At 38.2% G+C, this 72,089-nt stretch overlaps 2 protein-coding genes and 1 pseudogene across 2 annotated transcripts; all 3 read left to right on the top strand.

Annotated features, from left to right (window-relative positions):
• Positions 1–18,503: 18,503 nt before the first annotated feature.
• LOC114297267 (suppressor-like protein) lies at positions 18,504–28,131 on the top strand. The gene is made up of 5 exons (XM_028241667.2): positions 18,504–19,787; positions 21,172–21,510; positions 22,657–22,790; positions 27,109–27,266; positions 27,579–28,131. Exons 1-5 carry the CDS (start codon positions 18,589–18,591, stop codon positions 27,792–27,794), a joined length of 2,046 nt encoding a protein of 681 aa, XP_028097468.2. The 5' UTR covers positions 18,504–18,588; the 3' UTR covers positions 27,795–28,131.
• LOC114297276 (nicotinamidase 1) lies at positions 27,807–51,608 on the top strand. The gene is made up of 6 exons (XM_028241676.2): positions 27,807–28,356; positions 34,444–34,601; positions 37,110–37,293; positions 37,442–37,575; positions 37,723–37,905; positions 51,130–51,608. The coding sequence occupies exons 1-6, from the start codon at positions 28,305–28,307 to the stop codon at positions 51,202–51,204; spliced, it is 786 nt and encodes a 261-aa protein (XP_028097477.2). The 5' UTR covers positions 27,807–28,304; the 3' UTR covers positions 51,205–51,608.
• A 13,978-nt stretch (positions 51,609–65,586) lies between these two features.
• The window catches only part of LOC114297743 (putative pectate lyase P59), a 15,168-nt pseudogene continuing 8,665 nt past the window's right edge, over positions 65,587–72,089 (top strand).

Genomic DNA, 72,089 nt, shown 5'->3' with positions numbered 1-72,089 from the left:
TTCCAAATCTGGACTCTCATCTACGTTTCACATTGCACTAGTGAGACTAGATCAAAGAGATCTCGGGGGTCCGAACTGTTTAACGTGCGTGGGTAGCCCCTGGGCATGTTACAAAGGTGACTCAATCAAGCCAAAACAGAGTTATGCCATGCTGAAATAAGGCTAAAAATAAGCTGACAACAAGCCAACACATGCTAGAAAAACATGCTCAATAATTAGGCCAACAAGACAAGCAAGCAAGACAAGAGGAGAGGGGCCCGCCCTCTCTTATTTGGGACCTCAAAACAAGTTTTCTACCACTGAAATTCCTCTGGAATTTAGTGGTTTTAAGGCCAAAAGAAGTTGTTTGAAAAGTTTGGAAGATAGCTCAAAAGGCCTTACAAGCCAAGGAGCAAAAGGGAGGAAACACCCCCCTAGCCAAACAAGGCTTAAACCATCATTCTAGAACCTCAAAATCAGAGTTTTTTTATAGTTCAAAACCAGCCCCAAAATAGTCCAAAACAATGGAAAAATGAGGGTAAAACAAATGTGCAAAAACAAGCTTGAAAGGGAAAAAAGCTTACCCTTGAAGCACAACAGCAAAACCAGCCAAAATATGAGCCTTTTGGAGCTCAAACAAAGTCCCAAGCTACCTCAGCCCAAAGATGATCAACTTTGGTTAAGGGTCTCTTTGCAAAAGTGTAGGAAATTCTCACTTCTAAGCCTAAAACAAGAGGAGAAAGAGAGAATTCTAGAGAAAGTGGAGAATTTGCTTACAAATCTTCTAGAGAGAGAGGATTCTAGAGTGAGAAGCTCCCAAATTTTCTAACCCTTCAATATATGAGATATGGCTCAATATATAGCAATATATGAGCATTTGGTCGAAATATCTGAATTCAGAAATATCTAGGACAGTCTGGAACAGCTGGAGCAAAATATCTACAGATTCTGGGCTTTCTGAAAATTTCTGGCCGACCGGCCACTTTTTGTGGCCAACAAGGATCATTTTTGGACGACATGTGGCCAGCATGCTCCATAAGTGGCCAACACACTCCCCTAGGGGCCGGCAGTAAAAATCAGTCCTGGTCTCCGACTTGAAGCAAGCCTAACTCTTTCATCTGGATGCCTTTTCAGGTCATTCTTGTGTGAAAATTGAAGCCCCGGAAGTAAGCTTTCCAATGGTGGCAGCCTTGTAAAATGTCCAACTATGCAAAGAGATATCCCTCTTTTATTGAAGATTGCTTAGTTTCTGTCCAACCGGATTGATGCCTAATTTCAACCAGCCATATCTCTCTCACCTGGCCTTGGCTTGAGAAGATTCTTGAGTGCAAAATGAAGCCTCGAAAGTCTTCTTTCCAACAGTGGTGGCCTCATAGCTAAAATCCAAGTGTACAAATGGATAGGCCTGATTTAGCGAGGGCTGCTCGACTCTCTCTTAATGGTTCATGCCCATCTTCTTCCCCAACTTGGTTTCTTTCCTCTCCTCTTGTTTTATTCAACTCTAAGGCTTCGTTTGGCAAGTGGTTTTTTTAGTCAAAAAGCCAAAAAGTTACTGAAAAAACCAAAAAGCCAACAACTCATACCAAAAAATCAAAGATTTCCTTTTCTCTCTATTTTTTGCACATCTTTTCGTAAAAAGCCAAAAGTCATCCCAAACATACTAGTTTTTCTTACATCACATTTTAGCCAAAAAGCCAAAAAATTACTAAAAAAGCATGTTCCCAAACGAGGCCTAAACCCCCAAATAAGATGTTTTGAAGATTTTTCAAAGAGTTCACCTCTCTTTCATTCATTTCCACTTCGTCCTTGCTCGGTTTACCGAAAAGCGCAACATTTAACAAAATGTGAGCCTCGAAACATCGTAGAAACTTTTTTTCAAAAATATTTTGAAAGAGAGGGTTTTAAGGCCTAAAAACCATTCAAAATAGTTTTGGTCCAAAAATGGGGTGTAAGGTTTGGATTTGACGCTCCTCTTGCTGAAGAAAACGAATCTTTGCACTGCACATTTTCATCACCAAGTAAACCATCAGTAGTGCCCAAGTCTTAAGGGCGGTAAAAAATGGGGTGTCTACAGAGACTCAAACACAATAGCCTACAAAACTCCTCAGAGTCTAGTCGCCAACACTTTAGCCAATAATTCGTACTTCCCCTACAAACTAATAGATCTAAAATCACGAACATCCTCTGCCCTCCCTTTCTTAGGGATTAAAGCCAGAAAAGTTGCATTAAAACTTTTCTCGAATTGCCTAGATAGAAGAAAAAAATGCCCCCAAAGTTGCCATTACATCCCTTTTAACCACACTTCAGCATTGCTAGAAGAAAGCCATAGTGAAACCATTTGGACCTGGGGCTTTATCACCACTCATGACTTGCAAAACCCTAACCACCTCCTCCGCTGTAATAGATCATTCCAACATCACACTATCCTTTCTCGATATCCTATCAAAATGAACCCCTTCTAAACCTGGCCACCATGCCCCTTCTTGAGGCTGAAAAAGATACTGATAGAAACCCACAACCCTTTCCTTAATCTCTCCATTCGTACGTAGCTCTCGCCTATCCACCCACATCCGAATAATCTCATTAATTTATTGTACCCAATGATCTCGAAGAACATAAAAATCGAACCTGGAGACACCTTCCCGAAGCCTTCACAAACGTGATTAGCCGGTTAGTTGAACGTGAAAGTCGTGTTAACAATGAAGGCAATGTTATTACCACCATACGAACACAACAACATCAAGTTGTCCCCCATTGCTACAATGGAAGGAAAAAAAAATACAAAAACGACTGCGCGACATGGAATTATTGAGATGAAAATATAACCCAACATAACCCGTCAAACACCCCAATATTCAAAGTATATTGCCACATCACAAACACGATCCCCACACCACCAAACCCATAATATAAATAAACAAATAACCACATAACAAAAGACACGAATACGTTACCTGTTCACAACTACAAAAATCGAACCCTACGTTCACAACCTTCCAGCCAACAATTAAGCAACGCACCACTATGCATTCAAATACTCAATGAAGATTAGCGACACACAATCATCCTCCCCAAACTGGTAACATAATCGCTAGGATTCCCCACATCCTTACCAAAAACATTACATACAAGAAAAGGGTAAAAATGTCACAGAACCCACACCCAAACAATGAAACGGGATATTGCTATAAACATTACCAAAAAAATAGGACTTCCAAGAGTATTAAAAATAAAAAAGGATCCCTCAGTCCAAAACTCTCCCAAAAGAGATTTCTAATAATTTCCCCTTATTTTTATATTTATAATTATCTAATAAAACTAATTTTTTTACGTAAATAATTTTTATTGCAAGTTTACGAAATAAACATTTATATGTACTCGAATTACAGCAAAAAATAAATATATAAATAAAACAAAAATTATGGACATTAAGGAGACCTTATTCGAAAATAACTTCGGAAAATGTTTAAAACTCACAAAAAAATTCTCACAATTTAATTCACAATAACGTGACATAATATAGGAAAATTTACCTATAAATCCCATATGAGGGAAAGTTGATCCATTTAGCCCTAAGAGTTTTTTTATGGACCAATTAGTCCTATGTTTTTGGAAAGTTATATTTGGTTGATTTTTGGTTAAATTCGAATTGACATGAATATCCTTTTGTAATCCCTTTTGTGATTTATTTTTCCTTATTGTTTGAATCTTTTTGGAATGGGTATGGAATGTTGACATTTCCAAAGATTCTTGTTTGATTAATATTGCCTTTATTTGGTGCAGATGGAGTGGTGAGTTTTTGTTTGGGTGGTGTGCTTTGTTTTTTCTGGCAGGGTCATTTGTATGGAAGTGTTGCTTTTCCGATCAAACTGTAATAGGTGCGTGATAGGTTGTTTGGTTGCTCACATTTTCTATTGGTTTGTTCGTGATGTTAGTGTGTGTCGTATGGTGTTGTTGATGTTTCATAACGTTTGATTTTTGTATAAGTTCATTTATGGCATGAATGTTATGTGTCTGTTGTAATTGTGTGGCTTGTGGTGATGTTATTTTTGTGTGGTTGTAATGCACGTGGACATTTCCACGCCACCGACGATGTATCATGTTATTGTGAAACAATCATTATGCACAAAATGACCACATCAAACTGTTGGTGCGTTCAATTTTTTTTCAGATTTTATGTTACATTACATCATACAAACAATGGGTGTTGTTATTTTACTTTGAATCAAGATCTGGATATGCTGTAAGCATTGTTATGGGTTTGGTATTTCAGCTTCAACGTTCTTTTTTGTGGTTTGTAATTTGTCGCAGGTGTGTTTTAACTACAATGTTACGTTGTCAACCAAATTCAATTCTGTGCCTTTTTTTTGTTTGCGCGACATGTACGGATACTACTATTTTGCTGCTGTGCACTTATGAAGAAACAAATGCCATAATTAGGTTGCATCATGCGTTGACGTACGCACGGTTGGACGATGTTATACGTGGGAAATCTGAAACCCTCGAACCATATTCTACTCTGCAGGGTCTCTTCCAGTGTGATTATCTCCACGAACTGCCTACAACAACGGACATGATATGATATTTTATCAAGTTAGGTTATTGCCATACTCATCAATTGTACTTTTATTAATGTTGAAGACACTAATGTCAATTAACCTCTTGCAAACAATAAAACAATCACATATCATTATTAGACAAATTACTGCGCATGCTCAATTGCCACTACTAGAGCTACTACGATATCACACTAATCAACCCACCCAAACGTACTCACAATTTATGCGAGAAACATTATGGGTACATGATTTCTATTTGCAAAGTAAACACATAACACCTTCTGAAACATATAAGTTTTGTTCACATTTCAACAATTATTCAAAGTCATTGTCGAACATCCTCAAAAAATTACACAAATTCATCACCATATCGCCCGAACCCCATACTCTTTGTAGTGTGATGCTAATGTTAAGTCACAAACTACGAATGTTATCTTCACAAGGCATAAATTATTCAAACGGAATGTCAAACACCCCCACCCACATCACAACTGCATCAGTATACTTTCCAAACCCTATGTATTGTCATGTGATGTTGACATTATGTAACAATGCCGTGCATCAAAAGCTCGCCACCAACACAGTCCATATTGTCACAAAAAACATATATCATATGATGGTTTTTACACAAGAACAAGGAACATTTGGTGAGACATAATTTCTTACATGGTAAGTTCACATTAATCTATACACTAGCAATCACATTAATCTATACACTAGTAACCATTTCTGCATGTCAAAGGCAAACACAAGGCATGTACAACCACTTACCAAACAGGACACCAAACCAATGGAATACTTACACAAATGTTAGCTTTATGTAGGAGTGTAAAAATGGCTCGTGGCCCGTGAGCGGTCCGAAGCTCGCCCGTGGCCCGGGGTGGGCCCGGTCCGTTTAGGCCCGGACCCAAGCCTAGCCCGAGGCCTTGGGCCTGGGCCTGGGCCATTATTTTGAAGCCCAGTCCAGCTCGCTTGGGCCCACTCATGGCCAGCTTAAAAGCTAGGCCCGAGGACTGGCCCGCCCGAGGCCCTGTGTTATTTTTAATGAAAAATAATAAATTTTTAGTGGAAAAAATAAATAAAAAAATTGTTTAGGCCCGTCCAAAGCCCGCGCCCAAGCCCAGCGGCCCGGCCCACTGGCCCACCCAAAGCCCGAATACCCCTGGGTCTAGGCTTGGGCTTAGGCCTGGGCCTAATTTTCTGGCCCATGGACCAGCCCGGCCCGACTCGATTTTTGGCGGGAGCCGACAAGGCCAAAATTACACCCCTAGCTTCATGTTACCATTAACACGTATACAACCTACATTTAACATTGTACAAATTCCAAATTAACATTCTCGAAATAACATTTACATATAAACCCACTGTAATCTCCACTATAACCCTACATACCTGTAGATGTTGATTTCTGACCACACAGCATAATAGATTAAGCCAACCACCTGCTAACAAGAAAATGAGAATACCATGGTGGTTTGTTCACCTGGGGGCACTCTGACGATCAAGTCAGCCAATCAATCTCTCAAAGATCTCGCACAAGGACTCAATACACAAATTAAAGCCTACCTTAGACCCACAGGAGTGTCTTACTCTTATAGCCAGCAGTGAGCTAGTCCCCTAGAAGTCCCACTTCATAGGACTCAAGCTCAATACTTATCTTAGACTCTCATCCATATAGGGATGAACTTCTCAAGAGCATTATCCTTATCTAGATTGAGTGTCTCCGCTTACCTAGGACTTTTATTCCTTATCCAAATATCTCGGGATTCCGGCATTACCGCACCAAACCTCGACACTGCTGCAACCACCTCGGCAACATGACCTACCCACGTGACACATTGGTCGACATCTCAGAGCCACCTCTCCATGTGGCGTCATTCAAAAAATACTTCTCCACAACTACCCCTTAGGTTCTATTACCTCGGCAACTTGAGCTGATGGAACCTATAAATGTACTTCTCCAATCGAGATCATGATTTGTGGCTTTAGGTAACCACGACTCAAATGCCCCTTTTATCAAGAATCAAGAACCAAGTTCTTTCAACATCTCAACCGAGATCATCATCTCAATCGAGATCACATTCCTCAACCGAGATCACTTCTCTAGTCGAGGTCATTATCCCACTAATTCAAGAATTCCAAGAATCTCTATTGTTCATAAGTTGTCACGCTCCATTTCCCTAGCCATTTCTTCTACGTGTCCCCTTCTTATTGGTCCGCACCTATCACATGTTATCAAGTCATATCAATCATGTCCACGCTGTCTGTCAGGCACGTTGTATAAGGCAGTTTCATCATGTTTTGTCGCCTTTTCAGTTTTTGACAAAACCTTCTTCCCTCTCTCATTGTCCTTTCACTTTTCAATCATAAACCCTCTCTTTTGCCTCATATTTTCTCTCTCTAAAATTTCTCTTATTCCACAATTTCCAAATCTCTCGAAGCCCTACAACTACTCCACTCGTCCTCTCCAGCGAACCTTCCACCTTTTTGTTCCAATCAAGATCAACATTTGACTTCGGCGAACTCAACTCTGAAGTCAATTTCTCCAGCCACACTCTGTTTCGTCGAGGTCCCTTAACCTACATAGCCCACCTTTCCACTAATAAACTCTAATCAATCCGTCTAAGCCGAGGTCATGGGTATGTTTAAGTGGATGGTAGACTTACCTAGTAAGGTAGAGTTTTTCCATCAAGAATTTAATATTCCAGTTGACGTTCAACTCAGGTTGGCTAGAAAAGTGGATTCTATCATGTCCGGAGAGAATTACATGTCTTTTCCAGTAGTATCCATTATCAAGGATGGAATCAGATTCACCCTTAACATTCTTTTCAGAGAAGTGTTGCACTGCTAAAAACTTAACCCCATGCAGCTAGCCATAAACACGTTTAGGGTCATCAACGGCATAACCGAGTTGTCTCGCCGAAAAAATGCTAGGATCACTCTTGCCGACATCTAATTTTGTTATACTATGTATGGCCTCAAGTCCACCAGTGGCTGCATCTATTTCCTCAAACCCAGATCTACCGCATACAAACTAATAGCTGACCTCCCAGACTCTAGCCAATGCGCTGGAGATGACTACCTGATCGTCTCGGGCAACTGGGAATTGGCGCCTGATGATGATCTTTGTCTCTACCCTCTACACCGAGGAGTTTTTAGAGAGGATGAGGGTAAGAACTTAGTCAAAATCTCATTCTTGTTGCACTTATGCACTTATCTCTTATATCTGTTTTGATGTTTTCTTCTTATTTTTGCAGCTCTTCTTCAGCAGAGCAAATCATTTCGGCAATCTTATGTCTCGAGTCGAGATCTCAAATGGCTCTTAAACCTGCCAATCGAAAAACAAAAGGCCCTAATTTTGTTAAACTACGTGCCGATATACCACTCTCCTCTCCCCGACATCTCCAGCAAGAGCAAGACTCCTCTATCTGCCTCAACTTCACCTGCCGCTTCTTCACCGAGGGCAGACCAAGCTTCCACATCTGATCCTATGGACCAACCCTCTATTTTTGCTCTAGCCCAATATCTTCCACCATCTCAAAGCCAACGCCGTCACTGACCTTCCAACGCTCCTACCAGAAGAATGCATAACAGAAGGCGTCGAGATTTGGAGGCATCGGCTTACAATCCCACTAATCCTTCAATCACCTTTCTGGCTATTAAACTTGACACCGGAGTAACCGTCGCTACCACCACCAAGGAGATGGGTCACCAACCAGCTGTGGCCGAGGATCTGCTTATCGGGCTACTAGACGTAGTGACTCTTCAGTCCACTCCTTCTTCTCAATCCTAGCCAAAGCCAAAACCAAAACCAAAATGGGTAAAAAAAGGCCACTATCACCTATATTTCCTCCAATTCTAAAAAGGATCCAGAGGACTCAGTGTCGATATCCAAACTGGCCGACATCGAGAAGAGGCCAGCTGAGGCCGAATCATCTAACATTTTGCCGCCAAAGAAGCCGAGATCTGAGGGCCTAGAGGGTGCAACCAATTTTCACCCTCACGACACATGGACGCCCGAGGTCTTGGTTAGAGACTGGCCTCTCAAGGCCAGTGATAGCGTCGTCGAGAGTCTGGAGGTTGGCGCTACTTTATCCACGATCGTGCTTCTAACGGCCGACATGAATCATATGGCTGACTTCAATTAATATAAGAACTTCGCCATGATAATGCGACATTCGATCTTGGTAAATCCTTTAACTTTTATCTTTTCATTCATCTTTCATACTTAGCCAAATTTTGCTAATTTGTTTCTTCTCTTACAAGTCATCCAGCATGCTCATTCTCATGTAGTGAAAGCCGAGATAGTGAGGTCTCCTCTTTTCTTTAAACAAGGCCGAGACTCGCATCCACCATCTGATAGACAAGGCTAATGCCGCTAAATCTACCTAGAACATGGCCGAGGCTGCTAAGAAAGAAGCCAAAGACAAGGCCAAGGTGGTAGAGACGAAGTACGCTACGGCCGAGATGAAGGTTATTGAAACCAAGACCAAGCTTAATGAGGCGTTTGAGGCCAAGGAGGCCGAAATCAAGGTCGCTGACGAAAAGGCTTATGTGGAGGGGCAGACTGACGTGCGCGATCAGTATAAGAAGCAAGTCAATCTAGCTTATAACAAAGGTTATTACTTTGGCTGGATGGCTATGCTCAAGAAGCTATCTATCCTTGAGGACTCGTCACTCCGAGATATCAGCCAACTTGACATACCTTTTCCTCCATCGCCAAACCAATTTGAGGACAAGGTCGAAAAAGGAAAAAAGCAACACCGACGAAGAGGCGGATGCTGCTGTTAGGGCCAAGTCCCTAACTTTTAACGGACAAGTCCCAGACTTGCCTGGAGAGGAAGAGGACGAGGTTTCCAAAAGCACATCTCCCCAGAAGGCTACCTTTAACGCCGAAATCCTTGTCGTCGAGAGGAGATCAGACCCTACTGGAGATTGATGCGGAGGTAGCGGCGGAGAAAACTGAACTGATCGTCGAGACTAAGACAACGCCGAACGTCGAGGTGGATAAACCCGAGAACTTGATACTTAGATTTTAATGTAGTTGTATTTTTTTCCTTTTTTCTTATTAACAACTTTTGTTTTGCAGGGCCGATGCGCCTTCTGTTTGTAATCGAACAAGTTTTCCTTTAATGCAATTCCTCTTTTTCTTCTAAGTGTTTGAATGCTTCCTGTTGTATGCTCACTACTTTTTCTTTATGCCTTGTATGTTTCATACTTCAAATCTTTTGAAGTTCTTCTCAGTAAAACTTTCTTCAATAATCACTTCGGATTAGAACATGTCGGTATCAAACATCTCGGGTAGTGTCTCTAACATTTATTTCGGATTACTTTAACTTGTAAAAAAATTGAACATAATCATCTCGGGTAACTTTAACTTGTAAAATTCCTAAAAATTTTTACAAGTGTTACATTCACTTATGCTTCCTGCCCCCTAATGTGAACCTAAGTATTACTTATGTTCACATTAAGGTTGCATCGCCTAGTTCTTGCGTAAGACATCCATGACCGAGGTCATCGCGTTTGGCTTACCCAAACTAAACACTTAAGGCTTGACCTTAGTGTGCCGAGAGTACTTAGCTACCTCAGCTCTTACCACAAACTGACCAAAACATGGGTAGTTTCGCCTTGTTCCACTTTGAAACATCGCCTTAAACTTAGTTCAACTTTGTTATCATGGCAAGCCTAAGTTAATCGCCTTGTTCACCTTAGGGAACATCGCCTTATACTTAGTTCAACTCTGCCATCATGGCAAGTCTAAGTTATTTGCCTTGTTTACCATGGAAACATCACCTTTTATTTAGTTCAACTCTGTCGTTATGGCAAGTCTAAGTTAATCGCTTTGTTCACCACGGGAACATCGCCTTTAGACTTTTTCAATCGTATCTCGCAATCAAAAATCTCAACATTAAGAAACAAAATCGATACTAGTATTTTATTAATATTTTGGCTAAAGTTCAAATTACACAGGGAAAGAAAACCAAAAATCAATGATTAAAAAATTTTTGGTTGTTGATATTCCAAGGTCTTGGCAACTCATTGCCATTAGTGTCTTCGAGCTGGTAAGTGCCATTGCCGGCGACTGAGATGATGCGATATGGTCCTTTCCAGTTTGGGCCAAGCTTGCCCTCCCTAAGATCCTTCTTGTTATCGATGACGTTCCTTAGAACGAGGTCTCCTATCTAAAACTGCCTAGGATTGACCTTCTTGTTGTATGCTCTAGTAAGTTGTTGGTATGCCCCTAGCCGAATTACTATTATTTTTCTTCTCTCTTTAATGAGGTCAAGATCTCGGGTAAGGAATGCCTCATTTGTTCCATTCTCCACTCCCTGGGTTCTGATTCTAGGAATGCCAATCTCCAATGGAATAACAGCCGCTGTTCCATAAGTCATGGCAAAAAAAGACTCACTAGTAGATCTTCTCGGCGTAGCTCGATATGCCCATAGGACATTGGGCAATTCCTCCACCCACTTGCTCTTAGCAACTTCCATCTTTTTTTGATTCCATCCAAGATGGTTTTGTTCGATGCCTCTGCTTGTCCATTGCTCTGGGGAAGCTGGGAGTAGAGTAATAGTTCTTGATCTTGTATTTCGCACAGAAGTTCTTGATCAACTTATTGTCGAATTGAGTGCCATTATCTGCCACTATGGCTCTTAGGATTCCGAATCTGGTGATCATGTTCTTCCAAATGAAATTTTTTACATCCACATCTCAGATTTTGGCAAGGGGTTCAGCCTCTACTGACTTTGTAAAATAATCAGTTGCCACAAGCAAGAACTTCCTCTGCCTAGTTCCGTGGGGCAATTGTCCAACAAGATCCATACCCTATTAGGGAAATGGCCAAGGATTGGCTATTGGATTTAAATCTCAAGGAGGCTGGTGTATCAAAGGTGCAAACCTTTGACACTTTTCGCACTTCTTTACATAGGCTTCAGCATCTTTCTACATGTAAGGCTACCAATATCCTGCCCTGTGAGCAAGTGATCTGCCCAATGCATGGCTTCTTCATACTCCCTCATGGATCTTATACAAAAAAGTCCTCTACTTGGGATGGGTGTACACATCGCAATAGAGGTCCAATAAAAGACTTCCTGTACGGATGGCCTTCTGCTAACAAGCAGTACCTTGCAGATTTTAGTCTGATCTTGTGGGCTTCCCTTCTATCTTCTGGTATCTTACCATCTCTTAGGAACGTAACTATGGCATCCATCCAACTTGGACCCAACTCTACGCATATTACTTTATACTCTATTATCAGAGGTTCAGTACTTGGGCTAGACAGGTAATCCACCATGATTATCCTTGGCTCGCCAGACTTTATAGCACTAGCCAGGTTTGCTATGGCATCAGCATGACTGTTGTTATCTCGCCTTACTTGCTGCAGCCGAAAGCTTTGGAATTGTGTAAGTAACTTGATGACCTCCTTCACGTAGGCCACCATTCTCTCATCTCGGGCTATGTATTCGCCTGTCGCTTGATTTACAATAAATTGTTAGTCGCAGAAAACTACCACCTCTTTGGCTTGCATAATTACTACTAGTTTCAGTCGAGCAATTAGCGCTTTATATTCTACTTCGTTGTTGGAGGCCTTGAACCCCAATCGGATAAACTGTTCTATCATTCGCCCATCTGGAAAAACCAAAACTACTTCTGCCCCCACTCCTTGTCGGTTTGAACTGCCATTGACAAAGAGACGAAGGAATTATCGATGTAAATATCGCAGGGTTTTAACTTTTCTTCGTCTTTTTTCTGTTTTCCTGACGTGGGGTTTCGTGGCCCCAATTGATTTTCTTCTTTCTTTCCTGGACATCTGAGGCTGAGGTTCACCTGTGCTCGCCTCGGAGTCGCGCCTAGAGTGAACTCTGCTACAAAGTCGACCAGAACTTGACCCTTTATCGTTGTTCTTAGCCTGAATTCTAAGTCATACTGACTTAGAGCTACAGCCCATCGTGTTACTCTGCCTGTCAGATCTCATTGTTGATACAAAGACTTCAGCAGGTGCTTCGTAAGCACTATAATTTTGTGAGCTTAGAAGTAATGGTTCAGTTTCTTTAAAGCCATTACTAAAGCAAGTGTCAATTTTTTCAAGGACAGGTACCTGGTTTCTACACTGGCCAGGGTCTTACTGACATAATGCACTGCCCTCTGTTCTCCTCATTCCTCTTGGATTACCACGACATTAACAGCGTGGCTTGAAACGACTAAGTATAGGAACAACTCTTCTCCTAGTACCAAGTTCGACAGTACTGATGCTGTTGTTAGGTACCTTTTCAAGTCAGCTAGGGCAACTTCGCACTCCTCTGTCCACAGAAAGTCTGTGGCCTTATTTAACAACTGAAAGAATGGCTTACATTTATTTGAACTCGGTTGATGAGTCTGTTCAGGGCCGCTGCCTTGCCGATCAAAATTTGGACTTCATTCGCTATTGTTGGGCTATTCAAATCAAGGATGGTCTTAATTTGATCTAGGCTCGCTTCAATTCCTCTCTTGGTTACCAAGTACCCTAGGAACTTACCAGATCCTACCCTAAATGCACATTTTGAGGCATTCAGCCGAAGCCGATATGCCTTCAATATTTCAAAGACTTCCTTTAGGTCTGCCAAATGATCTTCTGGCTCTTTACTCTTGACAACCATGTCATCAATGTAGACTTCCACAGTTTTCCTGATTAAGTGCTTGAACATCTTGGTAACCAACCTCTGGTGTGTTGCTCCCGTATTCTTCAACCCAAAGGGCATTACCCTACAACAATAAAGTCCCTTGGGGGTGATGAATGTATATTCTCTTCATCTGGGGCATACATTACTATCTGGTGGTGCTCCATGTAGGCATCTAGAAAGCTCATTCTTCCATGTCCTAATGTGGCATTAACAAGCTGATCAATCTTGGGCAGCGGAAAGCAGTCCTTCGGGCACGCTTTGTTTAGGCTAGTGAAGTCTACACATACCCTCCACTTGCCATTATTCTTTTTTACCACCACCGTATTGGACAGCTAGGTAGGGTAATTTACTTCCTGGATCGCTTGTGCCACTAGCAGCTTTTCCACCTCCTCTTCTACTGCTTACACATGGACCAAAGTTGGTCTTCTTACTCTATGGATCACCGGCTTGGCCGTCCTGTCCACGTTAAGTTTGTGGCAGGTAACCTCAAGACTAATCCCCGGCATCTCATAGGTTGTCCAAGAAAATAGTTCTATGTTTTCTCTCAGAAAGACTTCCAGTTTCCTTTCTTCTTCCTCAGCTAAACCAGAGCTGAGGAGGAAGAATCGTTCTTCATCGCCTTGCTGTACAAGAACCTTTTTTAAGGGCTCTTTGCTCATGTCAGCTGGCTCTTTGCCAACATCATCCAAGACCTCGTGGTCTTCACTTTCAATCTATGTTGTCTCCACAACCCTTACACTACATGTGTACTTCATTGCTGCTATGGAGCAATTGTTCGCCTGTACTTGGTCTCCCCTTATTTCTTCAATCCCCTGTTCAGTTGGGAATTGTAATAGTTGGTATAACATTGAGGGGAACAGCCCTCATTGCATGCAGCTAAGGTCTTTCCAGAATGATGTTGTACGGGAAGGGAGTATCTATTATGGTAAATTTTGTAATTACCTTCTTATTCCCTGCCTACACCTCTAGGCTCGTGGCTCCTAAAGGCCATGTCGGCGTCCCATTGAATCTGACCATAGGGCTGTCAGATTGCTTTAGATCATCCTTGTAGAAGCCAAGCTCCTTGTAACATCTGACATACATGATGTGACAAGAGCTGCCTTGATCAATCAGAATGCACCTCACTTAGCAATCTTCAACCTTCAATGTCACCACCAGTGCATCGTTGTGTGGATACTGAACCATGTCCAGGTCTTTTTCGGTGAAAGATATCATTGGCCTCTGATGTCCACTTGTCCTGGATTTTTCTGCTGGACCTAGTAAACATGTTGCAGATACCTTACGCTCTGAGTATCCCCTCGAACTTCGTTCTCGTTGACCTTCGAGTGAATCACATTGATTACCCATGGCCCCTTTGCTTGCAGTGGTGGAGGTGGTGGTGTTGCCGGTGCCTGGGCCAACTTACTTGCTCCTTTCTTGTTTTTGCTTTATCGATAAGGTCTCTCAGGTGTCCCTGTCTAACCAAATCTTCTAGGTGCGACATCAGAGCTCGGCACCCCCATGTCATGTGCCCGTTTTCCTCATGGTAGGCACAACGTTTCCCAGGATTCTTGCCTATGAACTCCTCCGGGACCCTCTATGGTGCCTTGTAGTATGGCTGGTTCCTAATTCTCTCCAAGACCTTATAGACGGGGATCTTGAAGACTGTGCTTACTGCTTGTATGGATCCCAACCCCAATTTTGATCTGTCAACGCCGGTATTTCCTCGGCCTCGTTTCGGTGAGCCATTTCTTCTTTCTTGTTTTAGTATCTTCTTTCCCTTCTTGTTTTCCTCTGCCCTGGCATATTTTTCTATCCGCACCATTAACTCTTCCATGCTCTTATGGAGTGTCTTTGCAAGCGACTGCTTGAGTGGGTAATAATCTTCCAAGCCATTTTTAAAAGATACGTCTGCGAGTTCCTGGTTACAAGCCGGAATCCAGTTGTAAACCTCATAGTACCTCTTGGTGTAGGCCCTAAGACCTTCGCCATCGCTAATCTTCAAAGTCAATAGGGAGTCTATCCTTAGTGGCTACAACTTGTTCGTAACAAACCTAGCCACAAACATCTCGGCAAGGCTTTCCCAACTCTTCACGCATCCTTTCAGAAGTTTATGGAACCAATTTGATGCTATTTCTCCCGAATGACGACGGGAATACTTTGCACAATAGTTGCTTGTTCCCACTCCACAAAGCCATTGAATTTAAATATAAGTTGACATGAAAATTCGGGTTAGACTTACCATCATAAAGTTGAAACCTCGGCATGCTGAAGCTCTTTGGTGCTTCAAAAACATCTAACTCCATCAAGAATGGCGTCTTCGGCTGGACGTTTGATGTGATCTCGGCATTGTGTCTCTTTCTTTGGAGGTAATCTCTTAGGTCCTCCTTCGTTCGTCCGGGAGCTCGACTATCAATTGACTTCAACCTTTTTAGCGCACTGCTTCAGGTGTAAGGGTGCGTTCTCTTGGACTTCTCCATGTCCACTACATCATCAAAATAGAGGCCTTGTTATTGGATTTGCTGAGATCCCCTAACATAGGTCCCCTTGGTCCGTGGTGTCCTCTGCGACTCTCGCACAAACTCTGTCTGTCCGACATCTCGGGATTGCCGATGTGAATTTCCCTATCCGTTTGCATGCAGCGGGATTGTGGGTATTGTCTTCTATCCTTCCTTCTAGGCATCGTCCTTAGCTACTAAAGTCAGTGTGTCCTGTAAAGGAAACGCCGGTTGCATCACGTTGCTCTGCATCATGAAGTTAACTACCTTCTGTAGGTCTGTCAACTTGTTTGCCATGTCTTTCAGTTCCCCATCCCTTCTCAGGCACTTATCCTCCCATACCTGGAGATCGCCTTCGTGGTAGTATTCATCTCGACTACCATTCTTGTTCACGCCTCGGCCCTTGCTGGCATTGTTGGTCTCAGGGTTGACCCCCTATACTTTTTCATTATTGTTCCCTCCTTCAGTATTAGGACCAATATGTTCCTCTTCCTCACTATAAAGATCATCCTCGATTCTCTCTCCTTGCCCGTTGTTGGCCATCTATTCTATGCTAAGTTCCCACAAACGGCACCAAATTGTGGGTGATGATTTCCGATCACAACCAAATAGGAAACTCAACTGGAGAGCACACGGTATAATAGATTAGGCCAACCACCCACCAACAAGAAAATGAGAATACAACGGTGGTTCGTCCACCTGGGGGCACTTCGATGATCAAGTCAGTCAATCAATCTCTCAAAGATCTCGCACAAGTACTCAATACACAAATTAAAGCCTACCTTAGACCCACGAGGGTGCTTTACTCTTATAGCCAGCAATGACCTAATCTTCTAGAAGTCTCACTTCACATGACTTAAGCTCAATGCTTATCTCGGACTCTCATTCAAATAGGGATGAACTCCCCAAAAAGCATTATCCGTATCTAGATTGAGTGTCTCCGCTTACTTTGGACTCTTGTTCCTTATCCAAATATCTCGGGATTTCGGCATTACTGCACCGAACCTCGGTACTACAGCAACTAGCTCGGCAATATGACCTGTCCACGTGACACCTTGGTCGACATCTTGGAGCCACCTCGCCACGTGGCGTCATTTGCAAAATACTTCCTCACATTAATCTATACACTAGCAATAATTTCTACATGTCAAAGGCAAACACAAGGCATGTACAACGATTTACCAAACAGGACACCAAACTAATGGAACACTTACATGAATGTTAGCTTCATGTTACCATTAACACGCATGCAACCTATATTTAACATTGTACAATTTCCAGATTAACATTCTCGAATTAACATTCACATAAAAGCCCACCGTAATCTCCACCATAACCCTACATACCCATTAACGCCATAAACATCAAATACATAAATACACACAACATCGAACACACATTAATGTGAAAGCTCTGAATGAACACTAACCCTATATTCGCCTAACAGAATCATGAACATACATACCTGAATGTGTCATTGTCATGCATTCTCACCACGGTCACTGGTCTTATTCCATGCCGGATTCCAGTGTCAATGAACTCACTCCTCGTTGTCGCTGGTCACTTTTGCCCCTAATGCTTACAACGTTGTGTACCAATGTCACATTTGGGAATGTATCATTTCCATTTACATTTCACTCGAAACCACCGTGTTGTTGTCCAATGTTACACCAGAGTTTAGAATCTTTCCAAATTCTGCAACGTGAAATTCAAAAAACACTATATAAAAGAAACCTCAAATTTGTAATTTCAAGTAGGATGAAATACCTTATTTATCCCTTAACATTCCAGTCACGCTCTACTTAATACTGTCTTCATATATAAAATACACTATAATACGATTTATTGGTCTATAAAAAAAAACACAAAACAAAACAGATCATAAGTTCTTATTTTAAAATTTATTAGTACATCACCCCATAATATATACTCTTTACGTTCTAAAATAATGGTCCATTTTGAGAAATCTAACTTTTTTTGATAGTATAATTATTATATTTTAAAAATATTAATCTTTCAAAATTATCATTTGATAGTATATTCTTTTTGATAATATTAATTATCATAATTATACTTTTTGTGTTATTAGTGAATTTAAAAAAAGAACAAAAAAACAAATTTATATTATTTTATTTCTTAATTTTTGAAAAAAAAATTTAATATTTTGAGACGGGGAGTATTACTTTTTGATTTGTCATATAGTAAGGCCTCGTTTGGGAACAGGTTAATTTAGTAATTTTTTGGCTATTTGGCTAAAAAGGTAGGTAAAAAAAACTTGTATGTTTGGGATAACTTTTTGGTTTATTACGAAAATATGTGCAAAAAGTAGAGAGAAAAGAGAATCTTTGACTTTTTTGTATGAGTTGTTGGCTTTTTGGCTAATTTAGTAACTTTTTGACTAATTGACTAAAAAAGTAAGTCCCCAAACGGGGCCTAAGGCCTCGTTTGGGAACATGCTAATTTAATAACTTTTTAGCTATTTGACTAAAATATGAGCTAAAAAAAATTAGTATGTTTGGGATGACTTTTTGACTTTTTACGAAAAGATGTGTAAAAAATAGAGAGAAAAGAGAATCTTTGACTTTTTGATATGAGTTGTTGACTTTTTAATTTTTTTAGTGACTTTTTGACTAAAAAAGTCATTTGCTAAACGAGACCTAAGTTAGTAAAACCTATCACTCGTTTAAACCCATCTCTTGTCAAATAAATTATGAGTAATAACATAAATCATAAAAAAAATATCATAAAATGTATCATAAAATTTTTTTATCATTTAATAAATATATAATATTTTATTATAAATATAATTCAAAAATAAAAAATCTTCCATGATCATTAATTATATCACTCGTTTAAACCCATCTCTTGTCGAATAAATTTACAGATCGTTTCAATAGAAGCAGTCAGGCGATTATGGAGGGAACAGGAACAGGAACAGCAGAGGCCACTGACCCCTCGACGTCCATATTCTCACAGAATAACTCCAGACTTCCCGACGACACCGTCTTCTACTCTATCTTCCCCGACTTCTCCTCTAACAATTGTCAATCCCCAAAAAACCCCACCACCACCCAACTCCAATCCCTCCACCTCCAAATCCTCCACTCTCTTTCTCCCCACACCTCCGACTACATATGGCAGCACGAGCCCTTCACTCTCTCCCTTTCCACCGCCACCTCCACCTGCATCTGCTCCTCCCAACACCAACAACAACATCAACAACTCTTCCCCCACCTCCACGGCAAGGTACGATTCGGAGACAACCTCGAAGACGAGTGGTTCGTCGTCTTCTTACTCTTCCAAGTCTCCCTCCACTTCCCTCACCTTTCAATTCGTGTCTGGGACACCGATGGTGACTTCCTCCTCATTGAGGCCGCCTTCCACCTCCCCCGCTGGCTTAACCCCGACAACAGTACCAACCGCGTCTTCATTCGTCGTGCCCAGTTACACATCATCGATACCACCCACTTCCCTTCAACTCCCAGCCTTTCCCAGTCCTTAACCTATCTAATCAATTCTGCAGATCAATCTAGAGCTTCCGATTCTGTTCAGTCTGCAATCAATAATCGAATTCGAGACTATCCTCAGAGAGCCAGGCAGAATGTGCATATGGTTAGGGTTAGGGTTCCTGTATCTGTAGCGCAGGTGTTGAAGCACGAACCATGCTTGATCTCCTTGGCGGTGGAGGCGTTCTATGACCGCGACATCGATTCAATGAAGTATGCTGCGAAAATGGACAAGTTTTTGAGCAATGGGAGTGGGGAAGAGATTGTTCAAGTGTCTGTGAGGATGTCCAGAGCAATGTACGCGCAAATGGTTCAGCAGACTTTTCAGGCACCCAAGTGTTACCCAATGCCACCGAGGAGCGACACAAGTGTTTATGTGGAGGCGGAATTGGGGATGAAGATTGCCTGTGGGTTTGAGATGATGTATCGGTTGCGGCAGCAGCGGGAGGGATTGGAAGGGAAGGGGACCGCGTGGGAGGCTTTTAACGAGAGTTTGGAGAGTAGTGGGTATTTTGATGGGCTACTTCCAGGGTCTAAGGAATATCGCCGCCTGATGGAGAATGCACAAGAGTATTACAGAAACAGTTCTCTGTATTCTAAGGCCAGGTATATGCTTTTTTTTTTCTTTTTGGTTTAGTGAAGTACATTTTGTAAATATCACTGGAAACCTGTAACTATTCTTTTGGGTCAACACCAATCTCATTTGTTTGTTAAGTATTTAGAAATTCTTGAAATCATAGGTGGTAGTGTTCCTTTTTATTATATCTGCTCCTTTTTATAGCTGTAGTAAATTTTGTTTAAAATTAAAGATGTTCAGACTTATGATTGAGAAGATGTCTAGCCCCATTCACTTCATGAGTACTTTTCCTTATCCATTTTCTCTTAGTTATTGGTTATGTTACATGAATTTTTCTAAATTTGTAAAATACACATCTTGATTGGGCCTATGACACTTTATGCATCCCATATGCTTGTTTGGACATACACCCAATAAATATGCATAAGTAGTTGAGTTGACTATGTAATATATTAGACTTTTATTTTATACATAAAGAGCTCCATTTTAGTTTGTAAACATCATTTTAAGAAGCATGGACATTTCTATAGAGGAGGCATGTCCTGTCAGACATGACACTTTGCGGACACTCCTAAAACGAGTGTCCGACACTTTTTCAACGTGTCTTAATTAAAAATGTAATTCATAGTAATGGATACTTCTCAGACAATTCTTGAACCTTCTAAACACGACCTATGCTATGAGTATCTTCATAATAACAATGTTCAACATTCTCTGGAATACAGCTTATTCACTCTAAATATGTTTTGAAACATTTATAAGATGAATATATCATGTATATTTCTACATTCGACAATAGTTTTGCATTCTGTAGATTGTAATTGTTATGTGAATGATATTGTGATGTTTAAGTTATGGAATATGGTTTTTTAATTTTAATTAGTGTTATGTTGCTGTGGATATATTTTTTTTCTCCATCACTTTTGAATAAACTATTCATATATTTCACATGTAATAAATTTATAAAAATATAATTTTTCACATGTTCCAAGTGTATCGTGTCCTACATTTTTTGAAAATCGACATGTTGGCGTGTCCGTATCATGTCACGTCACGTGTCCGTGTCTATGCTACTTGGATTTTTACCTTCAAAAAAATAAAGTATTTAAAAATTTCTGAAATCTAGTTGTGTCCCAGTGTATTTGACATGAAAATTAAATAAATCTTATTTGACACTTGGACACATACTCTCACACCCAATGTAGCATATATTGTTGGATGTTTCCTCTGAAGCAAATGGAAATGTAACACAGACTACAATTATGACATTCGTTATTGCCTTACAGTTATAATTTATTCTTCTGCTACCTGCTTCTACACCTGTTAATGCTACTGCTATAGGTGCTACTACTGCAACTTTGAGTACTTTTTGTTACTAATACTACTAATACTGAGATGAGAGTATGTTTGCAGTGAAATGATGAGTGCCCCAGTGAGACGTATAGATGAGATTCTTGCTCTCCCCTATTCAGCTGATGATTTTAGGGGTCAGGTGCTTCCTTCTTCAGACGACGATTCATGGCTCTACAATGGGGAGGATGAACTGAATGCTGCTCTTCTTGAGAGACAGAAGGAGATGGAACTGTTTAATTCAAAACATAATGGGAAACAGAAGTCAAAAGAGCAGCAGGACTCTGGTCCCTCATTTGACAAAAATTCAGATGATTTTGGTCTTGGAGACATAGCAAAATCCATGCAAGCATTTGTCCATAAGATGTCAAGCTATAAGGGAGCAGAAGTTCCTGGAAACAGGTTAGTCTGTGTTTCCCATTTATTCTATACTGAAATTCTTTAACCATTTCTTCCTTTTCTATTGTGTGCAAAGTTTTAATTGTGGTAATGCATGCCAGTGTGGTTGTGGTGCTGAGGGGGTTTAATGGATGTTAATGAACATGATTTTGGAACCAAGATTTTTTATTTTTTATTTTTTATTTTAAATTTGACGAGGGAGGAGTGTTCTGATGATTTCCATGAATAATATAGAGAAGCATTTTTGACCCTGAGTCTAATAAATCAATGTTTTCTGTTAATGACACTGAATTTTATTAAACGTTTAACTACAATTCAGTATGAGATATATTTCTTATGTTGGTTTTTAAGTCACCATTGGTAGGACAAAAAAATCTCCAAAATGCATGCCGGACTCTACCGACAACATAATTTCCAACCTTGAGGTAAATAGACTAGCTTAGAAATGAAAATCTAAACCCAATCAAGTAAATAAATTGAAATAAACTGGCAAAAAATGTCTCCTACCATGTATATATTTGTTCCATGCCATTCTGAACATTTATTTCAAGATTAGCTATCAAGACTTTCGTTAACTTTCTCCTTCTTCTTTTTTTTTTTTTTTTTTCATGTTAAATTTAGTAGATTTTGAGTTTGAAAATTGCTGTTCAAAGATGTAGGGGATAAAAGAAAATTTTAAAATGGTTCAGATTAGGCCTAAGATGGACTTTTTGGATTCATCTCCCGATGGTATGTTGATGTGGGATGTCATGGCCTGTGCAGGCTGTAGTGACCAATGCATAACTACATTGAGCAGGATAAAGATGAAATCTGATTTTTGTTTTGATTGGAAAACTCTGTTGATTTGCGTAATTGCCTTTCTTACGTGGTCAACCTGCAGCTACAAGAAACATTAGCATGTATTATTAGTGGGATGAACCAGTTTTTGTTTTAAGTAGTACCTTCTTCCTTATAGGGCTATAGAGTCAATAATATCTTCAGCTGCAACTGATTAAAATGCCATAGTTACTTGCGGTTAGTGTGGTGGTCAAATCAAATTTGAAGCATTGATGCCTATTCTGATTTCAAGCTTCATGTCATATGTGCCAAATTTAACAATTTATATATATATATATATATATATAATTTTTTTGCTTATCTTTTTTGAAGAAACCCAGAAGCTGTGGGCTTTGATGTGGATCGTTTTATGGAAGACATCAAGTCAGTAATGGGATGCCAAGCTCCAGAAGACACCAGAAGCAATGTGGATACTGGAGAAGGGTCCTCGTCTGATATGGATTTTGGTACACCTTTTAACTGTTATATACTCTTGAGCTAACCCATCTTTGTTTAATTAGGTTTTTAATTAGCTAACTCAATATTATTATTCTCAAAGCTAAAGATTACAATGTAAAGACCTAATATATATTGGATTGAAACCTTAATTTAAAATAGGAAACTGAATCAGAACATTATTGGAAACCTAATCTCTAATAGGGGGTGGGGTGGAGAACCAGAGGTCAGACAATGGGATCTGTGGAGGTGAGATGTTGGCACTGGTAATGGTTGCTTCGGACATACAAGAAAAAAACTTTCTTTTAAATGGGAATTTGATCCAGATGAAAGATTTAACAAGTGGCTAGGCTTAAATTCTTTTTTTTTTTATTTATTAATCTAACAAGTGGCTACAAGACACATGTTATGTATATGTATGTACATAATACATAATATGTATAACCTGAGAAGTTGGGTGCGAGTTAGCTTGAGCTGCCCAATGATTATGTCCAATCCAACTCGAATTTAATTTGGGCTAATTAATTTTTGCCTAAGTTTGGCTTACAGAAGTAAAATTCTTGCCCTATCTTGAACAAATCGAGTCCGGTGTAGGTTGATTGAGTTTAACCTACCTGAGTTCTAGCCTTTCTATTTACTCTGAAAATTTCAATCGATAACAATTTTAGAGAAAATTTTCAGCAATGGTTGCTTTTCGAGGATTTTGTGATTCAGTTATAACTTTGGGAGATGAGAGGAACTATGGGAATAAATTTTTACCTCTTAATTTCTTCTTCTATTAAAAAACAATAGAAAGCAAAAGGGTTGAGGTGGTCGTCCTCCTTGCCTTCCCCAAGGGCTGGGTCTTGGGGAAGGCAGGCCGGCCCTGTTGGGAACGGAAATTGTGAGATCGACGACACACTGTGGAGGATTGCCTACAGTTCGGTCTCCCATTTCTGCTTCTTCAAGAAGTGTGTATTATGTTTGTTGTTCATTAGACTCTAGGGATCTCTTCTAGATTTGGTTTGATTGGTAACACTAACATTAATAGAAGTCTAGAGAAAATGTTGTGTGTCTTATTAAGCAGCATTGTCATATCGATATTTGTACAGTTGTCGTTATTATCACTTTGAAGACTTGCTCTAGGATGCATTTGAAGTCTACGATGCGGTGCAATATGAACTATATTTCAATTTATTTTTCCTTAGTTTTACTCAGAAAATGTATGATGTACCTGGGGCCTTACCTTATTAAAAGTGCATTTGGAGCTTAAGAAACAAAATCTATATGATTACATTATATGCATGAAATATTATGCTAAAAACCGAACATTGTTGTATAATTCACTTGATTTGTTGATATGTATATGGATATTATTGTATAGTTAATGCATTTATGTATAGCTTATTATTTGAATGGTTAAAGCAGAACATGCCTAGTCTTTGCTCTAGAGACGGATCTTCAAGCATAGGCCAACCCTAAAACTATTCGTTACGGCTAGCCTTTGTTATGCTAAAATGTATGGTGTTGAATGTCATATTATGTACATCAAATTTTTTTCCAAGTAAATATAAATGTTTTTGATACAATATTCATACTGATCAAAATTGAAATGTATGTACCATACCAATGGAAAAATCGATACACTAGTTGATATAGGATTAACAACATTGGTTCTTCATTTGAAAGTCTTAATTTAGAAGCCCTAACCTTTTCTCCCTTGAACGCTCAACACAAGTATATGGAAATTCCATTTTTCATTTTTTGATGATGAGGAACCTCCCTAAGGAAGGGTCCTTTCAATCTACCCATGCAGAGTAATCTCCAGATGCCTTTAATCACCCACAAGCCGCATGTGTTGATTAAGTTACGAAGACTCCTGCGACAGTTGAACCCTAGAAGTCTGTATTTATGATTTGCCACTGAGTTTGCCCTCTTAACTGATAGGCTACCAGTGCTGGTTAGTAATATGGAAATTCCAAAACAACCCTTCTCCATTGTTTAGGGCCCATAACACCCCTTAGCTTTTGTCCCAATTATATGGGTCTGGCTCTATATATCCATTTCCTCCTAGTGGTTTTTATTTATAGCCATATGTCAGTTAAGATAGTTATGACCTCTCTTGTTACTTCAACCCAAGTTCTCCTTGGTCTTCCTCTATTTGTTTACCACCTTTACGTAGATTAAGGGCTGGTTTGGGGTGTTCTAAAAAAGTGCACTTTTTGTCTTTTTGGACTAAAAAAGTTGAGAAAAAAATATGGAAGTTTGAGTTAACTTTTTAGCTTTTCATGAAAAAATGTGTATTAAAATATTGTATAAAAAAAGTGTGTAAGAGATGATTAGTGAGAGGTGGGCCCTAGCCGTACAACCGGCTGGAGTGAATTGGCTATGGAAATTATTGCCTAATTTTTGTACAAAGCATTGGACGGTTTTGTTTGGCCTGTGGGGGTTATCACAGGTCCCATTTTAATAATCTGAACCGTTCAATGTGTGTAACTCGTCGAACACTATCTACCTATAAAAAATCACGTTAATCGGATATCGATAGCTATCTGATCAGACTTATTTATTTTTCAATCATTAATTATAACACCATCCATTTGTTGTACATAACTGATTTGATCATATAGTTATCGATATCCAATCAATGTGATTTTTTGCAGACATATAGTACTCGACGAGTTCTACACATTTAACGGTTCAGATTATCAAAACGGAATCTGTGATAGGCCCCACAGGCCGAACAGCGGTGTGTGTGCAAATCACACCCAATCCTTTCATTTAGGTGCACTGCCGCTGCACAGCAACTGGCTTGTTGTCAATTTGGTGTGTACTTGGGCAGAAAAAAATTAAATTTTTTTTTTTTTTTTGGGTGAATAGTGATATCTTTTTGGATTTTGGAGTAACTTTTTGACTTTTTGGCTTATATAGTATAAGCCAAACCAGGCCTAAACGACTCCTACAATAGACAAAACCATACCATCTCAAATGGGTTTCCCTCATCTTATTTTCAATTGGTGCCACTTTTAACTTCTTCCTAGTGGATTTATTTTTTGTCTTAGAACAGTCTAAGCATTGCAAGCTTTTAAGCGAGGCAAATGAGCTAAACAAATTTTTTTTTTTCTTGAAAGAAACAATAAAAAGGAGAGTGTAAAGAAGTTGCTTTCATTGTTTGTCTATGCTACAAGCTTTGTCTAAGTACAATTGCCTTTCTTTTGGGGGGGTGTGTTTTTCATAGTAAAATTTCTTTACTCGAAGATGATAATTGCTTGTCTTGTATGTGAAAATTACTATGCTAATACATTAATGCAGAGGGCTCAAAATTATTTGTGACCTTTACATACAAGAATTCGTCTATATCAGTTGGTGGAGTTGTGAGGTTTTTTATATGGTTTGGGGACTGTTAGGGTGGGACAAGATGTCATGGTGTGGAATGGGGTGGGTGCAAAGGGCTGGTTCACAATAGCATCATTATATTGGGGTTTGGTGGGGGACTGTGGCAAAATCTTTCCATGGAAAAGTGTGTGGGCACTGGGGGGTTCCGTCTAAGGTTGCTTTTTTCATGTGGACAGTAGCCTTAGGTTGGAATCTTACGTTGGATAATTTGATGCAGCGGGGGCATGTTTAGTGAATCAGTGTTGTATGTGTTATGCTGATGCGGAGTCTGTGGATAATTTGTTTCTTCATTGATCGGTGGCTTTGTATTTGTGGGGTTTCGTTTGCTCACTCTTTGGGGTTGATTGGGTTCATCCAAAGGGGGTGTTAGATTTGCTTTGGGCTTGGCGAGGGGTTCGGCTCGAGCGTCGACGTTGGCGGGTGTGGTTATTGACACCATGAAAAACCTCTAAAAAGGTGCTATCTAGATTAATATTACTTCTACAAACAATCAATATTAACAAAACTAACTCTAATTCTATTTTTTTAAAGCACTTTTAAATTAATATTTACAGTTTATATCTTTTTTTATGGATGATCTATCAAGTATTTAAATCTAAGGAAAAAAAAAAAAAGACATTCAACATTCATCAAAAGCACTAAATAAAATAGGGAAAAAGACTACTTAACATGTCCCTAATGTGTTCCTGAAGTGTCCCCTGAAAATAAATTAATTAAATAAGAGGACACGCCATGTAGTGTGTCTTATACATGTCCCCGAAGTGTTTGCGTGTCCTCGAAGTGTCCATGTGTCCGACACGGATACGACACTTGTTTTAAGTGTTGGTACTTCATAGTTCGTGAGTCTCATAGTTCTTGGTTTATAATTATTTGTTCTTAAGTTCAACTTACAAAAATTGTTTTCCTCTTTAATTTATTCTGTTCTAATGACTGCATAAATATTAAAACCTGTAGATGAGTCTGAAGATGGAAGCGATATGGAGCCTTCCGAGAATAATGAGGAGGAAGGGGATACATTCATGCGTTCCTATTCTGATGCTCTGAATGAGGAACTGAAGACTACTACACTTGACAAAAGTTTTGTTCATGCAGAATCTGTGAATAAAAATGAGGTTAGTTCTCTCTTTGGATTCATTTTCATGGAGAACCAAAATCAACTCAACTGAGCTTTATCTACACTTGGTTTTGGCCACTTTGGCCAAATGAATGTCGTCTCATTGCTCTATATGCAAGACAGGCAAACAGATTGGGATCATAAATTTTAACTCTAATAAAATGTCATATTCTGTGATATGTTTCTGCTTTATTTAATTTTATAATTTCATTACATTGCCCCCTCATATTTTAGATTTGTGAATTTTTTTCTTTTCTTTTTGGCTTGTCTATTTTTACTTAGTATGTATTGCTTAAACTTGAAAACGTAGGGAACATCAAACGCCAAGGAAGCCATAGATGTGCATGGAAAATCAAATGCCACGGAAGGCATGGATGAGGAGTTTACTCCAGTGGATGTGGATGTGAACCTTGTGAAGAGTTTTCTGGATTCCTTTTCTTCTCAACAAGGACTACCTGGTCCAGCTTCCAATTTGCTGGGGCTAATGGGTTTACATCTCCCACAAGATCCCAACAAAGACAAATGAGATATCCTCTTTTTCTTTCTTTCTTTCTTCCCAGCTTGTCCACTAATGTCTACATCACGTATAACATTTGTTGAGGTGCCTTTTAATCATAAGGTGTTATGTTGTATATCAGGGATTGACTCACATGTTAGTTGCTGTAAGCATAAATACCATGAGTATCTCGTAATTTTAACCCTAAAATACTGTGAGTTCAGACTGTGCTTGGGCATAACAAGAAGCAAGGTTGGTCTATTAGGAAACAAAAAATATCATACCTTGCTTATTGGTATAAAACTACACTGTTTTGAGCATTGATTAACTGTAATTTTTATATAAAGAAGTCCCTTTCACAATTTCATTGAAGCTGTAACTTTGTTCATAAGTAAGAAAGGTTCTCTTAGACTATTGGTGAGTTAGCTTTTGGAAAGCACATCTTTGTGTGGAGGTTTCTTGATCATTTTTATTAGAAAGACGGTGCTCTTGTTTATATAGCAAGGGGAGGACTGAGGGATACTAAGCAACTGGGGGGATATGAAGGGAAAGATATGGTTCTTCAATATACCAAGCATGGTGAAAGAGAACGGTAATTTCTTCCGAGTCTTCTTCCGTTGTCCCATTTTCAAAGCATGTCATTCAATGCATGGTTTGGCATGTGATTTTATGGTTACAGATTTAGTTTGAGACCATTTATATGTACTTATATATATAATTTGTTATTTACAGCAAACATTCAAATATATACAATAAGCTGTAACCTTCTATTTTTGCAAATCTGTTCTTAGATAGGGTAGAACTAGTTATAAACAATAATTTAAACAATTCTTATGCTTTTGAAAACCATGATTCTAATTTTAATTTCACCGCTTTAGTGATTTGGTCTGGTTTTGTTTTAAAATTTTCATTATTTGGCTTAGTTTTAAATTTCATAGAATCGTAAATAATATATTAGTCCTTAGTTTATTTTTAAATTGAATCAATTTAAACTATGGTCGAGCCTGAAATTCATTCCATCATTGTAAGTTAGATTATTAATGTTAGGATTTTTTTTTTGAGTACTTAGGAGTGGTAGCATCCATCTTGTTACAGAAGCAAACCATTAATGTTAGGATTAACTATTACAATATTGTAATAATTAGAAATACTGTAAAATTTAGATTAAATAAATAAAGTGCAATAAGAATAAATGGAGAGAATAACCTCAGTTGTGTGCCGTAACATTATGGGCTCCTTTAGGCTGTGTTTTGTTCATGAATTTAGAGAGAGATTTCGAAAGAAAAAAGAAAAAAGTGTGTAAAAGTAAGTGAATTGTAATTATATTTTATTAATATTTTATCAATCTTTTTTCATTTCTTTTTCAAATCATTTTTTGAATTCATGAACCAAACATGGCCTTAGTAAGAGCATTCATTGACCCTGTTAGGTGGAGGGTTTTTTTTTTTTTTTTTTTTTAAATTAAAAATTGATAATCAGAAAGTAGAAACTAAAAACACTCTTTCTCCAGTTTTCAAATAATTAGTTTTTTTTTTCAATTTATTTAAGTTATTTCTATCTAATAAGTTATAAGTAAAAATTATACTAAACAGTCTAATACAAACTTCCAAATTAAAATAAGTGATAATCACCTTATAAAAACTGTACTACAGAGCCCATTGAAGCCTTTAGTTACATTAATAGTTGTTGAGTTGGCAACTGTCCAACCGAATAAAAAGAAAGCTACATGTGTAATCCTATCACGTCATGCTATATGATGTCTCTCGGGTTGGTAATATTGGCTCGCCCTACCCTGAACGGGTGGGTTTTTTCTTGACCCAATGAAGATTCAAGGGTGGCATTTTTCTCACTCGTGTCAAGCTACATGATGTGTTTCTCGGCTTGGCAATATTGGCTTGCCCTACCTTGAACGGGTGGGTCTTTTCCCGACCCAATGAAGATTCAAGGGAGGCATTTTTCTCACTCACACCCGCTTTGGGGTGGTGCGGGTATTGGATCTCCTCCGATACCCCACGTTCGATTTAGGTAATATAAAATTATAAGTAAATTACATTGACTTATCTTAAGTAGTGTTGTTTTTTTTTTTTACTTTTTTTTTTAATATTACAATAAGTCTCATAATTTTACTGTAATTACACTAATCTCTCTTACATTAACGACAAGGTTAATTGACAAGATTAACCGAGTCAACGTACATATGTTAAAAAAAAAAAAAAAAAAAGAAATCGAGTTAACAAACAATGTAAAATTACATGCACCCTAATGAAATTATTAATTTCCCCTCATATATATAGCCCCCAACCCATTTTATGCTTTATATTGTTCCCCCTCTCCCTTCACCTCCTCCCTCTCTTCTTCTCTATTAACGGAGACTTCCTTCTCATCCAACTTACCACTGATTGATCGTATTTTGAGATGAGAGGAGGTGTCACAAGTTTGTCATAAACTCAAGAAGTGTCTTGATAATTGAAGAAATCTTCCAGGTTATTAGTGTAATTTTCCTTCCCTTTTTCGGTAGTACGTGTGATGCGTGTTTGATTGGGACTGGACAAAGCGTTTGGATTCTCTGAAGTGTGATTTCTTCATGAAGTGTACAAAATGACGTGGTTGTGTTGTGTGTACTGAAACCAAAAAAGAAAAGAAAAGTGAGCTTTACGTAACGGGAGAGGGGAGCGAGAAGACGACGAAGGCTGACACACCATCCTCGCTGACATCGTCGATGACCGCCAACGTCCTCTGCGACCGCTATCAACGAAGCCAACAAATGAAGACTGTCGGAGCTCTCGCCCCTCTCTCTTTTCCTTCTCCTTCCCTACTGTCCTCCCCTACCCCATCTCTCATCATCTTCTTTGTTTTTCTCTTCTTCTTCCTCTCCCAAAACTGTAGATCTAGAAACATGATAAATTGGACAATTCTTCCCTATAATTTTCATAAACACCCTTGTCGGGGCTGTGTCTCGTCGGCGACTTGCGAGAGGGTAGCGTTACTTCAGCTGCTAGAGATTTGTAGACTTGTTAGGCTGTACCAAGCCTTTTGGTTCGCTTCATTGGCAGATTTTGTATGGGATTCCAAATTGCCTCTGAATGAATTACGACGTTATTTGCAGAGTGTTGGACAATTTTTCGATGAAATTGTACATTTTGTGTGTGTATGTAGGGGGGTTTAATTTGAAAACATAATATATAGGATTGATTGATCAACAACTAGGCATTTTCTTATTGAGATTCTCAAAATTTACTTTCATTTTATTAGCCTTATCTAGGGTTCGAGGGAGCAAGAAAAAGGAGGAAGGAGGCGGTGGATGACGAGAGAAAAGGGAAGAAGGAAAAATACGCAGAGGAAGCGAGATGCCTCCAAAAATTGCAACAAATATATTTTTTTCTTAAGCAAAACGAGGTGTTTATATCCTGTAGGAACACTTCTCTAAAGTTGACCCCAGATGATCCAGGCGCCTTGATGCAACCGTCTCTAGTTCAATAAAGCACTAACACTCAGGTTTAGATTGGAGGTGTCAAATCTAATGTGTCAAATCTAATTCAAATTCATGAACCCGTCTAATTATACCTATTTAAAATTTATATTAATCTGTTTAAATTAATAAATGGGTTTAAATGGATTGGACATCGGTATCCATTTAAGTCCATCTAAATTAGTATACTTCTATCACTACTACTAAAATTTAAAAAAAAAAAATTAAAAATAATTTTTTAAAAAATGAAAAAAAAGGTAAATGGGTTGGTTGAGTTCATTCGTTCAACTCGTATCCAATTCTACCCAACCTGTTAAGTCCATTTATTAAATAGACAGGTTGTGTTGAATTACTTTAGATGTATAACCCGTTTTGACTCACCCATTTGCCACCTCTAGTTTAGATCAAGGGGTTTTGTAAGAAAAGAAAAGAAATGGAGTCCTCACTTGTTTGGATGATTCATGAGGTGAGTAATGGTGAGTGAGAAATGAAGAGAAATGGTGGGAAAGCCAAATCACCCAAAACTTCACCAAAAATAGTAAGATTTGGTGAGAAGCCAAAATTACTCTTTTAATCACAATCTATCTAAATAAGAAAGTGAGAAACCCAATCATTTCTTTTTGTTTTTTCACCTAGGTAAGAAATTCAAATAATTTCTTTTATTTTCTCATTGATCAAGCAGAGTGTGAATGCTTATTATTGTAATGGTAATACTAGAGACCTACATTTGAGACCCTCAAATACACCTGATGATGTGACAAATCAAAATTGACATTTATCATTTCACATCATTATATATAAAATTATAATTTTTTTATTAAGGATCGAGATGTCAAACATTTTTCTTATTTTAGTAGTTGGTGTTATTGCCACGGACGAAAATGATGCTTCCATGGAAATAAAAAATTGAATGTCAAAGTTATCTATGGAGGGAAAAAAATATGAGCCCACGCCCAAAGCCCAACTCCTACCAAGAGAAAGGATAAGAGCCTAGACGCATCGCTATAAGCCCGCAAAGGATATCTGGAGACAGCTTGTCATCCAACAAAAGACACATGATAAATAGAAGATAGTCTTCTAGAAGACGAATCTGTGAAGTGGAAGATGAGTGTTAGATTAAGCCCCATCCAACGGTAGGAACATAAATCTGACAAGGCTATAGTATAAACTGAACCTAGGAAGCAGCTGGACTATCCGATCAAATTAATCCTACAGACACAATGAGAAACCAGTTAGCCGTTCTCACCTGAAATCATTTAAGTCGTCCACGAGAAGGAATTGGAGGCCGAAGCCGAAGCAAAAACAAGGTGATGGTGGTGGTAGTGAGGTTGAATTCGTCGATTACTTGCCGAAAAAGTTACCTCTTCTCTAGTGAAACCAACTGGAACTGAACAATCTAGGGCACTACAATTAGATTGCGTCGTCAGAGTTCTTGAATTACAACGAGAGGTTGATGATTTTGCAGATTTAGAGAGAGAATTATGCGATGTTGATGAACTTGAATGCGATTTCGACTCTGAATTTCGATTTGGATTTGGGTTTGGATTCCGATTCCGATTCCGATTCCGATTCCGATTCCGATTCGTTTTCGAAAAAGAGATTTAAGGATTCGATCAAATGAGGTTTGGATTTAGAGAAAGAGAGATGAAATAGGGAATGCAGAAAGAGAGAAATGAGATTTGATTTGAGAGAGTCAAATTTCTCTATGATATATGAGTGTAGAGTTGAGGAACCTTAGATATCATAAAATAATATTATAGATATTTTTCATTACTAAAAATAGAAGAGAGATCCTAAACTAATTTTTTCTAAATTTAATAGTAACATAAATTTTTTTAATTTCTTTTTAATCTACATCAATTTTAGTTTCATTTTTATAAAAACTTGGCTAATCATTTAATTATGTATCATATAAAACCGAATTTTTTAACTTCAATGAACGGTACCAATGACTTGCTTTCGAGAAAAAAACTGCTTTATGTCTCAAACAACTAGCTAGCGACTGCTTTCTGACTGTGAACCTTCCAGAGAATCACTTCGTTTTTTTTTTTTAAAATTAAAATTCATTAATTCACGTCGACATCCATCCACATTGCTTTCTTTTATTTTGGCTTTTTCCTAAGTTTTTGACCGGAGATCCTCCCAACCTAAGGAGTCTAGACAGGAAAACTACTTTATATTTTTATTTTATTTATTTTAATGTTTAGGATAAATTTTGACTTTTTTTTTTCAAATTAATTGAGTTTAGTAAGTTAATTTTAGGGCTGATTTTCATTATACAAACCATTTATATTTTAAATTTCATTAAATAAAATATTTATATAAAAAAATTAAAAAAATTAATAAATTATATATATTTAAATAAATTTAAATTAAAAAAATAAATAATTATTTTTAAAATTATATATCCAATCTTCTTAATTTTTTTTATGTATAAATATTCTAATCTTAAGCCTCGTTTGGCAAATGACATTTTTAGTTAAAAAGTCAAAAAATTATTAAAAAAAATCAAAAGTCAACAAAAGATTTTCATTTCTCTTTATTTTTTGCACATTTTTTCATAAAAAGTTAAAAAATCATCCCAAACATACTATTTTTTTTACATCACATTTTAACTAAAAATCAAAAAATTATTAAAAAAATCTGTTCCTAGGCCTTACGAGTTAAGAAAAATGCTTTGGAACTCTAATTTTTGAGCTCTAAAGGTAGCTCTAATGAGTTGGCAGTGTGCTCTACCCACAATGATGTGATGTTTTGGTCTTGATTTGTTTTTTGAGTAATGCTAGAGACCCCAAATATTCTACCAAAAATTTTATCAAATATCTCACATGGGTGTGGGACCCACACAATGTGGATCCCATGTGGGTCCCACACCCATGTGAGACATTTGGTAAAACTTTTGATAGAATTTTTGGGGCCTCTAGCATTTTTATTGTTTTTTTTTATTCATTGCCATGTCATTAGTGCTCCATTAGAGCACTAAAATTAGTGGGGCAGTAGGCTCCACCCACAATGATGTGATGTTTTGATCTTAATTTATTTTTTTTATTTTTTTATTTATTATCATGTCATTGGTGCTTAATTAAAGTACCAAAATTAGTGGTATAAATAACTGCTGTACGAGTTAAAAAACAATGAACACTTTTGAAAAGAGTGATGTGTTAAAAAAAGGGAAAAATCTGAAGTCCCAAACGGGGCCTATATAATCAGGAACAGGAAGAAGAATGGTGAGGTCGCAGAAGATTGATTTGTTGAAGGAAGAGCTTCCGGTGGAGCAGGAATCTTTGGTTGTGTCAGGAGACGTTAAAACTGGTCTGGTTATCGTCGACGTCGTCAATGGCTTCTGCACAGTCGGAGCTGGCAATTTGGTACTTTTTCAATCTCAATCTCAATCTCAATATACATACATACATACATACATATATCTCTTCTCTTTTCATTTATTTAGAACGTGTCTATTATTTCTTTTTAATGTTTATTTGTGTTTTTTGCGATTTTTTTTTTCGTGATTTGTTTGGTTGCTGAGAAAATGAAGGAAGATATATAAAAGAAACTTATAGTTAGTTCTTATCTTTTTGGCCACGTTTGTTTTGGGGATTAAGGTGGATGTGATTATTGGTGAGAGTTACTGAAGAGTTTGTTAACGTGTTTGTTAACGTGAGAACTGTTAGAGAGGAATTAAGTAAAATTATATTTATTTTGATGATAATATAAGGCTGAGATTATCAAATTATTTTTATATAAAATAAATAAATAAATTATTTTTATATTAAAAAAATTAAAGCAAATATTAGAACAAACAAGTGCACTTGGTAAAAAAAAATAAAGTTGCGATTGGTAGAGTTTTGTAAATATGATTTGAGAGTATGAGTTATATTTTGAGTTTGTGAGTTGTGGAATTATGATTTGAGTGTAGAAAATTTGTTTGGTTATGAATTTTGAATAAAGTGAAACTTTGACATGTGAAGTAAGAAAATTTGTTTGGTTATAAGTTTTGGAAAGAGTTTTCAAAACTTAATTCAAATTGTTATAACTTATAACAAAACACACTACTTTCACATTATTGAAAATTCTGATAAACACTCATAACCAAACTCTTTTAAAAATTCAATTAAATTTTTTTATTATTAACAGAAAATAATATTAATCAATTTTTTAATTGAAAATTCTACAAAGGAAATAATTTTTTTTCAAAATAAATATTCAAAAAAATTTAAATCATAAATATTTAAATAATTTAATTAAACTAAAAAATTTAATAAGTAAAAAATTAAAATAAATATTCAAAAAATTTAAATAATTTAAAATGTTAATATTTTAAATTTAAAAATAACTCTACATTCAAATCGTAACCAAACACATAAAACAAAACTCAATTAAGAAATTATTTTTAAAACTCATAACCAAACATATAACTCGAAACTCCATACTATTTTCACAACTCTACATTCAAATCGTAACCAAATACATAACAAAAAAATTAAAATATTTAAAAATATTTTTATAAAATAGAGTTTGAATTTATTTTTATAAAATATTTTAAAATTAAAAAAATTAAAATCGTAATATTTTGAAATTAAAATATTCAAAAAATTAAAAAATTAAAAAATCGTAACATATTTAAATATTAAAATATTTAAAATCTTAACAAAATTAAAATATTTTTAAAATATTTAAATATTTAAAATATTTAAAAAATTAAAATATTGATTTGAATTGAGTTTTGAAAAGGGTTTTGAATTATGTGTTTGGTTATGAGTTTTGAAAAGTAATGATTATGTTTTGAATTGAGTTTTAAGAAATGGGTGTAAAATTATAATTTGAAAGTTCAAAACAAACAACACACTCAAATCAATGGGTGAAATTATAATTTGAGAGGCTTACCAAACGGAGCCTAAAATTTTTGTATAAAATAGACTCAATTCCCTTATTATTTTCCTAATTCCATCCAAAATCTAGCCAAGCTAATCCACTACTGAGAGGGATTACTAAGCCCTTGACTATCAAGCTGTTCTCCCATTTCACTACCGAACATGCTGTGGGTGGGACCCACAGCTATGGTAGTCCAATCCGGCCATTCAAGCCGCGAAACAAACATGGCCTCTGTTTCCAATGATGAAAAATCGATTGAACTAGCCCAACAGCTGATTGAGTCAAGTTTGTTTGTTTTTTTGTTTTTGTTTTTGTTTTTGTTTTGTTTTTTGTTTTTTCCCAAGTACTTTGATCCTGATCAAATCAGCAAATATCATAGTATCAATTACGCTTTGTTCCTTTATCTTTGATCATTTTCTCACTTTCGCCCTTTAAATTTTTTTTTCCCTTCTCATTTGGCCTTTCATGCTTTAAGTTTTTCTACTTTACATCTAAAGTTAGCTTTTATTTAAAATTAGATAGAAAATGTCACATTATTTGTCACATAACATAAAAATTTTATTATTATATTGGAATTTGGGTTTGTGTAAGATGCATGAACTATACATAATAAATATTTTTACACCACTTGACTGTAAAGTGTCATTTTCTGTTTAATTTTGGACACAAGTTAGCTTTTGGAGTAAATTAATAAAAACTTTAAACTTGAAAACCAAAGTGGAAAAATGGCCAAACATAAACGGGGCAAAGTGTAATTTATCTAAAAGTAATCAATGAGATCTTATTTTGTGCTCTAAATGATCTCCTTTACTTCATAGACATTATACTATATTATATTTGCATGCTGTGTATTCTAATTTTGGTTTGAGTTAATCGTTTTAGTAACATATTATTATTGCTTTTTTCCTCTTTTTGTTATATTTTACATGGCCATTGACTTGTTAAGATTCTCTCCATTAAAATGTTAAAAATGATATATTTGTGTTGAATTGTTTTCTCTGCAGGCTCCAACAGCGCCCGACAAACAAATTTCTGGAATGGTCGATGAGACATTGAGGCTTGCCACAGTGTTTTGTGATAATAAATGGCCTGTTCTTGCTTTTCTAGATTCTCATCACCCTGATATCCCAGAGCATCCCTATCCTCCTCACTGTATAGCAGGAACAGATGAATCAAAATTGGTTCCTGGTATTTTCCATCTCCTCTATATCTGGTCTGGCTTGATCTCTGCTTAGTTACTATATATTAATTTGGCAATGAATTTACTAGTAGTGACTTGAGAAGCATGTATTGTATAATTTGTTCTCCTTTCTTGATTTCTTTCTATTATGTTTAGCTCTGCAGTGGTTGGAACATGAACCAAATGTAACTCTTAGATGCAAGGATTGCATTGACGGGTTTATCGGTTCTATTGAGAAAGATGGTTCCAATGTGTTTGTAGATTGGGTGAAAACCAACCAGATCAAAGTTGTAAGTATTTCTATTTCCCACAAAGTGACCATTCATTTCTAATGTTGCATTGTTAAATTGACTCTCTATGGGAATTAATTTGAGTTCTATTGCTTTACATGATGGTGAAAATGCATTTGTAATTTGGCCCATATTTTCTTTCTGAAGATATTGGTTGTAGGGATATGCACGGACATCTGCGTCCTAGATTTTGTCTGTTCTGCTCTCTCTGCAAGGAATCATGGTTTTCTCACCCCTCTGGAGGATGTGATTGTTTATTCTCGCGCTTGTGCTACTTTTGATCTTCCAGTTCATGTTGCCAGAAACATCAAAGGCATTGCTCATCCACAGGTAAACTTAGATAAAAAGTTGGAACATAATTTTTTTTTGTTGTCGCTAATCTTGTTGGGATGTTAAAACTAGGAGTTAAGTTAAATGGCAGAATTATCATGGGAGGGATTTGGCAGGAAGCATAAGAGTCTCATAATGAGAATTCTGGAAAGTTAGGATGTGCAGAATTTAACTAATAGGCATGAGATAATAAAACAAAAAAGAAATTGCAAGGTTCAAATGAGTAATTAGTCTTGTCAAAAGATATTTTGCTCATTTGAGCCTTCCTTGAAAGCCTCACTTGATTTGTGTTGGGTGCCTAGTTGTAGGAATAGCTAATGGGGGTGACATTTTCATTCCAGAACTGCATTGCGGTCCAGTGCAAGAATTTTGTTATAAACGGGTTCGGTCGAGATAGAATCATGCTTCCTACTAGATAACAAACATTTATCATAGATTTTGACTCTCCTATATAGAATTAAAGAATTGTGATTTTTTGATAGATCTTTCAATTAAAGATGTATTCTATTGGTGATGAATTGTTACTTTATTGAGAATTCACTGTACTTATATTTTAGTAGTTTAAGTGATATTGTAATGTAGACACTATATGTACAACCAAGTAACAAAAAAATTTCTTACAATATATTTATATATAAAATACATAAACACTCTCTTAGGCACTCCCAACCTTAGATTTGTTTATGTTCCCCCGCTCCCCGGTCCCTCCCTCTCCCCTGATTCACATGCAGCTAAGGTTAGATGTGGTGATAAATGATCATTTTATCAAGAGAATGTTCGTCCTTCTGTGATAAATGAAGGATAAATCTCAACTTGCTTTCCATTCGAAGAGACTTTATGTTGGTTCCTTTCCTTGAAACATAAAAGGTAAATAAACCTTTCTCATATATGGATGAAAAACAAGTAAGATAATTAGGCGCATTCTCTACAAGTTAGTGTTGTTAGTTCACCTTGAAACTGTAAATATATTGATGAGGCATATAGAGTTCAATGTCCATGCATACACACAACAACTTTGGCATGGAAGCTGTATTTACAATTTTAAAAAATTACGTCTTGAGTATTTATATTTATTTTATTTATTTTTTAATTAAAGTTTAATTTGAATCTTATTAATATTTCGTTTCCTATTCTATTAGGGATTCTAGTTTCTCTTTAGAATGCTTGGCATGGTATCATGCAAAGTTGATTAATGAAATTGGGAGTTCAAAGGTTGTGGCCTTGTGTGATTAGGTTGTGTGTGGCCATTGTGTTTTTCAGCTCTCCCCTTTCTCCCTCTCTATTCTGCATCAATTTGGTATCAAAGCGTAATATCGATCAACCCTTGTTCCCTTTCTTCCTTTCTGAGCCATCTCCATCGCTGTCTTTGTACCAAAGTTGCGTCAACCAACCAACTGTATAACCCTTACTCGACCCAATAATAAACCCACGACCCAATTTGGCCTCTATCCAATTTAACTGACTTAGCCTATTTAAGCCACACAATCTAACCCATTTTTAAGCCCAAACAACCGTATAACCTTGTCCAATATAGCTCCCTTAATTATGCCCACTAACTTCCAACACGAAACAATCTCAAATTTTTATAATTCAATCTAGCAACCAGTGACCCAATTTCGGCTCCGTTCTTTACAAAACCTCTTTTCCATATATATTTTTCCTTCATCATGATAACCAATTCAGAGTTTTATTCAAAGTTTGAAGCCATTTTTGAAGACCAACAAGAGATAAGGAAATGTCGTGCATGATTGTCAGAACAGATGATTCAACCGACTTGAAATTATTGGCTCACTTTTGGGGGCATTCTTCAAGAGTTCCTCAAAGGAATTGTGGTGAGGATCAAATGAAAACTGTTGATTAAGAGATCCAAAGCACACGAATGGTGATGTGGACTTGATGGAAAATTCGGAAGGTATTGAAGTCCAAGAAGTGAGATCCCCTAGGTTTGGTCTCTTAACTGTTACGGACAAATAATAGTTACATAATCGTGTTGCAACTACACCTAAAAATTGATGTGATTCGTTGATTGTACTTTAATATGGGAATGGTTCTATTGTTAGTAGTGATTAGATTGAGATCTCTATACAATGGGTTATATGCATTAATCAGAATAGTCAGGACATATATGATGGATTGGTTTCTTTTTGTCCAATCAATAGTTTTACATAAGGGTCCATTTTTCATTTGCTTCAAATGAATTAAATTGGAATAGTTAGTAGAGGACCCATGTTGTATGATGCTTATCAATAATAGTCAAATATGGGTACATTATGAATTGGAAGATGCTAAGAATCAAAAGTAAGCTGAACATAGAATACTTTGGTTGCATTTTTTTACATTAATAATAGAAATGAAAAAATAGTTTATTCTAAAGGTCCTGACTCCTGAGATTCTTGAAAATGATTGATTTCATTGTCTTGGTTTGGTCATCCATGAGGAAGGGTTGCTGGAGAGGACACTTACCATAGAATTAAAGTAGGATGCATGATGTTAATGTACACTAAACCTAACCCACTAACCTAACCCACTACATCCACCCCACTAAACCTAACACACTTACCATCTCCACTACCACCCACCACCTCCACTACCATCCACTACCACCACTCACTTACCTCACACCTCTCCTATATAATAGCTTGTAACATACAAATCAATATACACAACAATCTTGTAATACAGATCAATCAATAATAATACATCAGTTATTTTACATGGTATCAGAGCAAGGTTAAGACCTTAGTATTTCTCGCTTCACCGGCGGGCGGCAACCTCGCCTTGACCGCCCGCCGGACCTCAACCTATTCCGCTGTCATTTCTATCACACCCATAGAAGCCATAGCAGCAAGCAAATTCCTCTTCTCCATCATCATCTTCCACATCAGTCTTCAAAACCCATATCGACCCTGCAATCCAAATATAGCGGAAAAGCTCTGGATTACATATATAGAGAGATAAAGAGTAGAGAGAGAATCGATCCGGGGTAAAACCCAGAAGTTCAAGTTGTAGACATGCATCCTCTGACAAACTTGCAACATAACCACAAAGGTGACGACCCGGCAACACAACCACTCGCCATCGACAAACTTGCCACTCGGTCCACTCGTCTCCACCACTCGGTCCACTCGTCTCCACCTCTCCGCCGCCGCCGCTCATTATGGCTTGCTGAAGCCGCTCCTACAGCGCCGCAGCCGTGGCCTCCTGCGCCCTCGCCCACAGCTTGTCACCTCTATGGGTACAACTATGAAGCCAACCATCTTCAATGAGAAGGTAGCAAAGGCTCTAAGAAACTGGCACTGTAATGCAAAAAAAAAAAAAAAAAAAAAAAAAAAAAAAAAAAACAAAAAACAAACACATAAAACAGAACAACCGCCTCACAGACGGGTCGGTGCCTCCATCACCAAGCAGACCTGTAATTCACCAGCACGGCATGTCCCCTGTTCATCTTCTCCGCCACTATCGCAGTAGTGAAATCGACAGCGTCCATACCACTTCCAGGAATTCCCACTTCGACAACGAATACTCAGAAAATGAGGGCTCGTTTTCCCCCAAGGCTCTTCGATTGCCCCTCTACATTCTCCCATTCCGTCGCCAACAACGTGGAGTTCTGCACATCCTCCGCCGGAAGAAGCTGCCGTCGCCACCGTCCCTCCGTCGCAATCCCCGCCTTCTTCCGCCTCCCCTTCCCGCTCCCGATCTGCATCGTCCTCTCGCCGATCTGCATCGTCCGTCTACGGATGGCTCTGTCGAAGGCCTCTTGAGCTCTCTCTCTCTCGGCTGGTTTTGTTTTTTAAGTGTTGAACATGTAAAAAAAAAAAAAAAAAAAAAAACAAATACACATGCAGCACCTCCTCTCACTCTCTCGGCTGAACCACATGGGGGGCACTCACTCTTCTCTCTCTAACATTCCACTCAAGAGACCCACACTACACTGCTCCACCATTCACACACACGGCATACATCCCTCTCTCTTCAGTTTTGGAAGAATAAATCAATAAACAAGAGACCCACTCACATTTTTCGAATCTCTCACTCTCTTTCATAACTTACCAGGGTTTTGACCACCTCACTTCTCACACCCATTCACCGCCTAACTTTTATTTTTTTTTATTATACAAATTAATTGGTGCTCTCTTTTTCTTCATTATTATATCTTCATCATCACCATACTTATCATTTCCTCCCATCTCCATATTTTTTTTTTTTTTTTTTTTTTTTTTTTTTTTTTTTTTTTTTAGAGAGAGAATAAATTGTATGTATTATTGATTGTTGTATCTTGATATATATTACAATGATTCATGATTCCTATATGTAGAAGAGGGTGAGTGTGTAGTAGGTAAGGAGTAGGTGAATTTTAACAGCCCCGCAAACTCAAGGGGGATAGGAACTAACCAACTTGAGTTTGGAGAGAGTAACAAAACAAGAAAGTACGGAAAAATAAAAGAGGATAAGAGACACTGTATGGTCGTGTCAGACCATTGGTGAAGACACTGGATGGTGGTGTCATAACGTTGTAGAGGACACTGTATGGGGGTGTCATAACCATGTAGAGGACACTGTATGGTGGTGTCATAACGGTGTAGAGGACACTGGATGGCGGTGTCAGACCGATGTAGAAGACAGTTTATGGGGTCATGTCGGACCGTTGTAGCAGACACTGTGTGGTCGTGTCAGACCGATGTAGAAGACAGTTTACGGGGAATATTTTGAAGTGGGGAATATTATGAGTGTGGTCTACACCAGTCAGCTTTATCAATCCCTTTGTTTCAACCTCAAATAGGTTTCTATCTTCACACCTATTTGAGTTTGAGAGGGGGTTATACACAGTATCATGTATAAGTCCAGTATCATGTATAAGTCGCTCATGGCGCATTCCCTAAGTCGCCTCCTTGGTGCACCATCACAAGCTTCTACACCGGTCCGACATGACCCCATAAACTGTCTTCTACACCGGTCCGACATGACCCCGTAAACTGTCTTCTACAACGGTCCGACATGACCCCATAAACTGTCTTCTACATCGGTCTGACACGACCATACCGTGTCTCCTGTCCTGTTTTGTTTTTTATTTATCAGTTTACTTTTCTGTTTTGTTACTCTCTTCAAACTCAAGTTGGTTAGTTCCTATCCTCCTTGAGTTTGAGGGGGGCTGTTAATGTACACTACACCTAACCCACTAACCTAACCCACTACATCCCCCCACTAAACCTAACACACTTACCATCTCCACGACCACACTCAGTATCATGTATAAGTTGCTCATGGCGCACTCCCTAAGTTTATACACAGTATCATGTATAAGTTGCTCATGATACTGTGTATAATGGTGTTTATACACAGTATCATGTATAAGTTGCTCATGATACTGTGTATAACAACTTATACATGATACTGTGTATAAACTTAGGGAGTGCGCCATGAGCAACTTATACATGATACTGTGTAAAAAAATTAGGAGACACTGTATGGTCGTGTCGGACCGTTGTAACAGACAGTTTACGGGGTCATGTCGGACCGTTGTAGCAGACACTGTGTGGTCGTGTCAGACCGATGTAGCAGACAGTTTATGGGGTCATGTCGGACCGTTGTAGAAGACAGTTTACGGGGTCATGTCGGACCGTTGTAGAAGACAGTTTACGGGGTCATGTCGGACCGTTGTAGCAAACACTGTGTGGTCGTGTCAGACCGATGTAGCAGACAGTTTATGGGGTCATGTCGGACCGTTGTAGAAGACAGTTTACGGGGTCATGTCGGACCGTTGTAGAAGACAGTTTACGGGGTCATGTCGGACCGTTGTAGAAGACAGTTTACGGGGTCATGTCGGACCAGTGTAGAAGACAGTTTATGGGGTCATGTCGGACCGGTGTAGAAGCTTGTGATGGTGCACCAAGGAGGCGACTTAGGGAGTGCGCCATGAGCGACTTATACATGATACTGGACTTATACATGATACTGTGTATAACCCCCTCTCAAACTCAAATAGGTGTGAAGATAGAAACCTATTTGAGGTTGAAACAAAGGGATTGATAAAGCTGACTGGTGTAGAAGACACTGTATGAGTGTGTATATAGGCTGCCCAAAAGATATACATGGATGTAGATATCGAGCCCTCAAAAGTCGTGCCCTCAAAAGGTGTGCCCAATCTGTCAAAAAGGCGTGCCATCAAAAGGCGTGCCCGATGCATCAAAAGGCGTGCCAGATATGATGGCGAGGCACGTGAGTGCCTTGGCTGGCGTGCCCGTTTGTCTGGCGTCAAGAGGCGCGCGATGCGCGTGGCTACATCGGTCCGACATGACCCCATAAACTGTCCCGACATTGATTCCAGTTAGCATCTCCAACGGTCCGACATGACCCCATAAACTGTCCCGACATTTGATTCCGGTTAGCCTTCACCAACGGTCCGACATGACCCTATAAACTGTCCCGACATTTGATTCCGGTTAGCATACAGTGTCCTCTACCACGTTATGACACCATCATACAGTGTCTTCTACACCGTTATGACACCGCCATCCAGTGTCCTCTACACCGTTATGACACCGCCATCCAGTGTCCTCTACAACGTTATGGCACCACCTTTCAGTATCTTCACCAATGGTCTGACACGACCATACAGTGTCTCCTATCTTTTTTTATTTTTATGTATTTTCTTGTTTTGCTCCTCTCTCCAAACTCAAGTTGGTTAGTTTCTATCCTCCTTGAGTTTGCGGGGGGCTGTTAAAATATATCATCACCTACCACCTCCACTCAACTCACCTACCACACACACTCACCTACTCCCCAATCCTCTCCTATATAATGAGTACCTCACCATCTGTAATTTACACATCAATACATCAATCAATATAACACAATCAATTTTATACATTGTATTTTAACACCAAGGGGGCGACTTAGGGAGTGCGCCATGAGCGACTTATACATGATACTGTGTATAATTTTATACACAGTATCATGTATAAGTTGCTCATGGCGCACTCCCTAAGTTTATACACAGTATCATGTATAAGTTGTTATACACAGTATCATGAGCAACTTATACATGATACTGTGTATAAACACCATTATACACAGTATCATGAGCAACTTATACATGATACTGTGTATAAACTTAGGGAGTGCGCCATGAGCAACTTATACATGATACTGTGAGGGGGGCTGTTAATGTACACTACACCTAACCCACTAACCTAACCCACTACATCCCCCCACTAAACCTAACACACTTACCATCTCCACTACCACCCACCACCTCCACTACCATCCACTACCACCACTCACTTACCTCACACCTCTCCTATATAATAGCTTGTAACATACAAATCAATACACAACAATCTTGTAATATATCAATCAATAATATACATCAATTTAAAAAAAAAAAAAAAAAAAAAAAATGGGATAGGAGACACTGTATGGTCGTGTCGGACCGTTGTAGTAGACAGTTTACGGGGTCATGTCGGACCGTTGTAGCAGACACTGTGTGGTCGTGTCAGACCGATGTAGCAGACAGTTTATGGGGTCATGTCGGACCGTTGTAGAAGACAGTTTACGGGGTCATGTCGGACCGTTGTAGAAGACAGTTTACGGGGTCATGTCGGACCGGTGTAGAAGACAGTTTATGGGGTCATGTCGGACCGGTGTAGAAGCTTGTGATGGTGCACCAAGGAGGCGACTTAGGGAGTGCGCCATGAGCGACTTATACATGATACTGGACTTATACATGAAGTGGGGAATGACTGGTGTAGAAGACACTGGGAATATTATGAGTGTGGTCGTGTCAGACCGATGCATGAAGTGGGGAATATTTTGCATCGTGCTATCAATGAGAATGATGAGACTTTTGTAAGATGGGCATAAGGTTGGCATGTTTCATCTTTTAAATAAAAGGCATAAATAAAATAATTGTAGCATAAATGAAGATTTATGGATGGATGAGTGGCCAATGGATTTAAGAGTAAATTATATATAAATGAAGATGGTTTGATTGTGTTACAGAAACTAATAGTTGCATGAACAAGGAGCAATTTACTTCAAGTTGAAGGCCATGAGGCAAGAAGGCCTCGAAGATATTGGGTTTAAGGCTGTGGAAAAGAAGTTATCGATTCCTTGCTTGGTAGAAAAATGACCCCAAAATAAGATGAATGGGAGATAATATTGGTTTAGTTGACTGTGAATGGTTGCTATGAAGTTTTCATTCAGTTAGCTGAGTTAAGAAGCACGAAAATTATATAATATAGCCTAGGCACAACAACGTGGCAATTCTTAAAATAAATAAATAAATAAATAAATACAAAAAGGAGACAACAACAACACAAAATATATGTATTTTTTATATGTATACATGAAACTAATAATACTTGCTTCATTTTTACATGATAAATACATTTATATTTATTATATCAAAATAGTAACAAATCATTTTCCCGATTCAACATATTGGAAAATAAATATGAACATAAAGTCATACGTATTTTAGGGAGCTTGTTTGTTCATAAACAAATTAAAGGTTTGCAGTATTCATAAAATTTGGAAGAATAAAAAAGGAGAGATTAATAGGGTATAAATTCACATTGTTTTTATTGTCATTGGATCCCAAATTATTTTCTTTATACTTGAAATGTGTTTCTCGTTTGTCTAAGCAATGGAGATATGTGTTCCCTAAGAGTCCATAGCGTGTCTGGTTCAAAGAAAATTTTAAAATATAACACGACACATTTGGATGCATGTCCGATGAGAATTAGAATTCTACATGTGTTTGACAATTGGTTTTTAGTTTATTTTTTATTTTTTTAGTTTTCTAGAATCTAAAGATGCTGATCATTTGGTAATTGCTTAAGAAAAGGTTGCTTTTTTGTTATGGAGAAAGTTTTGTGGGTCTTTTACCCGTTTGCTTTCTTGGTGAGAAATTACCATATTACTCTTAGGCAATGTTTGGTTCATTAGAATGGAGTGGAATGGAATGATCATTCCATCAAAATATCAATTCTTATGTTTGGTTGACTAAAAAAAATAAAGAAAAATACATTACAAATGGAATCATTATTCACCATTGTAAGGGAAAAATCATTCCATAAGGAATCCCAAGGAATAATCATTTTATTTCATCTCATTCTCGCGAATCAAATAGAGCATTGTACAACCCTTATTAACATAATCAATTACCTTGAAAGTAAAATCGCCTTTGCACAATTATGATGAGATTCTCAATAAATTGATTTTTTATGGGGAAGTTACTTATTTAGCCAAATCAAACAATTTATTTTTTACTTTTGACTTTTCTAGCCAGAAAGTAGCTAATTTGGAGATAGCCAAACAATAAATAACCATTAGCTATGCATAATTTGTTGTTATTTTGGTGATTAGAGTTTTTAATTGGATCCAATTGGATAGAATCAGGACAAATATGTTCTGAATCGTGTTTCCTCTTCTTTTTTTTTTCCCCCAAAAAATAAAGGCTCATAATACATCTTCTAAGGATATTTAAGGTTAAAGTAACTTACTCCCATGAACTTATCTATTCAATTCATGAATTGAATATGGTTTAATATTGCCTGGGTTAGGGCAATTAGACCTAATGGTTCTGTAATTTTTTTAATAACTTTTTTTTGAACAACAATACACATACATACCTTTTAAAGTATTTTAGGTTTTGAAGTAAAAGATTTTAATTCTTCTTATTATACTCTATATAGGGTTTCTAAGTCCATTTTTTGGATGTTACAAGAGATTATACTAAGATTTTTAAATAATTTTTTGGTTGGTGGAATTTGGACACCCCACATCTATTACTACGAATACAATTTGTTGGGATTTATTCCATATCCCGCCAACGCAAACAGAAGCACACCTATGTACACACCAAAGAGAAAAAACAACCACATAGATTTACATGGTTTGGCCCAAATTGCCTATATTCATGGGAGAGAGAGAGCTTCCATTATGAATAAGATAGAGAATACATGTGCGATGGCCAAAATACTCTTAACCTACACCACTACCCGAACCCCATGCTCAAGGATAGTTGAGCTCTTGCTCACCTCGGTGCCTCACAATATTTTTTCTCTCGCGACTTACATCTCTATTTTTTTTTCCCTTTACCTCAATCTCTCAATCTCTTTCAGAGAAACCCTATAGTCCACATGATTATTTATAATAGTCTATCCATGAGAATCCTAGTTCCATACAATTAGGTAACCAAATCCTACATATATTAGGATTCCCAGTAGATTTTGGACTCTACTATCTTAACCAAAATACATGTATAAACCAGTCTAATAACTATATGGGACCCACCTTTATCACATAGGTGGAGTAATCCTAACAATCACCCTCTTCACCCATGTGGGGTAAATGTTACGTGCATCCTCCAACCTGAATGTCCTAGTTTGCGTAATACACTCCACCTTTACCTAGAAGATGTTGCACCAATTGAACCAAGTGCCTATGTTATTCGCACCTCACGCAATGGTGCTTTAAACGCGTCCTTCTTGGCTTTCTTTGTCTTCATGATGGAGCCCATGGGATCCATCGCACCTCCCTGTGGTGTCTCCACTGCCAAGAACCAAAACTTTCATAGAAAAGAGACTCGCGTCCTCCCTTGGTGTACACCATCTTGTCGCGAAACCATCTCAAGTTCTATGCTTGAAGCTTCCTTCCGTGGACATCAGGCAACCTGTTGTCTCCCCTTGGTGGCCACCAAATATCTTTGCAATTGTTGCGTACCACTGTTCACCCACAACTTATACTACTCGTCTAATGCTAGACAATAGCTTCCCTCTTGTCATAGTATACTCCACGAGCCTGTACAAGTTGCTAATCATGATGTCCAATCAGGAAAAACACCGTCTAATTGACTTGGTAAAGACTGGATTTCCTTGTTGATTGAATCAGATTACTTCTAGATCACATGCAATCACCTTTGATCACTTTTGAATCTGTCCAATCCCTTTAAACCTATTTAGAATATGAAAATTTTGATTGTACTGATGAATTTGCAACCCCTGAAAACCTTGAGATCCACTTTCGCTGTGAATTTTCTACCATGTTTCTTCTTGCGAAAGTCTTCACCAGATTTGAACCTTTTTTTTTTCCTGTACCACCCGGGATTTCTTTCTCTTTTGTGCGAGTCCTCCGTATGTAATGGCCACACCCTCTACCAACTGCACCTAGGATCGGTAACCTTTAGCCTAAGAAGCATGAATATGGATACGTGACATAACATGGATACGATACGGACATGCTGACACGTTAATTTTCAAAAAATGCAGGACACGACACATGGGGGACACGCAAGAAATATATAATTTTATATATTTATTATATGTTATATATATGAATATATCATTCAAAAATAATAAAAAATGCAATATGACACTAATTCCTATACATTTTTATGGTTTTTGTTTTATTATTGTATCTTAAGTTGTTTTGTTCAAATTTCTAATTAGTTTCACATGTGTCTAATCGATAGACATGTGTGTTTAAGCTATTGACATGTGTGTCCTCCAAGTGTTCAAAGAGTGTCCGGGTCTTTAAAAAAATTTAAAAAATAGGACACGTTTTGAAGAGTCTTGGACATGTGTCCTAAGAGTGTTCAAAGAGTGTCGGTGTTCGACATGGAGACGATACTGATACGCCACCTTCTCAAAAGTATCCGTGCTTCTTAGCCTTTAGCTTTGATACCACTTGTTGGGATTTATTCCATATCCCGCCAACGTAAATGGAAGCACACCCACGCACACACCAAAGAGAAAAACAATCACATGGAGATTTACATGATTCGACCCAAATTGCCTACATATATGGGAGAGAGAGCTTCCACTATGAATAAAATAGAGATTATATGTGAGATGACTAAAACACTCAAAACTTATATTACCTGAGCCCCATGCTCAAAGATAGTTAAGCCCTTGCTCGCCTCGCTGCCTCACGGTATTTTTTTCTCTCACCCCTTGCATCTCTATCTTTTTCCTTCACCTCAATCTCTCAGAGAAACCCTATAGTCCACATTACTATTTATAATAGTTTACTCATGAGAATCCTAGTCCATACAATTAGGTAATCAAATCCTACACATATGACTCTACTATCATAACCCCAAATACATGTATAAACTAACCTAATAACTATATGACTCACCTTTATCATATGGGTGGACTAATGCTAACAACAATGTCTTAACAATTAGATAATGTTATCTTGTCCTTGGATAAGAACTATTTTATAATGTATCAAAATCAATTTATTTTATTTTTTTGGTCCATATATACCATTGTTCAACATCATTTTTTTAATAATTGTTTTGTATTACACTTTGTATTGAATCTTAATGATTATCTATTCGATTCGATTCACGATTCACAATTCACAAAAGTATATCGATTCGCGAAATAATTCTCGATTCGACAACTATAATTAATACACCTCAAATAACACAGGATCTAGCATAAATTGGAAAAGATTTTTCACAAAAATAAGCTTTAGTTGTCACTTGGTAGGCTCATAGTGTAATGGGGAAACTCACTAAAACTTAAGGTTTCAAGGATAATTGCTATCTAAGGAAAAGAAGTCATATGATTTAAGTTACGAGAGGAAAAATCTAGCTAGATAGTTAGTTGAGGTGAGGCATCACCATTGGTCAGTGCTGACTTGTCTAGCATGTGACAAAAGGAGAAGGCCACGTCAAATGGTGGTTTGATTGGGATACAGGTTGGAAGCAATCCAACCAAATCAAGAATTAGAGTTGCGAAAGAATAGAAAAGAACTACTCAAGGGACTCCATTCCTAGTAGGAAGAGGAATCATTATAGAGCAAGGCAAGCGTGGCTATAGAAGGACATCAACCCTCACGGTTTGGGGACACAGTGAATGGAGACTATTCTCTCTCTCTCTCTCTCTCTCTCTCTCTCTCTCTCCATCCATCTCTCGTGCTTCATTTTTATTCTCTTCTGAAACTTTCTGATTTAGGCATCGGAATGTAAATATTTATCATGAAGTATATAAATATTAAATTACAAGATGAAATTATGTAGCTATTAGGTTTAAAAAGGAAGCCTTTTGTTTTTGGGCTCTCTCACTCTAATTTTTTTTTTTTTAGTGCATTCAGTGAAGATGGAAAAGCTCTATAGCTAATGTCTAGATATTTAGGATGTGGCAAATCCACTCCACTAACCACTTTTGTCGACACTTTTAATCATTTTTTCTTTTTTCTTTTGTGTGGCAGGAACTGATGCATCATGTAGGCCTTTACATGGCCAAGGGAAGGGGAGCCAAGGTGGTGTCACAAGTGTCATTTTGATGTGCATGAGGAAACCATGACCTTAAACTGGTGTCTGTATGTTGAATCTGCAATTCAAACTCTATCAAGTTTGGAGGGGAAGCTCTTCCACTAATATATTAATGCTTTCATATTATTGTCAATATATCAGTAAACTATTTGTAGTTTTACATGTGTTTGGGTTGGTTTGCTACTTACAATAATTACTTCGAAGTGGATTTGAGAACGTAGTAACCTCTGTGAAATATGTTAAGAGTTGGTGTTTGCTGGTTCAGAATTCCACATCAATGCTGTTTTATTTACACACCAATGATGCTGGTTCGTGTCTGTTTGTAAGCAACATAGCATTTCTTCATAGTTGCAACCAACAATAATATAACATATACATATATGCAAATCCCCTCTCCGTGGAATTATTCTTTGCATGAGCATGAGCATAATTTTTCTGTCTTGCATATGCTTTTGTTTGCTGGGAAATTCAATAATATATGCATCTTCAGTGTTCTCAAAAAAGGAAAAAGAAAAAAAAAGATGAGCTATGTAATTTTAGCGATTGACTATATGTTTTCACTTGTCTTGTGCTCTAGTGATTGATGTGGTCGTTATGTTCTGGTACATTTTTTGTAACGCCCTCAAAAATAAACCCATCATAGCATACATTCACGATAAGTAAAAGAGTTATCATATTATAACCATCAGAGTATTCTTACAAAATGTATTACATGTTGACAACAAAAGTAAATGCTCTATAGGCTTACAACTTTCCAAGTCAACATTTGGTTACAAAAGGAGAGTACTAACACTACACAAAAGAAGCCCTTGGCTTGATATACATGTAATACAAAAATGTAATCACAAAAGATGTCCCAGCCACTAAGCCTCTCAAGCTACGTCCTTGGAGGTGGCATGCTACCTGTACCTGAAAATGATGTCCTATATAGGGTGAGCCAACGCCCAGTAGAAATATGCTAAACATGATATGAGCAATAACTAAAACATTAGCACTTGATAAATGTTCAACTTAACAAAACTCAACTTATAAACGTGGCTCAGAACCTGGTCAAATAACTGAAATGAGGTTACATCTCATGCCAACAATACTACAACTTGCCATTTTACGGAAATTGCGTCTGCAGGATTCGGCACCCATGTGTTTTCATTCTCTTATGGCCATTTTACGGATATTTCATCTGCGGGACTCGGCACCCATGTATAGATATATTCGGATTGCCATTTTACGGAAATTGCATTCGCGGGATTCGGCACCCATGTATAATTACATTCAAATGACCATTTTACGAAAATTTCATCCGCGAGATTCGGCACCCATGTATTCAAATACATAACTTGATTAGTTTTAATTCACCTAATCATCATGCAATGTCTACAACAATCAAGACTATCCTCCACTGATAGTCCAAAACAATTATTTCTAAACAGATAATAAATGCCTCAAAAGATATATAATTGACATTTTCAAAAGTGAGCGATTTATAAATCCAACTCTACCATTCTATCTCTTAATGATCAAATTTCATTATCTCTAACTTAATTTCATAACAAATGTCATTAATTACACTAATGACTCGAATGTACCCAAATATGGCATTTTGCCCTTTAAACTCAATATCGACCCAAAGGTCCAAATATTACCAACAACACCAATAATCTCTTTTTAAGACCCCAAATATATATATATATATATATATGAGTCAAAAAGACAAAACCCCTCTTTTGAAATAGAATACATTACAAACCCTAACTTCCCAAACCAAACCATTTATATAACGCTCTACATTTAGGTTAAAGATCATAAAGATGAGTAGGAATCCCTACCTCAAGAGATGAAACCCAAAAGAAATGATGAAGAACTCGAAAATGCTCCAAATCCCAAGATTCTCGGATCAAAATGTTGCCCTCAACGATCAACACACATTTTACAAAGGCTCAAGGGTAGAAAATCACTCCTACTAGATCAATCCTAAGAGAGAAGGAAGAAAGTAGTGAAAGAAGCTCTCAAAAATGGCTTTTCGGAAAAGTAAGAGAGAGAGTGGAAGTTGAAAAGTGATCTAAAAAGACCTAGTTGATATCTAATATACGTATGACCCGCTCGAGTGTAGAATAGGACGCTCGAGCGTCAGACACAAAAACTGGACCCGCTCGAGTGTAAAGAAGACCTGCTCGAGCGCCAAGACAAAAGAATAAAATACATCCGCTCGAGTGCGAAAACCAGTCCACTCGAGTGTAGATTCTCTCCTCCCAGTATTTTCACAGAAACTGAACACTCCGCTCGGGCACAAAAAGCCCGCTCAAGCGCTACCCGCTCGAGTGTAAGGAAACCCGCTTAGTGTGAAAAACACGTCTGCAGAAGTTTTGTAGAGGCACAGATACTGGAAGTGTATAAATTCCGCTCGAGCGCAAAAGGACCCGCTCGAGCGGACCAACAACAAAAACAAACTACACTCGAGCGCAAAAGGACCCGCTCGAGCGGACCACCAAAATTCTGGGCAACAAGGAATGAGTCCAAGGCTCAACCAACCTGTTCGAAACACGCCCAATACATCCTAAAACTCAAACACACGGAATTAAAGGATAACAACAAGATATACAACCACCAACTCCACGGAACCTAAGTCCGGAATATAACAATCAAAGGAAGAAAAACCGGGATCACTATAACCTCCCCCCTTAAAGAATTTCGTCCCTGAAATTAAGTACAAGTTTTTCAAAAACATGTTTTCTTAATTACCAACATTATTACAATGTAAAATTCAACAACTTGACCCATTACCGGTCATTCCATCTCCATTCAAGAGGCAAACTTCCAACATAATCTCCAACATGCATTATCATCATGCATCACAAAACAATTTCAATGCTAAAATTATATTTGCATTTCTACAACAGAGTTAACATATGCAATGTTAAAATAAACTTCCATTACAAGGCAAGTTCCACAATATTCCCATAAACCAAAACATTCACAATGTTTTACAACTTAAGACATATTTAATGCTCTTAAAGTTCATTAATATTACAAAATCCCAATACATGGTTAAACATTTACAAATAAGTCCGGATATCTCTCACGGACATCCGCCTTACGTTCCCAAGTGGCTTCCTCCACTCCGTGATGTTTCCACAAAACCTTTACCAAGGGAATGGTCTTGCCTCGCAAGACTTGATCCCGCCTATCCAAGACTCGTACCGGTCTCTCCTCATACGAGGCATCTTCATCTACCTCTAAGTCGGTCCAATCCAACCCATGCGATGGATCCGGCCCGTACTTCTGAAGCATACTAACATGAAATACGTTATGCACTCCGGACAACTGCGGCGGCAAAGCTAAATAGTAAGCAACCTCTCCAATCCTCTCAAGGATCTCAAAGGGACCGATAAATCGGGGGGACAACTTCCCACTCTTCCCAAATGTCACACCCCAAACTCGCCCCTAAAAGTTCGGGCATGACCTATGTAGATACGGACACATAACCTGATATACATAATATAAGGGGCCTGAATGGAAGCATTTAATATTACAAAGTAACATAGAATAACATCCATTGAGCTAAAACTAACATGCCAGGATCACATACGTGAGAGCCATTTATCTATATACATACCTATACATATAAATGAGCGTATATCCGAATATTGGTGAAGAAGGGGGTATATACATACATTTTAACCTTAAGTAAATAATTAAAGTGCAAGCTAAAATCTTAACAAAACTTCACATAAATGCATGGGCTTGGTCTGGGAGTCTGGCATACTGAGGTTAACAATTGAAGGGTGAGCATCAAGGGTCAAGACGAACTTCCAAAGTAATTACCTACAGAACAGACATAACACAAAGTGAGCGAAGCTCAGTGAATAATAGTACATAAATGATTCAATGCTCAACTTGAAGTATAATACATATCAATGCATACATAAATAAAGAGGGCATAAGGTTAATTGATTCTACACTAATTTCATAACGGCCTTAGGCCCAGTCTTGAAACATGATGACTTAAAACATAATATCTTGAAACATAATGGCTTTAAGCCCTTGAACAGAGTGGCAATAGGCCCTTGAACATGTTGGCATTAAGCCCTTAAACGTGTTGGCATTAAGCCCTTGAACTTGTTGGCATTGAGCCCTTGAACTTGTGTGTATAAACTCAAGAGGTGGCTCGCACAGATTCTAGAGTTGACTCGCATTGCAGCACTTAGTTCCGCACAGCACTTTGTTTCATACTAACAGATCTTACAGATCATATAAAACGGCCATAGGCCTCATACTTTCACAGAACAGCTTTCAGACCTCATAACTTTCACATATGTATGGACTCAAGAGGTGGCTCGTACGGATTCTAGAGGTAACTCGCACTGCAGCATTTAGTTCTGTACAGCACGTTGCTTCATACCAAAAATACAGAATGGCCTCTGGCCTAATAGATCATATAGAATGGCCATAGGCCCAGATTGGCTTTAAGCTTAGTTCATACATGTATGGATTCAAGAGGTGTCTCACATGGACTCTAGAGGTCGCTCACAATGTAGCACTTCCATACCAGTAATTAATAGGTCTTGTAGACCAAACCATACATATCATGTCAAACCATAAACGGAAACAAATTCATACATATGTATTATACTTGAATCATAAACAGAAATCAGAATTCATACTTGATTATACTTGGCACTTCGCTAGCGCTAACAAATCAATATAAAGCATTCTTGTTAGTTCCATAAAGGAATCCCCCGATACTGAGAACTTATAACATACATGAACATGTAACATACCTAAACTTGTGCATACTTGAACTTGTAACATACGTAAACTTGTAACATACGTAAACTTGTAACATACGTAAACTTGTAACATCCTTGAACCACGGTATTATTACCCCCGGGTAAGGGTTGTGTGCTACGGATGCCATGAGTTACATATATGGACAACTGTTCATTAAGTCAAAACGTAACATATCAGAACATGGAGCATTTCTTGTTATATCATGTCATTACAGTACACATAACAAAGACAGAATAGTTTACATCATAACGTGAGTCATATGACAAGGTCATTGATATTTAATTCTGTCTTCAGGTTGAGTTATCCGTAAGTCAATCCGTTGTTTATCATAATGCTTAGCAGCTATTAACGTAAAAAACAATCTGTGGTCTTAACTAATTATTCATTAAGAAATGGCATAGTTCACTTGATCTATTAATAGCATATAGTAGCATACACCTTTGTTTGATCGTTCATATATGTTATCATAGTTGACTTGTACTTAACAGAGTACTAATGGTAGCCGTTACATCATTCACATGAGTTAACATAGTTAACTTAAGTTTAATAGGACATTCCTGATAATTATTAATGAGAGATAAGCACATGTACAGATTGAATGATTTCAGAGATACGTGAATACCATGGTTCCATAGTGCTTATACGTTCCCTTTGTTCATCATGAATCACTATAGCTATCTTGCAAATAACAGAATGTTAGTCTTCTTTGTCAACAGTAATATTAACCATAGTGATTCATGATGAACAAAGGGACAGCATATTAACCATGGTATTCACGTATCTCTGAAATCATTCAATCTGTAAATGTTAGTCTTCTCAATAATATTAACCATAGTGAATACCATGGTTCCGTAGTGAATGTTAGTCTTCTCAATAATGCCTCTAGATTTTCCAATCAACACATTGTTAACTTAATTACTTGCAAGGAACAGCATATTAACCATAAAAATCATTAACGATAATTGAACGTACGACTACTGTACTACTACTCACAATGATCAGCTCCCGGTAGTAATAGGACGATGTCCTCGTCTCGACCTATAAGTACAGTGCACAACACATAATATGAGATTATACTCGATCCTTTACTTATTCTCTTTGATCAATTAGCCATGGTGGTACCAAGCTCATTATTCCTTACTAAGTTATAATCCATGTCTCAGAAAACAAATCGGTGGAAAATGGTTTAGGTGAAGAAATGGTACAAAACTGGTTGACAGAAAGTAAACAGTCATCACTAATTTGGGCATAACTATTTCTGTATTTAGAATTTGGGAGTGGGACCCCTTCCATTGGAAACTAGACTTCCGGGGCTTGATTTTAGGCTCAAGAATTACTCAAAATGGAGTCCGGATGCAAAAGATATGCTTGTTCAAAGTCACAAGGTAAAAGCTAAAACAGAGTCAGCCGCTCGTGCGCCCACTTTGGCCGCTCGTGCGGCCCAATTCCGCTCGAGCGAAGGAACCCGGTTGCTCGAGCGCCCAAAAGCAGAATCAAAACCTCTTTTTTTTCCATGCTCCGCTCGTGCGGTGCCCATGGCCGCTCGTGCGATCTGGGCAAAAACAAACAATCCGAAAATGGGTTTTTCTTGCTCCAACACTTGATTCTTTCATTTTCCAGAGCTTGTTTTCAACTTAAATCATTCAAAAACATATAAAACTAATGAAATACATGGGATTATGATTGTTTTCTAAATCAAAACATCAAAGATACAATGAATCTTCAAGTAGGGAAATCAATCTCTTCATTTCTTTCTTTCCCAAGACTTTCTCCATATTCACATATATCTTCAATTATATATATAATTAACCACAAGATGAGCAAATATAACAACTTTACTCTTCAATCAAGCAACTCTAATTTATTTCCATATAAAATCTTCCATTTAATCCTTGATTCTTTGTGGTAGATGAGTTATCCACAAGGATGAAATCAAAGTCACATACCTTAACCCAAATCCATGTTTTTCCCCAATTTTCCATGGTCAATCTCCTTCCCCTTCTTCAAGCTTCCATGAGTGGTGAGCTCTCTCCCTCCTTTGCCTTCTCTTCTCCCAGTTCTTTCTCTCCCCCAGATATTTTGTTGGCTCCAAAAATGATAAGTTCCAACTCACTTAACATACACACACACACACACACATATATATATATATATATATATAACAAACACATAAGTTTGTCACAATAGGGAGGCCAAACACACCCTTACGAATCGCGTAAAATTAAATTTCAATTAAACTTTCTAGATGACTCTAAAAATTATGCTAATCTGAAATATGTCCTCTGTTCCGGGTTCTGAAGCTTCTAAGGCCCTCAATTTATAGTATAAAGTTAATCATCCAAACGCACATTAACGAATCAGACAAATTAGGTTTCCAATTAATTTTCCCAAGTAGTTCCAAAAATTCCCATTAACATACCCAAATACTCAATTTTGATTTCTGGATCCGTAAAGGTCAGTAATTTAATTTTAAAGCCGTGACTCAACATATAATTTCCTCAATTGAACAGATATCATTAAATTAAAATGCATTAACCCATAAGGACATAAAAGTAATTTCGGATACGGATTTTGGGGCCGTTACACCAAGCCTCATCAAATCCCGCCTAGGTGATATTTTCAAGAAAACATGATCACCCGTCTCGAATGCCAAAAGCCTCCTCCTACGGTCAGCATAACTCTTTTGGCGACTCTGGGCTGTAACAACCCTCTTACGGATAAGCTCAACTTTCTCCGTCGTTTCCCTTACCAGCTCCAGGCCCAACAAAGGTGCATCACCCACCTCGGCCCAACAAACCAGAGACCTACACAGTCGGCCATACAAGGCCTCAAACGTCGCCATACCAATACTAGACTGAAAGCTGTTGTTGTAGGCAAATTCCACCAAGGGCAAGTGCCTCTCCCATGTCCCACTAAAGTCAAGGACACAACCCCGAAGCATATCCTCAAGGATCTGAATAATACACTCGGACTGTCCGTCAATCTGAGGATGGTAAGCTGTACTAAAGGTCAGTTTAGTGCCCATGGCACTCTGCAAACTCTGCCACAACCTAGCAGTAAAACGAGAATCTCTATTAGAGACGATCGGCACTGGGACTCCGTGCAACCTCACTATGTCCCGAATATACAAGTCGGCAAGATGATCTATCGAATCTCTCACGCGCATAGGAATAAAGTGCGCTGACTTAGTTAACCGGTCTACAACCACCCAAATAGCATCACTACCCCGTTGAATCCTCGGAAGACCTACAACGAAGTCCATAGTAACATGCTCCCACTTCCACTCGGCAATAGGCAAGGGTTGCAACAAACCTGTTGGCCTCTGATGCTCGGCTTTCACTTGCTGACAAGTAAGGCACTTAGACATGAAAACTGCCACATCCTTCTTCATACCCCGCCACCAAAACTGACTACCTAGATCACGATACATCTTGGTGCCTCCCGGATGTACCGCAAAGCATGAATGGTGAAACTCTCTGAGTACTTCTTCTCAGCAAGACTCCGGCACAAACGGACGGTCACAGTATCTCACACTCAAGTCAGGATACACAGTCAAACCCTTTTTAGCCTTCCCACTGGAGATCTTCTCTCGGAGGGATTTTACCTCAAGGTCACCTCTCTGTGCCTCTAACACTCGAGTCACAAGTGTAGGCTGTGCAACAACAGAAAACAAGGTCGCAGCCTCAATGGATTCGCCCAGAAGCGAATCAAACTCACCTAGTGCACCTAACATCTCCCACTCCCGGATGGCTATACAAGCAACATCACTAATGGATTTCCTACTAAGGGCATCGGCCACAACATTGACCTTTCCCGGGTGATAGTGCAACTCAAAGTCATAATCCTCAATGAACTCCATCCACCTCCTCTGCCTCAAATTTAAGTCCCTCTGTGTAAACAGGTACTTCAAACTCTTATGATCCAAGAACAACTCGAATTTCTCACCATACAGGTAGTGCCTCCAAATCTTCAAGGCAAAAATTACTGCTGCTAGTTCTAGGTCGTGAGTAGGGTAATTTCTCTCGTGAATCTTCAACTGACGTGAGCCATAGGCTACCACTTTCCCTTCTTGCATCAAGACATAACCTAATCCCTCTCGTGAGGCATCACAATAAACCGCATAACCCAAACCTCTCTCCGGAATAATCAAGACTAGAGCGGTGGTTAATCTAACCTTCAGCTCCTGGAACGACTTTCAACAAGTCTCACTCTACACGAACTTGACCCCTCTTTGCGTCAATCTAGTCAACGGTGAAGCTAGCTTGGAGAAATCCTTTACAAAGCGGCGATAATACCCAGCTAATCCCAGAAAACTGCGGATCTCAAAAACGCTCTTAGGCTGTGCCCAATCTTGCACTGCCTCAATCTTGGATGTATCAATAGACACCCCTTCCCTGGAAACCACATGGCCTAAGAACTTGACCTCTCCTAACCAGAACTCACACTTCCCAAATTTGGCATACAGCCTATGGAATTCCCGGAAGTGTTCCTCTCATCTCAAGTGTTCCTCGTGCTCCTCCTCCGAAGGTGAATAAATCAGAATGTCATCCACGAAAACGACTACAAAGCGATCTAAGAATTCCCGGAATATCCGGTTTATCAAATCCATAAACACTACTGATGCATTGGTGAGCTTGAAAGGCATCACCAAAAACTCATAGTGGCCATACCGCATACGGAATGCCGTTTTCGGAATATCCTCCTCCCTGACCCTCAACTGATGGTAACCCGATCTTAAGTCTATCTTGGAGAAACAACGGGACCTTTTCAACTGGTCAAACAAGTCATCTATACGGGGCATAGGGTACTTATTCTTAATTGTAGCCCGATTCAACTTCCGGTAATCGATACAAAGTCTCAAGGCACTATCTTTCTTTTTAGCAAAGAGGGCCGGTGCTCCCCACGGTGAAACACTAGGGCGAACAAAACCCTTATCTAGTAACTCCTGGAGTTGAACCTTCAACTCACTCAACTCGGTTGGGGAAAAACGGTAAGGTGCCATAGAAATCGGCGCTGTGCCCGGCACTAAATCAATAGAGAACTCTATCTCTCGATGTGGTGGCAAACTAACAAGATCCTTGGGAAAAACATCCGAATACTCGCAAACCACTCTCGGTAGCTCAACCCCGGTCTCATCACACTCACTACTCATAAGGCTAGCGAGAAGACCACTAAGCTCACCCCGCCCTCGCGGATCATACACCGGTGGCAACACACTACCAACCCGATCCCCCAAGAAATGGAAACACTCCTCGCTCACGGTACAAACTGTGACCCTCTGGCGGTAACAATCGATAACTGCCCGGTATGACGATAACCAGCCCATACCCAAAATAACATCAAAACCCGACATGGGCATAACTACAAAAGGAAATGGAAGTCGGTGGTCGGCGACCTTTATGTCACAACCTTTACATCCGTGTTTCAAAATCAATTCGCCCCCAACAGGCGATATAACACAAATAGGAGATGCTAACTGTGCTAACTCCAATCCCAAAACAGATGCGAATGCAGCAGATATAAAGGAATGAGATGCACCCGTATCAATCAACACATTGGCAACCGAGTTGCAAAACAAAAAGGTATCTCTCACAACAGATGGAGCCGGTACAAGATCTTGCCCGGTAACAGCATATACGCACCCTATAGGCCCCTGATCAACCTGCTCACCTCTCGAAGCAAAGGACTGATGCACAGACTCAGACGATGAAGCCCCCTGATTGGCCCTCGAGGCCTGAACAGACTGTGCTGGCTGCGAACTCTACGTCTGTCTCAAACCAGACGCACCGGGTGTGCCACCCAACTGTGGACAGAACCTCTTTAGGTGTCCTGTCTGACCACACTGATAACAAGAGGACGACCAGCCTCTGCCCTGACTCTGGCCCTGAGGTCGAGCTGAAGATGAAGCTGCTCCCTGACCTCCTCCCCTCTGCGGGCAAGCTGGAGACTTGTGGCCCAGCTGACCACATTTGAAACAGGTAAAGTCCCCCTGGCTACCTCTCCCAGAACCTGAACTCGGCACTGGAAAGGTGGATCTCGCTAAAGCACTCTGGGACTGCTGAGGGTTAGAACCCCTCTATCTCCTACCATCTCCCTGACCTTCCTGACTCCTCTTGGAGCCCTTCATCCTCTCCTCCTCCTCCATCATAGACTCCATATGAGTCGCGGCATCCACAAGACGCTCATACTCCCGGATCATGGATCCTCCAACCCTCATCTTGAGGCCATGCCTCAACTTCCTTTCGAACTCAATACAACGGCGTTCCTCCGACGCCACGAGCTCAGGTGCGAACCTGGACAAACTGGTAAAGACGGCCTCAAACTCGGCCACTGACAAACCTAGTTGCTTGAGCTGGCAAAACTGATCCCTCAACTTTTCCATGATAGCTGGGGCTAAGTACTTCTCCTGGAAAGCATCAACAAAAGCCTCCCAGGTGCCACCAATACGGCCCCTCGTGAACTTCCACCATTGACCCGCATCCCCCTTCAGCTGGAAAGATGCCAAGGTCACCTTTAATAACCCGTCCTCGATACCAACCATCTCAAATGTCTTGGTCATCTGCTCTAACCACTCATCAGCCTTGAGTGGCTCCTTTGAATCCCCAACAAACTCGTCCGGATTAGATCGGAAGAACTCCCTCTTTTGAAAGGAAGGCCCTGCATTAACAACCGGGGCATGAACCTGGGCTTGAACTGGAATCTCAGCTCTGAGGATGCCCATAGATTCCCTCAAAGCATTGGCTATCCCACGGGCTAAGGCGCCCATAGTCTGCTGACCTGCTGGCTCGGCCACATTGGCCTGATCAACCCTTTCCTGCTGCGCCGGAATATCATCCGGTATAGGCATTTCCTGCCTCCCAGGCCTGCCTCGCCTACCACCACGTCCTCGTCCTGACATCCTAATAAAGGTAACGAAGAACATTAGCACATTCACAAATGTGCCGAAGCTAAAACACTCGCGTCCTAATGCATGGACAACTGTAATTCACTCCACGTAAGCACATAATCACATAAGCACTTACGAATTTCATTTCTGGATAATGATAGTCCCGAGGCGTTATTAGAGTTCCGGTTAGAAACAGCATTGATCAAGTGCTTTTCCAACAAGACTCACAGAAACCCAAGGATCCAATCAACATCCTAGAAACTAAATCCCATACTCATATAGTCACATAATCATGTTATCACATAAGCATATAACACTACATCTAACTCTCTATCAAGCGAGACGAATCCATTGTGATACTAACCACTTCTCGCGTACCCAAAGTATTCGAACCCAGTACGCTCTGATACCAAGTTGTAACGCCCTAAAAAATAAACCCATCATAGCATACATTCACGATAAGTAAAAGACTTCTCATATTATAACCATCAGAGTTTTCTTACAAAATGTATTACATGTTAACAACAAAAGTAAATGCCCTATATGCTTACAACTTTCCAAGTCAACACTTGGTTACAAAAGGAGAGTACTAACTCTACACAAAAAAAGCCCTTGGCTTGATATACATCTAATCCAAAAATGTAATCACAAAAGATGTCCCAGCCACTAAGCCTCTCAAGTTACGTCCTTGGAGGTGGCATGCTACCTGTACCTGAAAATGATGTCCCATATAGGGTGGGCCAACGCCCAGTAGAGATATGCTAAACATGATATGAGCAATAACTAAAACATTAGCACTTGATAAATGTTCAACTTAACAAAACTCAACTTATAAACATGGCTCAGAACCTGGCCAAATAACTGAAATGAGGTTACATCTCATGCCAACAATACTACAACTTGCCATTTTACGGAAATTGTGTCCGCGGGATTCGGCACCCATGTGTTTTCATTCTCTTATGGCCATTTTACGGATATTTCATCCGCGGGACTCGGCACCCATGTATAGATATATTCGGATTGCCATTTTACGGAAATTGCGTCCGTGGGATTCGGCACCCATGTATAATTACATTCAAATGGCCATTTTACGGAAATTTCATCCGCGGGATTTGGCACCCATGTATTCAAATACACAACTTGATTAGTTTCAATTCACCTAATCATCATGCAATGTCTACAACAATCAAGACTATCCTCCACCGATAGCCCCAAACAGTTATTTTTAAACAGATAATAAATGCCTCAACAGATATGTAATTGACATTTTCAGAAGTGAGAGATTTATAAATCTAACTCCGCCATTCTATCTCTTAATGATCAAATTTCATTATCCACAACTCAATTTCATAACAAATGTCATTAATTACACTAATGACCCGAATATACCCAAATATGACATTTTTCCCTTTAAACTCAATATCGATCCAAAGGTCCGAATATTGGCAACAACACCAATAATCTCTTTTTAAGACCCCAAATATATATATATATATATATATATGAGTCAAAAAGACAAAACCCCTCTTTTGAAATATAATACATTACAAACCCTAACTTTCCAAACCAAACCATTTATACAAAACTCTACATTTAGGTTAAAGATCATAAAGATGAGTAGGAATCCCTATCTCAAGAGATGAAACCCAAAAGAAATGATGAAGAACTCGAAAATGCTCCGAATCCCAAGATTGTCGGATCAAAATGTAGCCCTCAGCGATCAACACACTTTTTACAAAGGCCCAAGAGTAGAAAATCACTCATACTAGATCAATCATAAGAGAGAAGGAAGAAAGTAGTGAGAGAAGCTCTCAAAAATGGCTTTTCGAAAAAGTAAGAGAGAGAGTGGAAGTTGAAAAGTGATCTAAAAAGACCCAGCTGTTATCTAATATACGTATGACTCGCTCGAGCGTAGAATAGGACGCTCGAGCGTCAGACACAAAAACTGGACCCGCTCGAGCGTAAAGAAGACCCGCTCGAGCGCCAAGACACAGGAATAAAATACATTCGCTCGAGCGCGAAAACCAGTCCGCTCGAGCGTAGATTCTCCCATCCCAGTATTTTCACAGAAACTGAACACTCCGCTCCAGCGTGAAAAACCCGTCTGCAGAAGTTTTGTAGAGGCACAGATACTGGAAGTGTGTAAATTCTGCTCGAGCGCAAAGGGACCCGCTCGAGCGGACCAACAACAAAAACAAACTACGTTTGAGCGCAAAAGGACCCGCTCGAGCGGACCACCAAAATTCTGGGCAACAAGGAATGAGTCCAAGGCTCAACCAACCTGTTCGAAACACGCCCAATACATCCTAAAACTCAAACACACGGAATTAAAGGATAACAACAAGATATACAACCGCCAACTCCACGGAATCTAAGTCTGGAATACAACAATCAAAGGAAGAGAAACCGGGATCGCTATATTTTTGGTTGGATTAGAAAAATTAGAAGAAAATAATATATATATATATATATATATTTGTCGATAAAATATAATAAAGTTTTGTTTAGTTATGTATATATGTATAAAGTAATTCTATTCTTTTTTTCTTTTTTCTTTTTTTTTTTTATTTAAAATTTCTCTTCCCGTTAAAAGTTCAACATTCAAACATGATCTAACAAATGCTCGCAAGTCATAGAAAAAAAGAACTGTTGAGCTTTACAATTAATTTTAGTTTGCTGAGAGATGCTCTGTCTGAAGCAGTTGTAGATTGTTCTCTCAATGGCCTCATGTGATGATGATGAGGATGATGATGATGATGATGATGATGATGATCACAAACACATGTCCTCGTGCTCAAAGCTGGTGCCTATATATTGTTATTGGGGGGATTATAAATAGTGAGACAACGGAAAAATAATTACCTTTTAGATAAAAAAAAAAAAAAATTGGTACAATTTTGATACCCAGGAAGAAGTTGCACTAGACACAAGAACGACTTGCATCATAAACACATGATATTTATACCATCATAAAAATGTAAATATTTTTTTAGCATCCCACTGATGTGTAATTTCTCCTCATTATTATTGAAAGTTGACTAATCATTTGGATTTTCCAACAAGATGGAAAGCTAGAGAACTGCAAGAAAGGCCTAAAGCTCTTTCAAGCTTTGTGACTTGTGTCACATGAACATGCGAAAATGATATTGAGGTGTTGTTTGACTAAATGTAAGGGCGAATTACATGTAGTGGGAGATAGAAAAAAATTACAAACACTTGGAGGTGCAAGTGTGTCTATAGTAGGATGCATATGAAAGATTATGGGGTGTAAGTTGCACCCTGAATGTATTAGTAATTTTTTTTCCCTTCTTCCAACTGCATGTAACTCTCTCAAAATGTAAAAACTGAATGTATCATGACAAAATGGCTTGTTTGACCAAAAAAAAAAAAAAAAAAAAAAAAAACAAAACTGCCTCTATAATCTTTGCCAAAGAAGGTCCTAATTATATTCTTAGTGGGTTAATTTTAAGTATTCAGAAAATGTACTCGTAGTTTGATTTGAAAAAAGAAAAAAAATTTTGGCTTCAAATTGATTTAAAGTGTAAACTTAATCATATAAAAGTATAAAAGTTCAATGTGAAGAACCTATTGGTTTTCTAGATCAAAAACACATTACTGATCTATCCAAATTCTAATTCGTCTAAGCCAGATTCATATTTATTTTACAAACTTGTAATACTTTTTTATATGAATTTTAAAATAATATTATAAAATAATTTTTAATTTTTATATAGAGGCTTTCATATGGCATGATACTTATGTAGTGAGATTATAAAATAATTTTTCATTTTATGATATTTTATATAATGTGATATTTTATGATTTTCATTTTAAACTAAAAAATTTAATAATCGTTATTCATAATTTTAAAAAATATTGCTATTATATTACTCTAAACAATTTATTTGTAATAAATCTTTTAGTAATTAAATGACAATAAGATGTGTTTTCAAGACTTAAAGTTCAGCAATATTATTATGCAGTTTTTTTTTTTTTTTTTTTGTTATGCACCATTTTCTTTTTTTTATTTTTATTTTACTCTGTGTGTGTGTGTGTTGTTTGTTGTTCTGTCTCTAGAAAGAAGAAGATGACAATACTGGTTTTACGAGACAAAATCAAAATAGTGTTGGTTTTATGAGACAAAATCAAAACAATGAATTCTCTCCTTTTTCCTTCAATTTTTTTTTCCCACTCTGAAACTGGTAACAAAGAGGCGAAAGAAAGAGAGAAAAAGGAGGTAGAGAGAAAAAGAAAAAAAGAGAGGGGAACAGAGGAGAAAACCATCGGTTGGCAAAAAAAATGCCGATATACATAGATCTATATATATATACACACAACATGGGCCAACATGTTTAACACACCTGGCTGGTTAGATCTATGTATAAACATATATATATATATATAAGAGAGAGAGAGTGAGTCCACCGTCACAAACCCCTTTGGTGTTGCCATCACTGTCTTAGTTTAGAAGGAAGAAGAAGAAGACCAAGGCAGAGGAGGAGAGATAGAGAAGAGAGAGAGAGAGAGAGGTCGGGCCATTTGAGTCCCATTTTTTTCGAGTTACGAAACTTTATTCTATTTTTTCCTCCTAATATTCAACCTTGGGTCGTTTTTTGTAATCTTTTTAAACTTATAAGATGTCTTCTTGAGAACCATTAAAATAAAAATCAACTTTTGTAGCACACAAAGGTCATGGAACCTATGCTAATCTAGTAGTCCCTATTTGACATTTGGGTTCTTGCTTCTACTATACTTTACTATCATATTTCACCTCTCTCACAACACATAATGTAGTTATGATATACAGTTATAACTTATAACAATTATATTATATGTGACTTTTAACATGTGTATGCCTATAAATACGATACATACCAGGACAACAGAAAAATTGTAAAAAAAATTCTTTCAATTTTGAAATTATTGACTCTCTTCTTTGTAGCTGTTGCTAACTCAGCATTTTAATTTAGTCAAATGATATATAAAAAGGAGGCATACCCAGTTTTGACAAACGAGATATATATAGGAATTTGTATGCTTGCTACCCAAATTCTCCCCTATAATGTCTCGTTTTAAATTTTGTTAGAAGTATTTAAACAACTCTTGTCCTCATTCACCAAAACAATTCCAAACTTCTAATTGTTTTTTCTACCGACACCACTCAAGTGGACAGAATCATTTGCCTGAGAATTGCTGGTTTGACAATTCTCCAGTAAAGCCTAATTGCATAACACCAAGGGCTCAACCTTGTGCTATCACAATTACATATTAGCTCTTGAAAATAAAGGCCACATATACATAAGAGTAATGCTAGAGACCCCAAAAATTCTACCAAAGTTTTTACCAAATGTCTCACATGGCCATGTGAGACATTTGGTAGAAACTTTGGTAGAATTTTTGGAGTCTCTAGCATTTTTGTATACATAAACACCAAAATGAGGACCACTATTCTCAATTGGTTCTTCATTTTGTTTTTCAGCCTTGCTACTTTGCTTCTGACCCTAATGGCCAACATTGGCCACTTCGATGAGGTGTGCCAAAAAGAAAGTAGAGGAAGCAAGCAAGAGAGGCCGCCCTTAACGCTTACGAGCCAGACTCTTCAATAGTCACTGATAGTTTAAACACAGAAGTTCTTAGGTGAGTATTTCATTTTGACATTGAGGCCACTATATATCACCAGAATTTTACAATCAAAACATAGATAAATTGTATTTATGCATATCATGTATGTTGTTTCTATGGTGTAGGACTTTAAAAAACATCAAATTGGCAAACGATGCTACTATGTGGAACAACATCCATTTGACAAGCAACAATACTAGAAGGCACCTAAAGGGAAAAAAATACACCGGTGCATGCTTGGCTACCAACCGAATTGATAGGTGTTGGAGATGCCAAGCGAATTGGCATCTAAACCGAAAGAGGCTAGCAGATTGTGTCCTTGGCTTTGGTTACAAGACAACCGGTGGTAAGGTGGGAAATTCTACATTGTGACAGATAATTTAGATGATTCCACGAACCCAAAACCTGGAACCCTCCACCATGCTGTAATCCAAAAGGTGATAGTGGGCTTCTATATATTTTGTATGGAATTTATGATGTCTTACACACAAACAAATGAATGAATTTATTTCAAACAAATACAATCTATGGGTTTTATCTCCCACCTCTCTATCTCTCAAACCTCTTATGGGTTTCTTGATTTATGATTGATTTCTATAATAACAACCTAACCATCTATTTATAGGTTTCTAATCCGTGTATCAAACGCGTATTGAATTCACAGCTGTGGTTTGAATTCAGTTTCTTACCTTTTAAGTTTTTGACTTGTTGAGCTTTAAGGAAGCTTCGTGGTTGTTTCTTCAATCTCTTCTTCCATCTTCAAGCAACTTCTGGAGATTAATTGAAGAGTCTAGTTTATTCTCCAACATCACCCCTTAAACTTGAATCACCAAATAAGGAAACTCTGAGCATTCTTCCTAGCATCACAAATGTTGTTGTTTTGAGGGGCTTCGTAAATATGTCTACAACTTAATCTTCACTCTTTGTCTATATCAACTGGATCTCATGGAAGACGGGATTCTTTCCTAACTGGATTGCTCACTTGTTATCCACGTATATCTCTGCGGCTTCTTGTTGTGGTTCTTGAAATTCTTTCATCAAATTTCTAAACCAGATAGCATGACATGCTCCTGCAGCAATAGCAACATACTCTGCTTCACATGTCGATAGAATTACTATCGGTTGTTTTTTTGAGGACCACATAAACTCCGAGATAAAACACAAACCCGGTAGTACTTTTACGATCATCCACATCGCCTGCCCAGTCACTGTCACTGTATCCTACTAATTTGGACTTTTCAGTAGATGAATAAAACAATTCGTACTCTATTGTACCTTTCACATACTATAGGATTCTTTTGGCTGCTTTCAGATGTGGCGTCTTGGGTTCCTCTATATATCGACTAACTAAGCCTGCTGCGAATAATATATTAGGTCGAGTGGCTATGAGATATCTGAGGCTTCCAACTAGACTTTTGAAATACGTTGGATTAACCTTATCTCCGTCATCATACTTGGACATCTTGCTACTTTCATCTGTCGGTGAGTCGACGACTTGACAATTTTCCATGCCAAACTTCTTTATGATTTCTTTGGCATACTTAGCTTATGATACGAAAATGCCTTCATTACTTTGCTTGGCTTCTATGCCCAAGAAGTATGCCGTGAGTCCGATGTCTATCATCTTGAACTTTTGTATCACGGATGCTTTGAAATCTCAGACCATGTCGAGATTGTTGCCTGTGAATATAAAATCATCGACGTAAAGACAAACAAATAGTGAATCTCCCCCCTTGTTTGTCTTAAGGTATAGGGAATGTTCAGAAGGACATTTAACAAACCCATTTGCAGCAAAATACTTGTCAATTCTTGCATTCCATGTCTGTGGTGCTTGCTTCAAGCCATAAAGCACTCGCTTTAACTTATATACTTTATCATGTTGATCTGGCTTCACATCGTCTAACGGTGTTCAATGTGTACTTCTTCCTCAAGATAACCATTTAAGAATGCTGATTTGACATCCATTTGGTATATATTCCATTTGTTCTAGGCTGCTAAAGAGATAAAAAGTCGTATCATTTCTAGACGTGCTATTAGAGCAAAAACTTCATCATAGTCTATACCATATTGTTGCTTGTAGCCTTTCACAACCAATCTTGTTTTGTATTTGTCAACATCTCCTTTAACATTTCTTTTTGTCTTATACACTCATTTGACACCAATTGGTTTGTGCCCTTCTAGTAAGGATGTAAGTTTCCAGGTGTTGTTTTGTTCTATGGCTTGGATTTCCTCATTCATGGCTTGTTTTAATATGTCTTCCTTTTGTGCTTCTTCAAAGTGAATATGATTACTTCTAGAGAATAGACAAAACATTGTGAAATCTTTATCATCTTCAAGTCTTCTTGTAACATTATATAGATCTTGAATGGTTCTAGTCTTGCCTATTATATTCTCTGTTGTTGATGAAGAGCTGGCAGTTTCTTGTTGCGTACTATGTTGTTGAGTACTCATTCTTGTTCCTGTCCCCCCTGGAGGTGAATGCAGGTGGCTGCAAACTTCAATTCCAGTGGCTGGATTATCTTCATTATGGATTATCGGAACTATTTCTTGGGTTCTACCAAGTCTGGCTTAATGCTTCATCAAATTCAACATCTCTTGAATATAATATTTTCTTTGTGATGGGATCACAAAGCCTGTATCCACTTTCTCCATAGTCGATGAAAACACATTTTTGGCCTTTATCTTCTAGCTTCATTTTTTTCTTGTCTAGAATTTTTGCGTAGGTTGTGCATCCAAAAATCCTCAAATGACCAGCTTTTTCAAGCTCCATGTTTTTTCAGGGGTCTTGTTTAATAATCTCTCAGTTGGAAAATGATTAAGCAAATATATTGCACAAACAACAGCTTCTCCCCAAAGCTCTTTTGGCATAACTCTTTCTTTGATCATGCAATGAACCATGTTTAGGATCATTCTATTCTTTCTTTCTGAGACACCATTTTGTTGAGGTATATATGGGATAGTATATTGATGAATAATCCCGTTTTCTTTGCAAAATCTATCGAATTCCTTTGAGGTATATTCTCCTCCACAATCAGATCTCATCGTCTTGATGAAATATCCACTATGATTTTTAACTAAGGATTTGAATTCCTTAATTTTTTAAATAACTTCACTTTTCTCCTTCATGATATAAACCCATGTCTTGCCAGTAAAATCATCAGTGAAAGTAAGAAAATACTTATTTCCATCGAGTGTCATAGGTTGTATAGGACCACATACATCTATGTGGACCAATTGGAGAGGTTGGGTTGCTCCTTTTATTATTCCATCTCCAAAGCTCTTTCAGTGTTGTTTGTCGATAAGACATCATTTACATTTCTTTAGCAGAAGCTTGATCCATGGTAACCTTGTCACCATGTTTTTCTTTGACATAATGTTCAATCCTTGAAAGTTCAAGTGACCAAATCTAAGATGCCACAATGTAGTGTCATCTACAATTTTGGCTTTGTAACAATTGGATTGAATAGCATTGCTAGCGTGCAAATAGAGAGGAAACATGCGATTCTTGGTCATGTCTACATGCGTGATCAATCTGTTGTGTTGATTGCAGGTAGATAATCCCAACTCTCTTGTGTGGATATTGTAGCCTTTCTTGAGTAA

Source organism: Camellia sinensis, chromosome 6 (assembly GCF_055761805.1).
Source record: "Camellia sinensis isolate YWXY chromosome 6, ASM5576180v1, whole genome shotgun sequence".
Classification (NCBI taxonomy): domain Eukaryota; kingdom Viridiplantae; phylum Streptophyta; class Magnoliopsida; order Ericales; family Theaceae; genus Camellia; species Camellia sinensis.
Note: the sequence above shows the minus strand (reverse complement) of the source record. Positions and strands in the feature narration are given on the sequence as shown.

What these genes read in the sequence shown, in the direction of transcription:
- LOC114297267 (XM_028241667.2), top strand. Translation starts at nt 18,589, where the DNA reads ATGGAGGGAACAGGAACAGGAACAGCAGAGGCCACTGACCCCTCGACG. An exon ending in CTCGTCTGATATGGATTTTG is followed by an intron (nt 22,791 to 27,108) that starts GTACACCTTTTA and finishes TAAAACCTGTAG; the next exon opens with ATGAGTCTGAAGATGGAAGC. An exon ending in AATCTGTGAATAAAAATGAG is followed by an intron (nt 27,267 to 27,578) that starts GTTAGTTCTCTC and finishes TTGAAAACGTAG; the next exon opens with GGAACATCAAACGCCAAGGA.
- LOC114297276 (XM_028241676.2), top strand. Translation starts at nt 28,305, where the DNA reads ATGAAGGGAAAGATATGGTTCTTCAATATACCAAGCATGGTGAAAGAG. An exon ending in CAGTCGGAGCTGGCAATTTG is followed by an intron (nt 34,602 to 37,109) that starts GTACTTTTTCAA and finishes TTTTCTCTGCAG; the next exon opens with GCTCCAACAGCGCCCGACAA. An exon ending in AAACCAACCAGATCAAAGTT is followed by an intron (nt 37,576 to 37,722) that starts GTAAGTATTTCT and finishes TTCTTTCTGAAG; the next exon opens with ATATTGGTTGTAGGGATATG.